The 68,973-nt window shown below is 52.8% G+C and overlaps 3 protein-coding genes and 1 long non-coding RNA gene across 4 annotated transcripts; 2 read left to right on the plus strand and 2 right to left on the minus strand.

The window, feature by feature from the left end:
- The first annotated feature begins 1,591 nt into the window (after window positions 1–1,591).
- LOC138732408 (keratin, type II cuticular Hb4-like) lies at window positions 1,592–4,913 on the plus strand. The gene is made up of 7 exons (XM_069879018.1): window positions 1,592–2,017; window positions 2,199–2,407; window positions 2,903–2,963; window positions 3,191–3,286; window positions 3,400–3,564; window positions 4,180–4,305; window positions 4,689–4,913. The coding sequence occupies exons 1-7, from the start codon at window positions 1,592–1,594 to the stop codon at window positions 4,911–4,913; spliced, it is 1,308 nt and encodes a 435-aa protein (XP_069735119.1).
- Window positions 4,914–10,254: 5,341 nt separating this feature from the next.
- LOC138732406 (keratin, type II cytoskeletal cochleal) lies at window positions 10,255–22,342 on the minus strand. Its single transcript, XM_069879015.1, has 9 exons — window positions 21,414–22,342; window positions 20,455–20,663; window positions 17,097–17,157; window positions 16,223–16,318; window positions 15,325–15,489; window positions 15,058–15,183; window positions 12,617–12,837; window positions 12,100–12,134; window positions 10,255–11,469 (listed from the first exon to the last, which is right to left on the minus strand). The coding sequence occupies exons 1-9, from the start codon at window positions 21,807–21,809 to the stop codon at window positions 11,282–11,284; spliced, it is 1,497 nt and encodes a 498-aa protein (XP_069735116.1). The 5' UTR covers window positions 21,810–22,342; the 3' UTR covers window positions 10,255–11,281.
- Window positions 22,343–23,191: 849 nt separating this feature from the next.
- LOC138732416 (uncharacterized) lies at window positions 23,192–29,106 on the minus strand. Its single transcript, XR_011339274.1, has 5 exons — window positions 28,953–29,106; window positions 28,105–28,324; window positions 27,552–27,630; window positions 27,225–27,355; window positions 23,192–24,139 (listed from the first exon to the last, which is right to left on the minus strand). It is a non-coding gene; the product is annotated as an uncharacterized lncRNA (long non-coding RNA).
- A 14,091-nt stretch (window positions 29,107–43,197) lies between these two features.
- On the plus strand, window positions 43,198–64,604 carry LOC138732375 (keratin, type II cytoskeletal 80-like). Its single transcript, XM_069878962.1, has 10 exons — window positions 43,198–43,232; window positions 44,374–44,680; window positions 48,530–48,744; window positions 55,167–55,227; window positions 57,650–57,745; window positions 61,560–61,724; window positions 62,205–62,330; window positions 62,424–62,644; window positions 62,987–63,042; window positions 64,144–64,604. The coding sequence occupies exons 1-10, from the start codon at window positions 43,198–43,200 to the stop codon at window positions 64,344–64,346; spliced, it is 1,485 nt and encodes a 494-aa protein (XP_069735063.1). The 3' UTR covers window positions 64,347–64,604.
- The last annotated feature ends 4,369 nt before the right edge of the window (window positions 64,605–68,973 follow it).

Consider the following 68,973-nt stretch of genomic DNA (forward strand, 5'->3'; position numbering starts at 1 on the left):
TGAACAGGGAAGGGGAAAGAAATGCAGTAAACAAAGCAAAATCATCAGTCTGAAACTTCCACCCTGTCCCTACAAAACTCACCGCCCTCCCACACAGCAACGCAGGCATCAGCGCTATCCCTGTCCTTCCAAGGATCCGGACTCAAAGGTGTGTGAACAGCAAAGCCTGGAAGAATTTGAGCCTTGATGCCGCAACGAGGGCACTTCCCAACGTAGGAGGTAAAGGACCAAGCCTGGCCCTGCCCCAGTCCAGGTGGGAACCCAACCTTCAAGCAGAGGGATGAGGGGAGGAGACATTGTTGTTCTGGGTTTTTGAGTGTCTGCAAAAGCTACCACGCTCCAAGCATCGGTTTCGGTTTCAACTAATCAGCAATTCACTCCAAATAAATCAGCATGTCAGAAAACACACGTATCAGCAACCAGCAGAAAAATCACCTTGAGAAACAGATGGGGCCCCACAGATATTTCCCTGGCATTAAAGCAAGTTGCCTTTTTACAGGCAGAACCAACAAAACAGTCACCACTAACCCACCCGCAAGGCTTTGTTCATTAATTCTTAGCAAATTCACGTTTATTTGTGATAGTTTTAGTTAAACAGTGGGTTGACTCGTATTGCTCTTCCAAGCTCTTACTTGCAAGCTGAGGTACCAGCAAGCCATAAAATCGTAGAATGCTTTGGGTTGGAAAGGACCTTTAGAGGTCATCCAGCCCAACCCCTCTGCAGGAGCAGGGACACCTCCCACTGCATTAAGGGCTTCAAGCCCCATCCAACCTGGCCTTGAACCCTCCAGGGATGGGGCAGCCACCACTGCTCTGGGCAACCTGGGCCAGGGCCTCCCCACCTTCACAGGAAAAACATTTCTCCCCAAGATCTCATCTCAATCTCCCCTCTTCCAGCTCAATATTGTTCCCTCTCTTCCTATCTCTGCACTCCCTAAACAAGAGGCCCCCCACCAGCCTTTCTGGAGCCCCTTTCCATACTGGAAGTTGCTCTAAGGTCTCCCCAGAGCCTTCTTTTCTCCAGGCTGAACAAACCCAACCCTCTCAGCCTGTCCTCATGTTGGAGATGCTCCAGCCCTCAGATCATCTCCGTGGCCTTCTCTGGACTCGCTTCAACAGCTCCATGTCCTCCCTGCACTGAGAATTCCACAACGGAACACAGGACTCTAAGTGAGGCCAACCGCAAAGACCTCCTTTGATAGAAAATCATTTTATATTTGCCAAGTCTCAGTTCTGCTTCATCCAACCCATAAGAAGAGGAACACACGATTTTTACCGTGTGTCCCAAAATGAATTTGCCCAGCACAACTCCCCTTATTTCTGTTGCTATTACCCAAGACCTAAATATGACCCCATCTTCCAAACCTTCACTGGGCAAACAGGCTGCTACGCTCCCCGTTGGTGAGCACAGCAGATGCTAAGCTGTTCACATTCTTTGCATCATAAACATTTTGTGGAGGTTTCACGCAGCCTCGCCCCGTTTCCTACGCAAATAAAAGGAAGAAGGTGCTCCACGGTGCTCAGAGGGATCTGCACCCTGGAATCTGCTCCCAGCACATCTCCTGCACCCATCGCTCTCCCACCAGCAACCATGTCCTGCTGCTCCTACAGCAGCAGCTCCGTCCATGCCGTCAGGAATTTCAGCTCTTCCTCTGTAGTTCTTCCCAGGAATCGATATAGTTTCAGCACTGCCTCATGTCACTGGCCTGGTGGCATGGGCTACCGTGGCTTAGGCTACTTCAGCAGCAGAAGTCTTGATGGTGGCATCGCATGCTCCAAGCCCAAAAAAGCTGTTGGAAGGCATCCTCCACCAAGACGTGGCTATGGAGCTGGCATGGGGTTCTGCTACAGGGTTGGTGGCGTCTCCAGGCTGTGCAACATCACGCCCATCACCATCAACGAGCAATTGCTCCAACCGCTCAAACTGGAACTCGATCCCAACGCGCAAAAGGTGAAGTACCAAGAGAAAGAGCAGATCAAGACCCTCAACAACAAGTTTGCGTCTTTCATTGACAAGGTGAGCCAGGAAACCCTCCTCAAGCTCGAAGCGCTGAAGTCCAAGTGAGGTGTCTAGTATGGAAAGGGCATGGAATCCTTGTAACTACTCAGGGTAGTAACTACTTGTAACTACTGCTGTTGCATGGATGCTGGCTCCCTTAATCCTCATCTCATTCCCTCTTTTGCATTCTGGGATGCAGGTTCGACTCCTGGAACAGCAGAACAAGGTGCTGGAGACCAAGTGGAGCTTCCTGCAGGGACAACACCACTGCAAGAAGACAGTCAGGCCTGTGTTAGAGGGTTACATCAGCAACTTGAAGAAGCAGCTGGAAGCACTGAGGTGCAACAGAGCCCAGTTAGAAGCAAACCTGAAAGCAGCACAGCAGGTTTTGGAGACCAACAAGAAAATGTAAGTAAAAAAAAAAATAGAGAAATAGGAGTGCAGGGCTCAAAAATCTTGATAACCTTCATGGTCCCATCCAACCCAAACCCTTCTATGATTCCATGTTGTTCAAGATATGTAAAAAGACAGAGATGTGAACTTTTTGTGGTAGTAAAAGGTTCTCAGAGAACTATTAGGCAGGTGGAGAGATCTACTAGGAACTCAATATATCAAATAAGGTCTCTGTTTATAGAGATTGAGGATGTCCCTCTTCCAGGTTCTCTTTCTCTCCTTCCCAATTCAAGGAATTAACATTTAGAAGCGTTCAGCAGCTCTTATGGAGCTCAAAAGAAAACAGTGTTTGCTTTCCCATGGGCTACGAAACAAACAGCATCCCAAAACATTGTTTGAGGAGAAGGAAAGAAAAATGAGGAGTTCTACTTCTCGAGGGAAGGGCTGTAGAAACCTAAACAAGGATGTAATTGTGCTGAGCTTGACCAAAATCCCTGTTTTCCCACACAGGTACAAGGACGAATGCAGCCAGCAGACCTGCTCCAAGAGGGAGTTTAACACCCTGAAGAAGGTGAGCAAGGGGCTGTTTGATGTCTCCTTACCAGGTTCAGGTCTTTGGGGTGTGAGTGGTAATTTGTTTCCCCAGAGCAGGACACGAAACAAGAAGCAAAGAGATGGGACTTGGGTTTGCTTGAAGCTGGCTCACGGTACCAGCACTGGAGGTTCCTCACTCCAAGGGTCACCCCGAGCCTGCTCTTGCTAAGAAACTTCCTTCCTCTTTTCCCAATGCGTTTCCAGGACATGGACTACTTTTTCTTAAACAATGCAAAGCTGCAGACCAAGGTGGAACGCCTGAAAGAAGAGGTTGAATTCCTGAGAATGCTCTACGAAGAGGTAAGGAGGCTCCCTGATGGAGTTGCACGATGAGGGTGACACCAGCATGAGGCTGGGCAAGGAACAAAGCAGGATCAGCATCTCTGACCAGTTCAACCCCATGTTGCCACCAGGAAACCCACCAGATGCAAGCCCAGATTTCAGATACTTCAGTGGCTGTGCAGATGGACAACAGCCAAGATCTCAACTTCCACGGCATCATCGCAGAGGTCAAGGCTCGTTATGAGGACATTGCCCACAGGAGCTGGGCAGAAGCACAGACTTGGTATGAAAGCAAGGTGAGAAAACCTGGCAGAGAGAGGGTTCGGGTGCAGTTCCTTTCTTCAGACCAACTTTGTAATCAGATAAGAAGGATGTTGAGGCTCTGGAGTGAGGCCAGAGAAGAGCAACGAAGCTGGGAAAGGGGCTGGAGAATAAGAGGAGCGGCTGAGAGAGCTGGGGGAGTTTAGCCTGGAGAAGAGGAGGCTGAGGGGAGACCTCCTTGCTCTCTCCAACTCCCTGAGAGGAGGTTGTGGAGAGGAGGGAGCTGGGCTCTTCTCCCAAGGGACAGGGGACAGGACAACAGGGAATGGCCTCAAGCTCCACCAGGGGAGGGTCAGGCTGGACATTAGGGAAAAATTTCTCATGGAAGGGGTCATTGGTCCCTGGCAGAGGCTGCCCAGGGAGGAGGTTGAGTCCCCTTCCCTGGATGGGTTTAAGGGCCGGGTGGACGAGGTGCTGAGGGACATGGATTAGTGATTGATGGGAATGGTTGGACTCGATGATCCAGTGGGTCTTTTCCAAACTGGTGATTCTATGATTCTTTAACAGCCCCCCACCCCTCCCAATTTGCTCTGATTTAACTCAAAGCATGTGGGTTTGGGATATACCATGATGACTTTTCCCTTTTCCAGTTTGAGGAGCTGCGAGTCACTGTGAGCAGGAACGCTAACAGCCTGCGAGAGGCAAAATCCAAGATAGCTGAGCTGACACGGGAGGTCCAGAGACGGGATGGAGAAGTCAGGAGTGCCCAGGAGCAGGTGAGCACAGCCAGGTCTGGTTATTTCAGCAGGACGGAGAGTGAATTGCTGTTCCTGCGAGCTCCCACAACAAAAACACTTGGTGCTGTGGGACCTTGCAGAGGGTGTTGATGAGCTGGGACTCTGCTGCTCCAACTAGGGCTGCACTGAAGCTCAGTTTGTGCAGTACCCAAGGGCAGACGTGGTTGCACCATCCCATCCCCTACGAACAACACAAGGGAGCACTGAAACTGCATGTCCAGCTCCTTCAAACCCTGCAGAGCGGACCACGTGTCCACCTCACTGCTGGGCTGAACGCACCCCCAGAGGTTGAACCACCTCTTGATAACGCGTTACCTTTGAAGAACAGATGGCCAAGACCGATCGTGTCTCTCTCCTTGTAGTGCTGCAAGCTGGAAGCTGCAGTGGCCAGCGCTGAGCAGAGTGGGAAAACAGCTACTGAGGATGCAAAGAACAAACTCTCTGAGCTGGATACAGCCCTGCAGCAGACAAAGACAGACCTGGCCCAACAGCTCCATGAGTACCAGGAGCTCATGAACATCAAGCTGGCCCTGGACATGGAGATCATCACCTACAAGAAGCTGCTGGAAGGAGAGGAGAGCAGGTGAGTGACAGACCTTAGCAGGGCGGCGTAAGCTACTTGAGACGCGTGGAAACATTAAGGTTGGAAAAGACCTCTAAAATCATCCAGTCCAACTATTGCGTGTGTTTAAAGGAAAAACTACTGGCCAGCGCTCTTTGGGAGCTGCCATGCTGCAAGTCATCCACGCGGTCGTGATGATGTGGTCGGGGTAAGCCACGACACGTAGAAGTTGTGGGCAAAAGGACATCTCTATTGATTTTACAAGACTTCTTATACACCTTCTCGAGCTACGTGTTCACAAACGATTGGTTCAGCTAGAGACCAACAGTTCATAATTGGATGAGTCCTTCCCAGCTATAACTTCATAATTGGGTGATTCCACCTGTGGCTTGGCAGCTTCCTAATCTTGTTTACTTGGCTCTTCTTGGCACCTTCCAGCTTCTCCAAGGATACTTGGACATCTATTCAAGGCCAATGTTAAGCTCACACACTCTGACTCCCCAAACCAGCTGAGGTTTCACACATTGTGATGCACATGAGTTCTTTCGATCAGTCCTAACAGACCTCCAGCAGCGCAAACCCACCGAGACAGCCAATCCTGCTGCCTCTGAACAGCAAGAGCCAGGCTAGAGAGGGACAGGCTCACATTTTATAGAATAATGGAATGGTTTGGGTTGGAAAAGACCTTAAAACCCACCCAGTTCCACACCAAGGACACCTCCCACTGGATCAGGGGCTCCAAGCCCCATCCAACCTGGCCTTGAACCCCTCCAGGGATGGGGCAGCCACCACTGCTCTGGGCAACCTGGGCCAGGGCCTCCCCACCCTCACAGCAAAACATTTCTTCCTCATATCTCCCCTCAATCTCCCCTCTTTCAGCTTAAGCATTATTTGAGGCCATACAGCTTTGCATTTGAAAATAGGTTGATAACATGCAACCCTTTATCACCCTCCACAGGTTCCGTGCAGAAAGCAGCTTCCCTGTCAACATCCGTAAGTTGGAGTATTCACCTCCTACCAAACTCAAACATCTTCTGCCTTTTCTCTGAGAATTCCTTAAGCTGAAACTCAGCTTTGTTCTACTGCCTTTTACAGCCACCTGCCATCCACAGAGATGTCTCACCTATGGTCCAGAGCTTCGCCTTGGAGAAGCCCGTGTCTCAGCCCCCCAAAACACACATGGGGCCAGCAGCACAGCGGTGAGACGCAGCGACGGTGTTAGCAGCAGGAGCACGAGGTGCTCCCAGGGAAAGGTGGTGTCCGTGACCAAATCAGCCAGAAACAAGATGTAGAGAGATGTAGATAAACGGCAAGGCTGGAAAAAACACAATACGTCGGCTTTTCTGCAGACAGACAGCACCAGCCTGGCTAGAGCCAACCCAGCAAACCCAGCTCCTCCAGGTTGCACGCCGATAATCATAGAAACATGGAATAGTTCGGGCTGGAAGGACCTTAAATGCACCTTAAAGTGGTGGCTGCCCCATCCTTGGAGGGGTTCAAGGCCAGGCTGGATGGGGCTTGGAGCCCCTGATCCAGTGGGAGGTGTCCCTGGCTGGAACTGGATGGGCTTTGAGGTCCCTTCCAACCCAAACCATTCCATGATTCTATGATATTATCCAAGGGATCCAAACCCAACCTTAAACGCGTGGGACCTGCATTCATTACTTTCACAGCTGTCCAGTACCCAGCACCCTGCACTGTTAGCGTAAGTACATGAACCCTATTCGGGGGAAAAAATAAGGAAGCAGAGATTTATTTCTAATGACTTTAAAATTTGTCAACAGCTTTCATCCTAGTTCTAGTCTTGCGTCTCCAATAAATTCGCACAGCAGCTCAGTTACCTTCATTTGACACCTTCATTTGGGGAAAAGGAGGGTTCTTTCTTGTCTCTGCTCAAGATCTCGAGGCCAAAGCTCCTGGGGCTTCAAGAGAAGCAACACACCAAATCCTACACCTGCTCTTCCTTCCTAAACCTGACACCACATCTCCCACAAACCCCAACGCTCACATTCTCCACATGCACGAGCAGCCTCGCAAGGAGAGGAGTCATAGAATCACAGAATCACCAGGTTGGAAAAGACCCACCAGATCGAGTCCAACCATAAAACCTTGAAAACCTCTCCCCAAAGTCCCCTGAGCTGGAATCACAGCTCCCTCTTTCCTCTCGCCTGCACGCAAGGAGCAGGATCTGTGCCACCTAGGGATGAGTGTTCACGACTCAGCTGCTGCCAGCAAGGCATGAGAAAAAGTGCTTCTCAGGTCCAACACTTTCATTTGGGGCTCCACCCTGTCCTAATGATTTTTCCCCCAGGAAAAACAAGCAAACACAAACATTTTGAGGGCCCTGACTCAGCAAAGATACTCTAGCAAATTGCATGCAGCTAACAAACATTTTATTACTAGCATTGACTGCTGAATCCCCTCAAAACCATCACCAATTGCCTCAAGTCACCTTGGAGCTCCTCCAAGCCATACACCAGGAGCTCCTGGAGGTTTTGAGACCTCGTCGCCCTTCCTCACACCCTGGCACCAGACCAGGTTCTGCTCGGGGCTCCAGCAGAGCACGACTTCATCGCATTGTCCCCCCCCAGAAGCCAAGCAGACCCAATTCCCACACTCTTACCTCTTCCAAGGCTGCGGCTGCTCCAGCGCAGGAGCACGACGTGCCCTCATCTCCATCAGGAGGCTGGAGGACACGTGCAAACCTCATCAAGTTCAACAACACCAAGTGTAGGGTCCTGCACCTGGGTTGGGGCGATCCCAAGCACAAACACAGGTCAGGTAAAGAACGGATTGGGAGCAGCCCCGAGAAGCTCCACGTGAACCAGCAAACTGTGTTCACAGCCCAGAAGTCAACCACGTCCTGGGCTGCATCCAAAGCCGTGGGACCAGCAGATATTCTGCCCCTCTGCTCCACCCTGGTGAGACCTCACCTGGAATTCTGAGTTCAGTTCTGGAGTCCCCAGCACAGGAAGGACATGGAGCTGTTGAAGTGAGTCCAGAGAAGGCCACGGAGATGATCCAAGGGCTGGAAAATATCCTGTATGAGGACAGGCTGAGAGAATTGGGGTTGTTCATCCTGGAGAAAAGAGGGCTCCAGGGAGACCTTAGAGCAGCTTCCAGAACTGAAAGGGGCTCCAGAAAATCTTGGGAGGGGCTCTTGATTGGGGAGGGCAAGGAGAGGATGAGGAGGAACGGTTTTGAGCTGAAGGAGATGAGATCTTAGGAAGAAATGTTCTTCTGTGAGGGTGGGGAGGCCCTGGCCCAGGTTGCCCAGAGCAGTGGTGGCTGCCCCATCCCTGGAGGGGTTCAAGGCCAGGCTGGATGGGGCTTGGAGCCCCTGATGCAGTGGGAGGTGTCCCTGCCCATGGCAGGGGGTTGGAGCTGGCTGGGCTTTGAGGTCCCTTCCAAACCATTTCAAGATTCTATGACCTCCTTTTCATCTCTACTGGATAGGGTGCTGCCCTTTATAACCTCATCAAGCCAATTAGGCTTCCCATCAAGCTAATTAGCCTCCCCAGGTGGAAGCCTTCCCAGGATAGGAGTTGTCTTCCCCCCCCCACCTTGCTCCTCCCTGCCCAGTGGGAGCTGAGGACTCAGCCCAGCCCGTACCGGCTTTCGTGCCATTTAATTCCTTTTAAACATAAGATGACAATCTCAGACAAACTCAGTGTGTGGTTTTGGCCTCGGTCGTTACCAGAAACCTGATGGAAACCAAAGCAAACGCAGCTTGAACACCCAAAGTGAGCTCCCAACCTCCTTCTTCCCAGGTCTGGTTGCATCCAAGTCCTCACCCTTACTCTGCCTCAGTTTCCCTAGAGAGAAGAACAGAACCTTAGCTCCTTTGCAAACCCCCTTGACAATGGTCTCAGTCCTCTCATTGCAATAAAAGGTGGTCAACTTGCTATCCCAGGGTTTGCAGCTGGTGATAAGGCAGCGCCATCAGGGTAGGGATAGAGCAAAGTAACCTCATCCTGTGACACAGCCCAGGAGAAAAACCCCAGGGATGCTCCAGCAGGAACACAACCTTCAGCTGAGGCCCTAAAAAGGAGAGTGAAAAACCAGGACAGCTCACTGTTTCAATTACCCTCAGGGGATCTTTTTCATTTTGATTTTTCTGGCTGTGACACAAAAGCCTTGGGCTGGGTGTGCCGGGCACCCACGATTCCTGCTCCGTGAATGAGTTGTCCTCCTACAGCAAGGCCAGGATTCCTCTTGCTGAGATGTGGCCACTTGTAGGAGAGGATTCTCCTCCAGCATTCAGCTTCTCTCAGCTCCACAGAGGGAGATGGTGCTCAGAGAGGGCTCAGTCTGGGGCAATTTCAGTCCTGATCACAGGCTGGGCTGAAGCCAAGTGCTTGACCGAAGCCAGTCATAGAATCACCACCAGGTTGGAAAAGACATTTGAGGTCATCAAGCCCAACCATATCCATCCACTACTAAATCATATCCCCAAGCACTTCATCTACCCGTCTTTTAAATACCTCCAGGGATGGTGACTCAACCACCTCCCTGGGCTGCGGCTCCAGTGCCCGATAACCCTTCCGGTGAAGCAATATTTCGTAATGAACAATCTGAACCTTCCCTGGGGCAACTTGAGGACATTCCCTCTCATCCTGTCACTTGGGAAAAGAGACCAACATCCCAGCATCCACCCTGCTACAACCTCCTGGTGTAGCTGGTGATGGGGCTGGAGAACAAGAGGAGCGGCTGAGAGCCGCAATGAGAGACCTCATTGCTCTCTACAACTCCCTGAAAGGAGGTTGTGGAGAGGAGGGAGCTGGGCTCTTCTCCCAAGGGACAGGGGACAGGACAAGAGGGAATGGCCTCAAGCTCCACCAGGGGAGGGTCATGCTAAACATCAGGAAAATGTTTTTCATGGAAAGAGTCATTGGGCAGTGGCAGAGGCTGCCCAGGGAGGGGGTTGAGTCCCCTTCCCTGGAGGGGTTTAAGGGCCGGGTGGACGAGGTGCTGAGGGACATGGGTTAGTGCTTGATGGGAATGGTTGGTCTTTTCCAACCTGGTGATTCTATGATTCCTTTCAGACAGGTGTAGACAGTGCTAAGGTCTCCCCTCAGCCTCCTCTTCTCTAGGCTAAACAACCCCAGGTCCTCATAAGACTTGTCCTCCGGCCCTTTCAGCAGCTTCTCAACTCCATCACCTCACTGCTCAGATTCCACAGTAAAAATCCACCCGGGAATGTGACCGTGCAGACAGAAAACCCTCACTCATCCTCCTTCAGGACCCAGCCAGGAGCAGGCATTGGAGATGGGAGGAAGAGGATAACATGAGGTGCTTTCCGGAGCTTTGGAGCATCCAGGACAGCGCAGAGGAGGAACGCAGCTAGGACTGAAGCAGGATGCAACAGGGAAACTTTATTGCTGACCTCATGTCAAGGTCTCAGATCACAAAGTCATAAAACATTAACAAAAGATGCACTGCTAGGACCTGGCTGAGCATGTAACACGACGATTGTGCAGTTGCCTTGAGTTATTTATCTAACAATTCTTCCTACCGCAGCAACGACCCAACTCTTCTCCCTGATGTGGTTAAGCTGGAGACACATTTAGGCAGGAATAAGTGGTTATTGCAAGGATGCCCCAACAAACCACAGTTTCTCCTTAGCTGTGGTACCCAAAGATGTGGACACCCAAAGATGGGGACTGGCATCTCCCTTTTTATTCCTAGTTTTAAGCAACTTCCTAGCCTTTGAGCTTTGGGCTACTTTTAAGGCAAGAGAGTGGGTGGGGAAGTTTGTTTATGAGTTATTTTGCTATAAAGAACCTGAAAGTAAATCTGTCTGCATTGCCCTCAGTAGGAAACCAGCTCCATTCATTCGGAGATGTGTTGAATTCCATTTCTGAGCACATTTCTGAAGAAATAAAGAGAAACCCCAAAGAGTTTCACTGTTTTCTTCCTGGTATGCTTAAAGAAAACAATCCCAGGCTGAAATCTTAACAAGGGTTGACATTTTCAAGGAGCCTAAGGGAATAAAGTCTTCCAAATCATATTAAGAGGGAGATAATCTTTGGTCTCTCGGCAAAACCAGCGGAATGTGGAACAGTTTGCCACTCAAATGATGGCTTTGCCCTTCCAAGGGTGAAATCCAGCCCTGAGCAGGGGGTGACAGAAGCGTTTATACCGCCCGCTTCCCGGGATGGATTTCACCCTGCAGGCTGGAACCTGCTCTCGGTGGAATGGTTCGAGCTCCAGCCTTGGGCGTGATGGGACAGGGTCAGGTACTCTGCTCGGTTTTATTCCAACTCAGCACTGCAGCGCTTTTGCAGCCAATTTGTCCTACAAAAGGCAACAAAACTTTTCTTTCTATGGTTTCCCTCCCTTTCTACGGGTTTTCTCCGGTGGAACGGGCACCACTGATGTCCGTTCCTGTAGTTACTTCCTGAAGCTTCTCCTGCTGGACGAGGTTGTGGTGACAGTGTAGGATTTGGAGCCACCCCCAGAGGAGAAGCCGAGCGCCCCGCTGCCCATGCCTCCTCCCAGGCTAAGGCCTCCTCCGGTTCCTCCTCTCAGATATCCGCTGGAAGTGGAATAGCCTCCTCCACCGCTGGTGCTGACCACAGCTGGGACACAAAGAGAAGGAGACCAAACGTGAGCACCAGCTAACGTTGAACCAAGTTTGGCACCATCACAACAAGGGCATTTTCAACTTGCAGCAACCAGATGACAACTCTCTACAATCTCCTGAAAAACACGGGGCCCAGGACACCAAGGTCCTGTTTCTTTTTGGCCCAGAGCATTTATTCCCTGTGCCAAGCCTGACGCTTCCAAGGATTTAGCAGCTCATCTCCTTAATGAGGTGCTGAGGGACATGGTTTGGGATTGATGGGAATGGTTGGACTCGATCATCCAGTGGGTCCTTTCCAACCCAGCGATTCGATGATTCTCCATCACTCAGTCTGGCTCAGGACCCCCTGCAGCATGGAGAACCCTCTATCATAAACAGCTTTGGCTCATCTCCTGGCCCACCAAAAACGCCGTGGGCATGTGATGCAGCACTGGCCCAGTTTTCCCTGAGAAGTGGTGGCTGCCCCATCCCTGGAGGTGTCCAAGGCCAGGTTGGATGGGGCTTGGAGCCCCTGATCCAGTGGGAGGTGTCCCTGCCCATGGCAGAGGGTGGGACTGGATGGGCTTTGAGGTCCCTTCCAACCCAACCCATTCCAAGATTCTATGATTCTACAAAACCAACTCACAGATGTTGACGTTGCCAACGCCATCACCAGCCAACCTGTTGGAGAAGGGAAAGGAAGAAGCTGGGTTAGATTCTGCATGACTCGGTGCTCCCCCAGGGCCTGAGCGCTGAGGATGAAGACAGGAGTTATTGCTGCCATTGTAAATAATTCAGTCAAAATCAGCACTTTGTTCTGGCCCTACATTTCCAGCTCTGTTACCAGCTTTGGGGGAGGCTGAAAGAGCACAGAGGCTCTGTCCTAATTCCATGGGGATTTAAGCCCCTTGGAAGTGTTGTGCCCCAGCACAGACCATCTAATTGAAACCAACTTTTTCTTCTTCGCGTGTTTTCCCCCAAAGCAACAAGCTTTCCCCTAGTTTGGCTCTGCAGCCGAAGTGTTTTCAGGACCAAATATCAATTTAAAGGGTGAGGTTGTCTCTTCCCCATTTCCCTGCAGAAGCTGGAATGTGATGTCCCCAGGTGAATGCAACAAAAGAGCTGGACCCTTCCCCATGTAAAACCCACACGGTTGCACCCACCGGCTCTCCTCGCCCTCCAGCAGCTTCCTGTAGGTCGCGATCTCGATGTCCAGGGCCAGCTTGACGTTCATGAGCTCCTGGTACTCACGGAGCTGCTGAGCCATGTCCTGCTTCGCCTTCTGCAGGGCGGCCTCCAGCTCCTCTAGCTTTGCCTTGGCATCCTTGAGAGCCATCTCCCCACGTTCCTCAGCCTCGGCGATGGCTGCTTCCAGCTTGGCACGCTGCGAGGAGGGAGAAGGACACGTCAGTGGGCATCTCACCTCCTTGCTGAAGGACACTACTGCCCATGGACAGGGCACAGGACGAGAGGGAATGGCCTCAAGCTCCACCAGGGGAGGGTCAGGATTGACATCAGGAAAAAATATTTCACAGAAAGGGTCACTGGGCCCTGGCAGAGGCTGCCCAGGGAGGGGGTTGAGTCCCCTTCCCTGGAGGGGTTTAAGGGACAGGTGGACGAGGTGGTGAGGGACATGGGTTAGTGATTGATGGGGATGGTTGGACTCGATGGGTCCTTTCCAACCTGGTGATTCTAAGACTCTATGGCCTCCTGACACCTACAGGTCAGACCATTTATATCTGCAGAGACCTAAAACCATCTGCTCTACTTAGATCCCTCGAAGTTCACACCTACACATTTTTGGGGGCACTAGATAGAGATCAGCCTGTGAAGGAAGCTCATCTCATCCCAAGATACATCCTTCCAAAAAAAGAGACCTTAATTCTCTCCACTGGCTATGTTTTCAGAAGACTTTCTTCAACTTATCCTCAGCTCCTCAGCCCCTACACACCACACACAACACCTCAGCACTTCAGGTTAATGCAGTTTTGGGTTCGCTCCTGTTTGGCCTCCGAGCTTGTTCAGAGCCAGCTGGTCTCCACCAAGCTTTGATGTGAGGCGAGCGTGGACTCAAGCAGTTAACAAACCATGCAGATCAACCTCAAAAAGCATCTCTGTGGGGCCACAGCAAGTTGGCAACCTAATGCACCCTCAACTGCACCCCCTGCACCTCCAAAAAAGCCCCAGGATTGACCCAAACAAACACTTTAGACTATAAACATGCTTTATACTCTCTTTCTTTAGTCAAAGGAGCTGCACATGGTCAGCTCTTTGCTTATAAGTGTGTGTTGAAGCCTCCCTGCCCTAAAACCAAACACAAAGGGATGAGTCACACCGGGCTTATCTCCAGCTGCTTTGCTTTATTCAAAGCCAGTTTTCAGTGGTCTGAACCACTCACTGGTCTGGCTTTCCCCAGCCGTTTGATAAAGTGATAACAGCCCCTGCAGAAAGCAAACGGAACTCCCATACAGCTGAAAAAAAATCTATTCTGTGCCCAAACATGGTGATCCCTTCTGCAGAAAGGGAGTGGAGAAAGACCTCGGAAGCAAGAGGACATCAGGAACATGTGTGGCTGGGAGGAAGGCCACCACAGCCTTGGCTTTTGGAATCTGCTCTGCCTCACTCCCCTTTTGCATTCCTCAGTTCCTGGTGGGCTTGTTCTCACCTAGAATTCAGCTGCCTCTCAGCATTTGGTCCGGGCAAACCCCAGCTTCAATCCAGGATGGGGGATGATGTGATTGAGAGCAGCCCTGAGGAGGAGGACCTGGGGAGAAGCTCTGGAAGGACTTGATGAGAAGCTCAATGTGAGCTGACAATTTGTGATCACAGCCCAGAAGGCCAGCAGAGTCCTGGGCTGCACCCAAAGCTGCGTGGCCAGCAGGGAGGGAGGGAGGGGATTCTGCCCCTCTGCTCCTCTCTGGTGAGACCTCATCTGGAGGATTGCATCCAGTTCTGGATCTTCAACATAAGAAGGAGATGGAGCTGTTGGAACGGGTCCAGAGGAGGCTACAGAGATGATGAGAGGGCTGGAGCACCTCCCGTATGAGGACAGGCTGAGGCACTTGGGGTTGTTCAGTTTGGAGAAGAAAATGCTCTAAGGAGACCTTATAGCAACCTTCCAGTATCTGAAGGGGCTACAAGAAAGCCGAGGAAGGGCTGTTCACAAGGGCTTGGAGTGAGAGGACGAGGGACAATGGGGATAAACTGGAGAGAGGCAGGTTTAGACTGGACATAGGAAGGAATTTCTTCATGATGACAGTGGGGAGGCCCTGAAACATGTTGCCCAGAGAAGCTGTGGCTGCTCCATCCCTGGAGGTGTCCAAGGCCAGGTTGGATGGGGCCTTGGGCAGCCCAATCTAGTGGGAGGTGTCCCTGCCCATAGCAGGGGTGGAAATGGATGGTCTTCAAGGTCCCTTCCAACCCAAACTATCCTGTGGTCCTATGATTTCATTGCTCACAAGCCACTTTCTCCCTCCAACAGAACTGACCTCTTTCAAGGGGAGCATTGCAGCCACCCCCAAACTGTGTTCCACCGAGACCCCTGGCACACTTGTTGCTGCTAAATCCACCACTCTGCAGCAGAAGAACAAGGGCAGCTCCTCACCTGGCCCTTGGCAGCCTCGATCTCCCCCTGCAGCCTCTGGATCATGCGGTTCATCTCTGAGATCTCATTCTTCGTGTTGCGCAGGTCATCCCCGTGTTTCCCAGCAGTGACCTGCAGCGCTTCATACTACGACACAAAACAGCGCGAGAGGAAAGGCCGGAGTCAGGCTGGCGGTCCATCAGCCGGCTAAAATCTTTCCCACTCCAGACCCACAAGATATATGAGCTAAGAGAACCCATAACTGCTTTTATCTCTCCCAGAAAGCACCTTGCTTTGGTACCAGGACTCAGCCTCTGCCCGGCTCCTGTTGGCGATCTCCTCGTACTGCGCTTTGACCTCTGCGATGATGCTGTCCAGGTCCAGGTTCCGGCTGTTGTCCATGGACAGAACCACGGAGGTGTCGGAGATCTGAGCCTGCATCTCCTGAAGTTCCTGCAAGTTGCATTAAAAACAATTCCATTAATCGGTGCCTTTTGAGGGCTTCTCTTTTGGAAGCCAATTCAAGAGAGACTCTGGGAAGAAAAGGGAAAGGGAGGTAGGGAAGAAATAATCAATCAAAGGATTCATTAATTAGAAGGAAACCAACTGAATCGCATCGACTTTGTAAAGGACAGAGTAACAAACAGCAGCAGAAATGGGGCTACTTCTTATCACCCACATTTTGATTTTCCTTTATCCCACTCCGGAGAACCCAGCATGACATGTTGGCCCCGAGGAGCATCAGCCTCACAACAAAGCGAGGGCCAAATTCCACCACCTCACCCATGGATCCGATGTGTCCAGTTCAATCAAACTCTTATCTTGCAAATAAAGGGTAAGATAAAGGTGTCTGGCACAGGGAGCTTTCCTTTCTCCCTCCCACACAAGATGCAAACCCACAAGCACACACCAGCTTAAAAACACTGGATTTCCTTGTTTTCCCACTAGGAGCATCAAAAAAATGATGCACGTCCTGGCTATGTTTGCAATCTCTCACACCCCAGCTGGGGAGAAATCCGTGCACAGGACGTGCAGGCTTATTTCTGCTTATGCAAGGGAAGACTCCAGGTCCCCATCGCCTTTTTCATCTCTGGAATCGGCACATTAATTTTCTCAGACACCAATTATTTTCCTTCACCCACTGCCGGTGCTACCCTGCAGCAGCTCCAAGCAGCAAAAGCCTCACCGCTTCATAGAGAGACCTCAGGAAGTTGATCTCATCTGTCAGCCCATCCACCTTGGCCTCCAGCTCCACTTTGCTCATGTAAGCAGCATCCACATCCTAAAACAGCGAGAACCCGTTGAGATCGCCACAGCTTTGATGACCAAGTCCACCCAGCATTGAGGGTTTCAAAAGCAGCCAGGAGCCCACCAAGTTCTCCTCATTTCCAGCTGCCCAGTGACCCCACCCTGTCCTATAAAAACATCTGCTGGTGTGGGGGATCCATAGGGTGCCCTGGACCTGCATTTGCAGCCCACGGTCAGGTTGGAGAGTCAGGAAAAGCCTTCAGAACTGTCCCACAGGAAGATACAGCCATGACCTACGATATCTATTGCACCTACGGGAAAGATGGGGATGGCTTTTTATCGGGGGGGCAGGGAGAGAACAAGGGGGAACCGGTTTCAGCTGCAAGAGGGGAAATTGAGATGAGATCTCAGGAAGGAATGTTTTGCTGTGAGGGTGAGGAGACCCAGGTTACCCAGAGCAGTGGTGGCTGCTCCACCCCTGGAGGGGTTCAAGGCCAGGCTGGATGGGGCTTGGAGCCCCTGATCCCGTGGGAGGTGTCCCTGCCCATGGCAGGGGTGGAATTGGATGGGATTTAAGATCCCTTCGAATCCAAACCATTCCATGATTCTACAATTCTATATCCCTGGGATCTGGCAGTCCTTCCCAGCTTCCTACAGAGACTTCAGTGCCTTCACGAAGTCCTTCAGCCAGGAAGGAGGGCTGTAATTCCCCTGCAGGTCTCAAGGCACAGCTGTAGCAAAAAGTGCAGGGGCAAAAGGGGGAGAAGGGCTGCAAACCTAGGATCAGTCCCTCTAATAACCCCATCACGCACCTTCTTGAGCACCACAAACTCATTCTCCGCCGTCGTGCGCTTGTTGATCTCATCCTCGTATCTGCCAGAAAAAAATAAAAGGGATTCGTGTGAAGAGCCTGAGTAAAAGAAAAAGGTGTCACGGTGGAGAGTTACCCCGATTCCCATCTCTCTCCCTCCGTTTCCCTCTCTGTGAACCATCTCAGCAAAGCTCCTGAGCAGGGTTTGCTGTCCCACGGGTGTGATTTGCACAAGAACTACCAGCTGGTGCCACGATTCCCAGGCAACATTCGCATGAGCCGATGCTTGGAAGCTCTTCTGGTCCCTATTGCCAAGACCACTAACCTGGAAAGCATTTCTCACTCTTGCTTTCCCCCCCCTTCACCAAAATTCACCGCACTTAAGAGGATTTCAGCTCCTTCTCCTCACTCCTGGGTGGCTGCAGGATCTCAGCCCATGTCCTGAGGTGCTCAGCTTTTTCAGCTCCTCCTTGAGAGGGCAAATACAAATGCAGAAGAGATGCAGATTCATCAAGTTTTTATGTGCTGATCGAACCCCCTGCTGGTGCAGCTCCCTCTGCACACTTCCTTCTTAGGGATTTTTGAGGACATTTTGCAGGTGTGAGCCACATCCCACCACCCTGCTAAGAGCTGAGGGTAATTGTTCTCATAGAATCATCGAATTCATAGAATCATGGAATGGTTTGGGTTGGAAGAGACCTCAAAGCCCAGCCAGTTCCACCCCTGCCATGGGCAGGGACACCTCCCACTGGATCAGAGGCTCCAAGCCCCATCCAACCCGGCCTTGAACCCCTCCAGGGATGGGGCAGCCACCACTGCTCTGGGCAACCTGGGCCAGGGCCTCCCCACCCTCCTCCCAAGAAAACATTTCTCCCTAAGATCTCACCTCAATTTCCCCTCTTTCAGCTCAAAACCATTCCTCCTCACCCTATCCCTGCACTCCCTGATCAAGACCCCCTCCCCAACTTTCCTGGAGCCCTTTTCCATACCAGAAGCTGCTCTAAGTTCTCCTTACAGCCTTCTCTTCTCCAGGCTGAACAACCCCAACTCTCCAAGCCCGTCCTTGTACGGGAGGTGCTCCAGCCCTCAGATCATCTCCACGCCGCCCTCCGGACTCCCTCCAACAGCTCCACATCCTTCCTGCACTTATTTGCGCTCATCCTGCACAAAGTGGCCACGCTTCACAGTCACACAGACTTCTAATACTGGCTATTTCCCTTCTCGAGATGTTCATCTCTAGATGCAACGAGCCAGATCTTCAGTAGATAAAGACCGTGCTCCACTGACTTCACGGGAGTTCATTGACCTCTACCATTTGTACCACTCTACATAAGCCAACCCGCTGAAGCGAACAGCAAGAATCTGCTACAGGAATCCTGAAAGTCATCCAAGGAACAGAGCAGGAACCACCTTCTCTGGCTCTTTCGGAATCGCTGTTGCCAAAGTGACAAGCCTGCTCTGTTTATTGACACAGTTCCTGCACGATAGAGCTGTAATTTGCCTTTCAAAGTTCGATCAGCAGCCCTCATTTATCTCCCTTTCTGCTCCAAGCTGGAAGCTTGCCCGTCCACACCAGTATAAATGGATGGTGTCCCTTCTGAGGTCAATGAACCACATCCACTGCTATTGCAGACTGATTGAAGACCTAGAAAAAACGCGACCATGCTGCGTATACACAGCCCACAGCGCTGAATGGATGATCAGAGACAGGTTGGATGGGACTTGGAGCCCCTGATCCAGTGGGAGGTTTCCCTGCCCATGGCAGCAGGTTGAAGCCAGATGGGCTTTGAGGTCCCCATCCAACCCAACCCATTCCAGGATTCGATGGTTCTAGGTACGGAGTCTGAACTATTCTAGAACTGTCAAATCTCACTGCATGAGGGAAGCTCCACCAAGATGTGCGATGAACCGAGAGCTCATTCCATGTTCTCCATTCGCTCCTCGGAAAACTCAGGACCCTGTCGTACCTCAGCAAGCCCTGAACCAAGCCACGTGGACAGTGCGGGCACAGGCAGCTTCCACCCTCGCTCACTCTGCACCACACCCTTAGTCAACGCAGCTCCTGAAGAAGGGCCTGAAACTCATCCCCTGGAGGCTCCTAATTCTCCTCCCCTACTTGAGATGCAAACGGAGAATTACGTGTCAATTGGACAGAAGAAGAAGAGGCAGAAGAGCTGGTCACCTTTTAGGTATTCTGTTTAGAAAATGAGATTTTCTGCCTATAAATGAGGAGGAGCAGGTTCTGAACTCTGATTACTACATCCTAATTCCTGCTTCCCTTTTCAGGGTGAGGGGGAATGAATTTAAGGGGAGATTGAGATGAGATCTTAGGAAGAAATTCTTCACGATGAAGATGAGGAGGCCCTGGCCCCGGTTGCCCAGAGCAGTGGTGGGTGCCCCGTCCCTGGAGGGGTTCAAGGCCAGGTTGGATGGGGCTTGGAGACCTCTGATCCAGTGGGAGGTGTCCCTGCCCATGGCAGGGGTGGAACTGGATGGGCACTGAGGTCCTTTCCAACCCAAACCATTCCATGATTCTCTTCACACGTTTATTTTCATATGGATCTGCAAGCTGGAGGAATAAATATCCACCTGGGCACCTGGCACTCATGTGACATGCAACTCAAATTAGGGCTGAGGTTCCTCTGGGGGCAAATCAGCTCCTCGCCGCTGCCTTGCAGAGATGCAAAGTCTAGCCATGAGTGAGCACAGCGCAGAGATAACCAAGCAGGGTTGAGGGAAACATCATTTCCAAGCACCTCTTGGGAATCCCCGACTATTGACTTTCCCTAAACACACCCTGGGGATTATCAGATCTATTTGTTTTCAGTTCCTGCTCGATCCAGTTTACCAGCTCCCTCTTTTCTTTCTTTCCTTTTTCTTTTTTAATTAAAGGCATTACCCTGTACAGCCGGCTGGGACAAAGGCCACTTTCTTCACGAGGCTCCTCCCAAGCAACACGACTTGGACTGAAAAGTCGCTTTAACATTGCAGGTCGCCTGCTCTGTTGCCTCCCCACCCAACAAGAAGTGGCTCGGCCACCTCCTGGCACCCTGCAGAGCTCCATGGACTTTCTACAGACCCCAACTGGTACGTCCAACCCAAAGGACAAAGCTACCCCTGAGAAGGCCCCAAAGTAAAGCCAACGGGATGGAGCCACTGAAGACCATGTGGGAAGAAGATGCCAGGCCCAACAAGAGATCCAAGCATGAAGAATCCAGGCAGCTTCCCTGGGCTAGACACCTGAATCATGGCTGGAAATAGATCCCCCTCCCTAGTAGGAAGGCTGGGGACATCTCTGCCAAGCTACTGAGCAACCTGTTGGCTCAACTACAACGTTAGATGGGAAGATTATACATTACTTGGTCTTGAAATCCTCAACGAGATCCTGCATGTTCCTCAGTTCGCCCTCCAAGCGCCCTTTGTCGTTCACCAACACATCCAGCTGATGCCGCAGGTTGGTGATGTACGCCTCAAACATGGGAGCAATGTTACTCCGGGAGGTCTTCTGGTCCTGGAGAAGGCTCCATTTGGTCTCCAGCATTTTGTTTTGCTGCTCCAGGAACCGGACCTGGAGAGGAATCAAGGGGTTATTTGTTAGGAAGGGGGAGCTAACGCTGCAGAGTTTGGATCCTGGGGCAAGGACGAGCTGTGGATGGCATCCCAAGAATTTAGATAGCTCATAGGAAGCCCCTGAAGAGCAAGGTTGATAAAGACCATGAGGGAGCACTGCTGCTCCGGGGCTTGACTTGTGACCTTAAGGCTTTGTATGAACTAGAGATAAGCAGATCCTGCTTGCGTGACACTTGACAGGAGCCACCCGCAGACCTCCAAGTCAGCCAGTTCCTCAAACTCCAGGTCTGGATTCCTCACACGCTGAGGATGCCAGAGCTGAAGTTCACACAGGATCAATCAGAGTGAGGCTGTAAAGCCACAGGGCTATGGGGCAGCGCAAACAAATCCAGCAAGCTCCATTCTACTGAGACAATTCCACTCCTTGAGGCCCCCTCCTCCTTGAATTTGGTGGTGGTGAGCTTGGGGGCAGATTTGATCTTTAAAGCCTTTACCTACATTACGGGTAAAAAATAAAGGGGGGATAAAGCTGATCTAATGGGGGATAAAGCTGATCTAACCCTTTACTGATGGCAACACGAGCAGGACTTTAATAGGAGCTATTGGACAGCAACAGGCAAATCACACCACGCTCCTGAGGACCTGATCCCGAGCCCATTTGTGAATCCCCCACAGGATTAAACAAGCTTTGGGTCAGACCAGCTTTTAAGCGGTGCCCACAGAGCTAACAGTCTTTCCAACCCCTCACCTTGTCGATGAAGGAGGCGAATCTGTTGTTGAGCGTCTTGATTTGCTCCTTCTCTTCCTTGCGCACCCGCTGGATGTTGGGGTCAATCTCCAGATTCAGGGGTGTCAGGAGGTTCGGGTTGATGGTGACCTCCTGAATGGGCGCAGGGCTGATGGCTCCACCAAATCCCACGCCTCCATAGCCATATCCAGAGCGAACGCTGTAGGAGCTGCTACCTCCAAGGGAGATCCGCTTGTTGGAGCCGAGGTTGTAGAGGCTGGAGCTGCCAAAGCCACCGGCCCGGCTTAAGCCGGCACCTCCTCCGAGTCCACGGGTCGAGGAGACGGTGCTGACCCGCACTTTGCTGATCGTGGGGACGGCTGCAGAGCGAGAGCTGAAACTCACAGACTGGGACATGGCTGCACCAAGGACCTTCTCGGAATCCCTCACCCTTGGAAAGCTCTGAAAAGCGGTGCCAGAGGCCAGGGAAGTGAGCGACTTCTCCTGACTGCTTCTCCTTTTATCCGTTAGAAGCACTGGGCTTGGCCCAAGGGCAGAAGAGGGATCATTTTACTGCCTCCTAGAGCTGGGTGTGCCTGGCTGCCTTCCCACCCTCTGTAAACCTGCTGAAGTTGAGCAAAGGAGAAGGGAAGGGCCAGGGAAGGGACAGGACACACCTGGCGCCGTGTCCCCGCGCTCAGATCTGGCACCGTTTCATGCCTCTGCCACATCTGCAGCCCAGGGCCACGAAGCTCTTCGGGGCTCCCTTTGCAGAGAATTCTAACAGCACAGCTCCAATCCCCTTTCCCTCAAGGTTTCCCCGGTCCTCCCCACTTGCCTAAATGGATGTTAAAACAAGAAGAAGGGGAATATGCAGCGGTTTTTAACTCTTCTGCAGAGCAGAGAGCTCCCTGGTGCAGCAGGAGATAAGAAGCTGCAGTCCAGCCTGGTTTAATATAAACCAAAGCTGGCTGCAGCCTTGGGCACGTTCGCCGGGCTCTGCCAGCGGCACCCAGAGTCTGTGCCACACAGGAGATCGAGGGCAGCAGCTGAGAGACACCACAGCCCTCCCTGGACACCATGGATTTGCATCCTCTCTCCCATCAGTGCTAGAATAAAGGGATTTGCATCCTCTCTCCCACCAGTGCTAAAATAAAGGGGGGGTTAGGTGCATTGCACCCTGCACACAGAAGCACCCAAGGTGAAGTGGATGCTCAAAGGGGGACAGGACAGGTTTGCGCTTAAATTTCTGGGTTCCTATGCAGAAGAGGCAGGAAGGAAAATCAGTTTTATGGGTTTTCTGCAATTTCACAGAGCCTTGAAGGGACAGACCTTTTTACTATCCTCTACCTTAATCCTCCATGAGGTTTGAGCTGGAGCCCCTTCAAGGACAGGTGGAGAGAGTTGGGGTTGTTTGTCCTGGGGAAGAGAAGGCTCTGGGGAGGCCTTAGAGCAGCTTCCAGGACTGAAAGGGGCTGCAGGAAAGCTGGGGGGGGTGCTCTTGACCAGAGAGCGTAGGGAGAGGATGAGGGGAAACAGTTTTGAGCTGAAAGAGGGGAGATTGAGGTGAGACCTTAGGGAGAAATGTTTTCCTGTGAGGATGGGGAGACCCTGGCCCAGGTTTTCCAGAGCAGTGGTGACTGCCCCATCCCTGGAGGTGTTCAAGGCCAGGTTGGATGGGGCTTGGACCCCCTGATCCAGTGGGAGGTGGGTTGGAACTGGATGGGCTTTGAGATCCCTTCCAACCCAACCCATTCTGTGATTCTATAATTTCAAAGCCTGGCCTGAACGTGTCACCCTTCGTTAGGACAGAAAACAGCGCTGGCCACATATTCCGGGCGCAGTTTATTCAAAGTGAGCCCTTCCTCCTCTGCGGCAAGGATGCCATTTGGCTGGTGAGCCCAGCTACTAAAAGGAAATTCTCATTTGGAAGGAGGGAAAGGGGGAGATGGAGCCAGAGACATCCGAGGCACAGTTCCTCCCTGCCCTGCCAGCTGCCTTGGCTTCCACCAGCATAAAAAACCAAAATCAAAGCAAACTCGCATGTTACACACACCCAGCTCTACCCGACCCATCAGCCGATGCAGCCGGGTCAGGGTTCACTTCACCCACACGCAACCAGCAGAAGCTGCTTTGCAGAGCTCCAGCTCCTTCCAAGTTCCCAGAGAGAGGGGCTGCTCTCTTCCAACAGCTCTGAGTCTTGAGAAGACGGGAATTGAATCTAAAAGCGCGATTTAGAGTCCTGCGGTCAGGCACGAATGGCCCCCCCAGCGTTAGCCCCGGCTGCTGGATGTTATCAGGTTGCATTCCAGCCTCGACTACTGTGAATCAGCAGAGAGGGATTTTTTTTTTTTTTACAGAGCACGAGATGTAAAACAGAAAGCAATCCAGGCAGGTAAAACGCCAGCCTGGTGTCAGATAAACTCTTGGAAAGGCAGAGCCTTTCTCTGCAGCCTGGGCAGAAACAATAATTCAGCAGGAAGCAAGCTGAACGTCACCCTGCTTTGCAATATCAGTGGCCAAATCAATGAAAAACCATTTTCTAATCTTAATTACCTCCAAGCTGCATCACTGATTTTAGGTAAGGATGAGCCCGTCTTCTATTCAAAGTCCAAGCTCTCTTTTCTGCACCATTAGCACCACAGCCAATGCAGGAGAGGCTCCAGAAAGCCTCCTTCGCCTCGCTGCTCTTGAATTCCCAGGTCCCAGCCACCGCTCCAGGTCCCTCGCGCTTATTACATCCCATCCTGCAAAGCAAACATTCCCCATTTAAATCCAGTTAGAAGCCAGCGTAAGTCAGAGCAGGATCCGGCGATCCAGAGATGTCAGAGTTTGCTGGTGTTGTGGGGATGCCATGGTAACACCACATAGTTTCACAACCGCATGGACCGGTAAATATTTCCAAGCCCATGCGAATGACCCCAAGAAATTCAGGTTTGGTAGCACAGAGGACACGGCGGTGACTGGTTGACACGCTCTCAGAGGAGCGAATGCTTTGACATTGCGATCGTGTCACGACAAAGCCACCCAGGAGCAGCACTCCCAAAGCCAACGCAGGACTCCCAAAATATAAATCTCTTGGCGAACCCTTGGCAAAGCAAATCGAGCTCTCAATGCCAGTTGGGAAAGTTTCAAAACCCCCTTCTGCCCCAAAACAAACCAAATATGCTCATGGCCTAATGGAAAAGGAAGAAAGTCCTTCCAGTATGGAAAGGAGCTCCAGGAAAGCAGAGGAGGGGCTCTTCATCAAGGAGAGGATGAGAGGGAATGGGTCTTCAGCTGGAAGAGGAAAGATTGAGATGGGATGTGAGGGAGAAATGTTTTCTTGGGAGGAGGGTGGGGAGATCCTGGCCCAGGTTGCCCAGAGCAGTGGTGGCTGCTCCATCCCTGGAGGTGTTGAGGGCCAGGTTGGATGGGGCTTGGAGCCCCTGATCCAGTGGGAGGTGTCCCTGCCCATGGCAGGGGTGGGACTGGATGGGCTTTGAGGTCCTTTCCAACCCAAACCATTCCATGATTCTATAATCTTTGAGGTCCCTTCCAACCCAAACTGTTCTGGGATGCTCTGGATGGGGCTTGGAGCCCCTGATCCAGTGGGAGGTGTCCCTGCCCATGACAGGGGGTGGAACTGGATGGGCTTTGAGGTCCCTTCCAACCATTCTATGATTCTAAATCTTCACAGGTGAGCAAAATCGTGTGTTACGAACACGTTATTATGCTGATCGATGTCAGCCTGTTCTTTCCACATCTCCTGCCAGTACCCTGCGGGCTGTCACTTCCCGCTGTGTGTCAAGATCACAATGTTTGCATCAAAAGCTTTCTGGAGCAGGGAGTGTCCTTGGGCTTTGTGTTTGCACAGTGCAGTCCTGGTTTGTTATCACTGCTTCAGCTGTGAGTCATAAATTAATTAGTGTCCTAACGATACGCAGTGTTTTAGTGGTCTCACGCTTGGGGTATTGCAAGAGCACAGTGGGGCACTCGAGGGGCTGCGAGAACGACACTGGCAAGCTCTTCTTCTTGCTAATAACACCCAAAAGCAAAGCCAACACCCCTCGCACCCACACCTGCAGCCGTAAAACTGCCACCGCAGCTCGTCCTCCAGGATCTAAGCAGCCTCGTTAATAAACATTGCCAGCTCATCAATAATTCCTGAGAATGCAGACGGGTTGCTCCAGAGGGAACCTGTTCTCTTCCTGTCCCAAAAGCAGACAGTGTCTATCACCAACAAGCCCTGTGTGGATGGAGGGGGGGTGTTATCTACAAGAATGTTTTATTGATCTATTTAGTCCTGCGTCCTGTCTTACTCGGGCCATAAAGCTCAATATAATGACGCAGTTCTTCAGTCTAGTATCTCAATGACAGGAACGGCGACGGCTCCTGATTTGAAGGATTCATTTGTTCCAAAGGTTGGGACCTTGGTGCAGTTCATCGCCCACCAACGGAGCTCTCCTGCTCTGCGCTGGGACCTTGCGTCTACTATGTTGTGTAATTCTTGTCTTTACTTTTATTCCACTACCCACTTAGAATCGTGGGATGGTTTGGGTTGGAAGGGACCTCAAAGCCCACCCAGTCCCACCCCTGCCATGGGCAGGGACACCTCCCACTGGTTCAGGAGCTCCAAGCCCCATCCAACCTGGCCTGGAACATCTCCAGGGATGGGGCAGCCACCATGTCTCTGGGCAACTTGGGCCAGGGCGTCTCCACCCCACAGGAAAAGATTTCTTCCCAAGATCTCATTCCTTTCACCTGAAAACCATCTGCCCTTGTCCCACCCCAACCAATGCACCTAAATGGTTCCCTTGAACCTGGTACGATTCCCCTGCTAATGTTAATTCACCACTCTTAGCTTCACACTGGACAAGCTGGGCTGAAACCTTCACATCTCTCAAACCCAAGTGGCTTTTCTGAGGAGTTGGAGTCACCTCCGTGGCCTCTATCTGCACCAGCACCCTTGGCACGGGCATCGCCGTCGCTCGCACTCCAGCTTAAGGCAGTTTTACAGGTGGAAACCACATCTTGCTGTCCAATCTCACAGCCCCACAGCCAGGTCTAAGACAACTCACCACGGCCAATTCTTACTCCAAGCCTGATCATAAGGCTTAACCCTGACGTGCTGCCCGTGGAGTGTCCTCCCTTGCCACTCGCAGCTGTAAAAGCTTCAAGTCTCAGTGCTAGAGGCTGGTAGGATGGGTCTCACCTCATCCAAACCGCACCCTCCAGCTACATCGCTCCCTTCCGCAAGGAAATGGAGCAGCCTTAGTATTAAACTGGAGAAGGGTCTGGAGCCCAGGGGTTACGGGGAGCAGCCGATGAAACCCAGAGCTCTTTATTCTGGAGAAGAGGAGGCTGCAGGGAGACCTCATCACTCTCTGCAGCTCCTGGAAAGGAGATTGGAGACAGGAGGGTGCCGGTCTCTTCTCCCAGTAAACGTTAGAATGAGAGGAAATGATCTCAAGTTATGCCAGGGGAGGGTTAGATTGGACACCGGGAAAAATTTAATTACTGAAAGAGTGGTGAAGCAGCGTCAGAAGCTGCCCACGGTGGTGGCGGGGTCTCCATCCCTGGAGGGGTTCAAAAACCACATGGATATAGTACTCTGGGACGTGGTTTGGTCGGCACGGTGGAGCTGGACTGACAGTTGGACTGGATGAGCTTAGAGGGCTTTTCCAAAGTTAACGATTCCATGATTCTGTTACAGGAGGCATTATGGGACCACCAGGAATGGCTGGAAGCAGCTTGTCCAGGGTGACACAACCAGCTGCTGAAGACCAGGGACAGCTCTGTTACAACAAGGCTTCCAGCAAGATCCTTGTCCCTCCAGGAGCTGCATCTCACCTTTCCTCCTCCTTCTGAGGCCGGGAAGCTCGGCTCCTGGCTGCCTGGTGGCTCCTGGGAAGCTGCGGGCTGCTGGCCACGTCATCCACCACCAAGAAACACCTCCTTGAGCTCAGGATTTGTCCTCTTATCTGCAAACCACAAAGTGCATCCGTCTAACCCCCAAAGTGCTTAGATAACAGCCTCAAACCACTCACCAGTGCCTCTAGGAGCAACTTGGACCCCAAAGGGGTTGCTGCCACTGGAGTCTCCCCACCTCCAACATTCCCCAGCTGCTCAGCATGGTGCCGTAGATCCCCCACCCCATGGACTGAGCCCCACACGTACCTCTCATCCCATTGGCAGGAGGAGCGTTTTTAAATCTTGTGCTGCAGCAACAGGAACCTCTGAGCGTTGCCACGAGCTCCTGGACAAACAAGCAAACCCAGGGATGCTCCTGGGGCCACAGCTCATCACGAAAGCTCCTCATGCCTGACACATGGGACAGGCATCCCAGCTACGGATATTCCACCCCCTGCAGCCTACTCTCCACGCACCTAAGCTGTATTTTAACCCTCTCCCCCAAATTGTAAGATCTTATGATTACAAGAAATCATGAAGGAATAACTATAAATACAGTTATAATTATGTATAATCATAATTACACGAATAATTTTGACATGAAAGTCGAGAGTCGCTCCCACAGCCGAAGCCCGAGGAAAAACAAACAAACAAACACTTCAGTTCTCAGAGCTGAGGTGAAACTGCCAGCCCTGGGAATGCCAGGTGCAGTTTTTCTGCCAACAGCACAGCTCAGAAGAGCAGAAAATCCATGTTCTGTCCCCACGAAAATCACACGTGACTGCTGAGCCCATCTGATCAAACATCTGCAGGTACTCACAGCGTACAGAGCAGGCGAGCTGGGTCAAATCGGAGTCCATCTACACCAGCCAGCTCCAAAATAATTATCAAGTGATCCTTCCTGGTCATATTTCTCCATCTGTCAGCTGTTTAAACCCTTCCCAAGGTGGAGGTTGCCCTTGATTAGCACATTCAACCACTGCCAACGGTCCTCTCTCCCCATTACTGCTCCTTTCCTTGGTTAAAACCATCGTTTAAGCCTGCACCAACGAGATTGCAAGTGGTGTAAGAAGACCTTCCCGTGTTCCTCTTTTAATTAACTCAATTGCAAACTAATGGGTTCCATCCAGAGCAGATGGAAACCATAAGGTCATTTGGCTGCAATCAAGGGAACACCACCAGTTTGCAGGAGCTGAAATAGAACTCGTGTAACAGTTTGCAGCGTTCTTACAGCGTTTGTGGGCCTGAGTCATGCCTAGAGGAAAGGCAAACACCGCAACGTGAGTGGAGCAAAGCATCAGAGTCATGAATGGTTTGGGTTGGAAGGGACCTCAAAGCCCATCCAGTTCCACCCCTGCCATGGGCAGGGACACCTCCCACTGGATCAGGGGCTCCAAGCCCCATCCAACCTGGCCCTGAACCCCTCCACGGATGGGGCAGCCACCCCTGCTCTGGGCAACCTGGGCCAGGGCCTCCCCAAGCAAAAGATTCCTCCCTCAGATCCCATCTCAATCTCCCCTCTTCCAGCTCAAAACCATTCCCCCTCATCCTGTCCCTGCACTCCCTGATCAAGAGCCCCTCCCCAGCTTTCCTGGAGCCCCTTTCCATACTGGAAGCTGCTCTAAGGTCTCCCCAAAGCCTTCTCTTCTCCAGGCTGAACAACCTCACCTCATCTCAGCTTGTCCTCATACAGGAGGTGCTCCAGGCTGTGGATCATCTTCGTGGTCTCCTCTGGACTCACTCTAACAGATCCCTGTCCTTCTATGGAGACAAAAGAGGAGAGACACAACAGCAGAGTTGTCAATGAGAAATAATGCTCTTATCAAAATTATATCTCCTCTGACACAGCTTGGGCAGAGTCAAGGACATGACACCATTTCACACAGAATCACAGAATCATCAGGTTGGAAGAGACCCACCGGATCATCGAGTCCAACCATTCCCATCAATCACTAACCCATGTCCCTCAGCACCTCGTCCACCCGTCCCTTAAACCCCTCCAGGGAAGGGGACTCAACCCCCTCCCTGGGCAGCCTCTGCCACTGCCCAATGACCCTTTCCATGAAATATTTCTTCCTAATGTCCAGACTGAACCTCCCCTGGTGGAGCTTGAGGCCATTCTCTCTCGTCCTGTCCCCTGTCCCTTGGGAGAAGAGCCCAGCTCCCTCCTCTCCACATCAATTTATCCAAATCCAGGAAGGATTAAGGTCTTCCATCCCCCAGAATACCGAGCACCCAACATGGAATCCATCCGAATTCACCAGGGTTCGTAGAGCCCTTGGCGCAGTGTAATTGCAGATGACAACTCCCTGTCTTAACAGCTACCACAACACCCATAACCATCCTCACCCCAGTGACTCCCCGGGAACGAAGCTGCTCCACAACCTCCAGCCCCAATTATGAACTCCAAGATATTTTTGCAAAATCAAAGCTGTCCAAACAGATCTGTTGCCCAATAAATGCTCCCAAGGAAGAAAAAACAACAAAGGAAAACACCGAACTGTATGTGGTGGTGGAGAGATAAACTGTCCTGCAGGCAGGATGTACGTGGGAGAGGCAGGAGAGGAACCCGCACCACCTCCCTCCCCATGTCACCGAACACCTGCCTGCAAATTCCTTTAAATCTTCAGGCCACTGGATTGCAAAAAACTCCAGCAGATCCCACGTAAAGTGTCCTCCTGCTGCAGCAGGTGGTCTGAACCAGCCAGGGTTTCCAGAGATGAGCTGGTTAAAGATGTTACTGCTCCTGCAGGAGGGTTGGACTTGATGACCTGTAAAGGTCCCTTCCAACTAAAAGCATTCGATGATTCTGTGACTCTCCTGGACAAACGCTGGACATAGAATCATTATCATGGAAAGGGTGATTGGTCCCTGTCCGAGGCTGCCCAGGGAGGGGGTTGAGTCCCCTTCCCTGGAGGGGTTTAAGGGACGAGGTGCTGAGGGACATGGGTTAGTGATTGATGGGAATGGTTGGACTCGATGATCCTGTGGGTCTTTTCCAACTAGTGATGCTATGATTCTATGATTATCGTGCAGGCCACCAACATGCTCGCCTCCACAGAGCTGCTTCTTGCTAAATTCCCCCCTCTGCAAAGGGGAATGTCCACACAGCCGCAACCCAGGTCCATCCTGGGGATCCACACTGCCCCTCATTCCACAAGTGCCTTTCCAGAGCATAAGGGTTTTCTTGGTGCTCCTAGCTCAGAAAAACCCCAAACCTCCTCTAAGGTAGGAGATCCAAAACAGGTGAAGGTCCCAGAGGTGCAAGAGAACCTGAGATGAGGAGGATATCTGCTCTGCTCTTTCCTACCCACTTCACCCTCAGGCTCAGCTCAAGGGGTACGGGGCAGAAGACAAGCAGGAAGACCAGATCCTGGGCTGCATCAGAAGTGCGACCATGAGGTCAAGGGAAAAGATTCTGCCTCTCTGCTCCACTCTGATGAGGCACCACCAGGAGCCTTGATTTCAGTTCTGGAGTCACAGAATAGTTTGGCTTGGAAAGGACCTTAAAGGTCATCTAGTTCCAACCCCCCCTGCCATCAGCAGGGACATCCCATTAGATCTGGGTCCTCCAAGCCCCATCCAACCTGGCCTTGGACACCTCCAGAGATGGGGCAGCCACAGCTTCCCTGGGCAACCTGTTCCAGTTCCTCACCACTCTTACAGCGAAGAAATTCTTACGTCTGGTCTAAATCCACCCCTCTCCAATTTAAAGCTATTCCCCCATGTCCTATCACTCCATGCCCTCATGAAAAGCCCCTCCCCAGCTTTCTTGTAGCTCCTTCAGGACCTGGAAGCTGCTCTAAGGTCTCCTTGGAGCCTTCTCTTCTCCAGGCTGAACAACCCCAACTCTCTCAGCCTGATAAATCACATGGGAGGTGCTCCAGCCCTCGGATCATCCTTGCAACCCTCCTCTGGACCTGCTTCGACATGGTCACAAAAATTCAAGTGATTAATTTATGACAAGTGTTTTATTAGGGCTGTAGTCACCAAGCTGAGATGGTTCTTTCTGCTCTACAGAGGGGCCAATTCAGCTCGCAGGGAGACAAGGGGTTGCTCCTACAATTGTGAACACGGGAAATACAGGAATTTGGAGAATTGTCCTCCCAAGATCTGGGCTTCAGAGCTTTCCACCCGCCTGCTGTCGCACCAGCCAGGGATTTTCTCTCACCCCTTCTTTCTCAACCAGCAGGACACGCGGCTCCAGCCCCCAGCTTTTAGCTGAGTGTGTGAGTCAGAAGCTTCCAAAAGGAAGGTGCAACCCCCCCTTTCCTCTGCTCTTCTCCCAGCTTGGGACTTGGCATCGGGTTTTACGGTCCGAGCAAAGGGCACGATTGCAGCCTTGGCCCTGACGGGGAGCCCAGCCCTGGGTGCTGATGGCAGCAGAGGGCGTGGTGGGTCTGTGTCCCGCATCACCAGCATCAAAACACTCAACAATGACAATAATAATTACAATTATCTCGCACCTGCCCACACTGCTGGGACATGAATGACTCCTTCCCAGGCTGTGGGAGGGGGAAGAAGATCAGGTCCAGCATTAGGTGGAGCTGGGGCCACCCGTGACCATACCTGCTGCTCCAAGAACCCACCTCCAGCCCCAGCTGCCTCTCCACTATGCTCTCCAGCTTCCCAAGGCCACCTCCAGCCCCAGCTGCCTCCCCTCGATGCTCTCCAGCTCCCCCAAAGCCACCTCCAGCCCCAGCTGCTGTTCCACTACCCTCTCCAGCTCCCCAAAGCCACCTCCAGCCCCAGCTGCCTCCCCTAGATGCTCCACAGCTCTCCAAAGCCACCTCCAGCTCCCCAAAGCCACCTCCAGCCTCAGCTGCCTCCCCTTGATGCTCTCCAGCTCCCCCAAAGCCACCTCCAGTCCCAGCTGCTGCTCCACTACCCTCTCCAGCTCCCCAAAGACACCTCCAGCCCCAGCTGCCTCCCCTCGATGCCCTCCAGCTCCCCAAAGACACCTCCAGCTCCCCCAAAGCCACCTCCAGCGCCAGCTGCCGCTCCTCTACGCTCTCCAGCTCCACAAAGCCACCTCCAGCCCCAGCCGCCTCCCCTAGATGCTCCCCAGCTCTCCAAACCCACCTCCAGCTTGCCAAAGCCACCTCCAGCCTTGGCTACCTCCCCTAGATGCTCTCCAGCTCCCCAAAGCCACCTCCAGCTCCCCAAAGCCACCTCCAGCCTCAGCTGCCTCCCCTTGACGCTCTCCAGCTCCCCAAAGCCACCTCCAGCTCCCCCAAAGCCACCTCCAGCCCCAGCTGCTGCTCCACTACCCTCTCCAGCTCCCCAAAGACACCTCCAGCCTCAGCTGCCTCCCCTCAATGTTCTCCAGCTCCCCAAAGCCACCTCCAGCTCCCCCAAAGCCACCTCCAGCCCCAGCTGCCTCCCCTCAATGCCCTCCAGCTCTCCAAAGCCACCTCCAGCTCCCCAAAGCCACCTCCAGCCCCACCTGCCTCCCCTCGATGCCCTCCAGCTCCCCAAAGCCACCCCCAGCTCCCCCAAAGCCACCTCCAGCCCCAGCTGCCTCCCCTAGATGCTCTCCAGCTCCCCAAAGCCACCTCCAGCTCCCCCAAAATCCACCTCCAGCCGCAGCTGCCGCTCCACTACCCTCTCCAGCTCCCCAAAGCCACCTCCAGCCTCAGCTGCCTCCCCTAGATGCTCTCCAGCTCCCCAAAGCCACCTCCAGCTCCCCAAAGCCACCTCCAGCCTCAGCTGCCTCCCCTAGATGCTCCCCAGCTCTCCAAAGCCACCTCCAGCTCCCCAAAGCCACCTCCAGCCCCACCTGCCTCCCCTCAATGCTCTCCAGCTCCCCAAAGCCACCTCCAGCTCCCCAAAGCCACCTCCAGCTCCCCCAAAGCCACCTCCAGCCCCAGCTGCTGCTCCACTACCCTCTCCATCTCCCCTAAGCCACCTCCAGCTCCCCCAAAGCCACCTCCAGCCCCAGCTGTCGTTCCACTACCCTCTCCATCTCCCCAAAGCCACCTCCAGCCTCAGCTGCCTCCCCTTGATGCTCTCCAGCTCTCCAAAGCCACCTCCAGCTCCCCCAAAGCCACCTCCAGCCCCAGCTGCCTCCCCTTGATGCTCTCCAGCTCCCCAAAGCCACCTCCAGCCCCAGCTGCCTCCCCTTGATGCTCTCCAGCTCCCCAAAGCCACCTCCAGCTCCCCCAAAGCCACCTCCAGCCCCAGCTGCCTCGCTTTGACGCTCTCCAGCTCCCCAAAGCCACCTCCAGCCCCAGCTGCCTCCCCTTGTTGCTCTCCACCTCTCCAAAGCCACCTCCAGCTCCCCAAAGCCACCTCCAGCCTCAGCTGCCTCCCCTTGATGCTCTCCACCTCTCCAAAGCCACCTCCAGCTCCCCAAAGCCACCTCCAGCCCCAGCTGCCTCCCCTTGACGCTCTCCAGCTCCCCAAAGCCACCTCCAGCCCCAGCTGCCTCCCCTTGATGCTCTCCAGCTCCTCAAAGCCACCTCCAGCCACCAACTCCACTTGCAGCAGGTTTCCACATTACACAAGGACAGCGTGGGAGGAGAGAGGCTTGGCAACAAAAAGAGGAGAGGAAAAACAGCTCCAAGAGTGCCAACAGCTCTCCATGACACTGTGGGTGCTTTCTTCTCGAATTCCACGCGCTGCAGAGCTTCTCAGCACAGGGGAAGAGCTTTACCTGGGATGAAACAAAGCTGCAGGGCCCTTGAGGGCAGGACCGAGTTTCCAGTTCACCGCGTTCACCAGGCGTGCGCCAGGCATGAATCAGTCGCACAGAATTTGACCCCAGGAGTTACAAATCAGGATGAATCAGGTCTGGTACCAGCTTCAAGGATAACAGACTCGCTCCCGGGCTTAGTGCCAGCGTGGCCCCGACACACACATAGAATCATAGAAGAGTTAGGGCTGGAATGGACCTTAAAGATCATCCAAGCTCCCTGAGATGGGCAGAGACATCCCACTAGATGAGGTTACCCAAGCCTCATCCAACTTGGTCTTGGACACTTCCAGGGATGGGGCAGCCACAACTTCCTTGGGTAACCTGTTCCAGTTTCTCCCCCCTCTCATGGTGAAGAAATTCTTCCCAATGTCTCATCTAAATCTGCCCTCTCCAGCTTACATCCATTCCCCCTTCTCCCGTCACCACAGGCTTTTATGAAGAGCCTCTCTCCAGCTTTCTTGTAGGCTCCTTTAAAGCACTAGAAGGTCACTATGAGGTCTCCTCAGAGCCTTCTCTTCTCCAGGCTGAACATAGAATCATAGAATCATAGAATAACCAGGTTGGAAGAGACCCACCGGATCATCGAGTCCAACCATTCCCATCAAACACTAAACCATGCCCCTTAGCACCTCATCCACCCGTGCCTTAAACATCTCCAGGGAAGGTGAATCAACCACCAACTCCAACTCTCTCCACCTGTCCTCACAGGGAAGGTGCTCCAGCCCTCAGATCATCTCTGCAGCCTCCTCTGGACCCGCTCCAACAGCTCCACATCCACATGTGGGACTGCACGGAGCCGTCGCAAGGGCACGTGCAACCCGGCCACGCCGCGTCACGACCGTCTTCACAAAGCTGGGACAGAGCGAAACAAGCCAGCGATTCCTCCCTCCGCCTCCAGGCGCTGACTTGGTCCCGTGCCCGTGCTCCGTGCACGCTACAAACCCGCTGAGCTACGCTACGGGGCACAACGTTTGGTGCCAACCCTTCCCTTGCAGACACGTCGGGATGGTGAGCGGCTCCCAACCACAAAGAGGAGGCTTCGGGAGTGAAGCAGCCCTCAGGGGGAACCCAGCACCACAACCACACACCCAGCAACTGCCCCTTGGCAGGAAGGCAAGTGCTGGCCAGGAGCAGAGCGGCCCGTGCCCTGCTGTCCCTGCCCACGCTGCGCAGGGCTTGGGTTGCATCATTTGGGAAGAACGCGGCATGACAAACCACCCCAGGAGAGCTGCAGAGAGGGGGAGGCAGCACCTGTTCTGCATTTATCATAGAACGCTCTGGGTTGGAAGGAACCCTTAGAGGCCATCAACTCTGGTTGCGTTGTAGGAGCAGGGACACCTCCCACTGGATCAGGGGCTCCAAGTCCCATCCAACCTGGCCTTGAACACCTCCAGGGATGGGGCAGCCACCACTGCTCTGGGCAACCTGGGCCAGGGCCTCCCCACCCTCACAGGAGAACATTTCTCCCTAAGATCTCATCTCAATCTCCTCTCTTGCAGCTCAAAACCGTTCCTCCTCATCCTCTCCCTGCCCTCCCTGATCATGAGCCCCTCCCACCTTTCCTGGAGCCCCTTTCCATACTGGAAGCTGCTCTAAGGTCCCCCCAAAGCCTTCTCTTCTCCAGGCTGAACAACTCCAACTCTCCCAGCCTGTCCTCATACAGCAGGTTCTCCAGCCCTTGGATCATCTCCATGGCCTCATCTGGACTCTCTCCAACAGCTCCACATCCTTCCTGTGTTGAGGATTCCAGAACCAGACTCAGAACTCCAGGTGGGGTCTCACCAGAGAGGAGTAGAAGGGCAGAATCCCCTCCCTCGCCCTGCTGGTCCCCCAGCTTTGGATGCAGCCCAGGACACGGTTGGCTTTCTGGGCTGCAAGCAACTTCAACAGCTCACATTGAGCTTCTCATCCATCAGTGCCCTCAATCCTTCTCCTCAGAGCTGCTCTCAATCCCTTCATTCCGCAGCCTATGCTTGGAATTGTCCCAACCCAGGTGCAGGTCCTTGAACCTGGCCTTGTTGAACCTCCTGAGGTTCACATGGACCCACTTCTCCAGCCTGTCCAAGTCCCTCTGGATGACATGCCAGCCTGTGACAAGCCAACTGCACCACTCAGCTTGGCATCATTTATTCCAGAAAGGTGTTGGTGGCACAAGGCAAAGAAGGAAAGACTGAGATCCAATTCCCACAGGTGGCCACGAGAAAAAAGAAACTCAGACCTTTAGTCTCGTGGTTTGGGCTTCTGAAAAGCACAGGAACGAGGCAGTCGCAAGCAAGGGGGCACAGAGGCACTGGTTCTCCAGCACCAGGAGCTCCCACCCTGCTCTTTGTGGGATCCCACAGCAAATGGGCCTTCAGTTTGTCCTAACAGGACTGGAGCGAGTCCAGAGAAGAGCAACGAAGCTGGTGAGGGGGCTGGAGAAGAAGAGGAGCAGCTGAGAGAGCTGGGGGGGGTTAGCCTGGAGAAGAGGAGGCTGAGGGGAGACCTCATTGCTCTCTGCAACTCCCTGAGAGGAGGTTGTGGAGAGGAGGGAGCTGGGCTCTTCTCCCAAGGGACAGGGGACAGGACGAGAGGGAATGGCCTCAAGCTCCACCAGGGGAGGGTCAGGCTGGACATCAGGAAAAAATATTTCATGGAAAGGGTGATTGGTCCCTGGCAGAGGCTGCCCAGGGAGGGGGTTGAGTCCCCTTCCCTGGAGGGGTTTAAGGGCTGGGTGGACGAGGTGCTGAGGGACATGGGTTAGTGATTGATGGGAATGGTTGGACTCGATGACCCGGTGGGTCTTTTCCAACCTGGTGATTCTATGACTCTAACACAGCTGCTGCCTCACGTGGTGTCACCAACCCCTTCTCCCCTTCCCACCCTCACCACACCCCTGCTCCCAGCTTGGGGCTCCCACATGATGACAAACACAGCAGGAGCTCCGGTTCCTTGTCCTTGCAGAGAAAAAACAGACGGAAAGACATCTCACCTCAAGAGAGACTTACCACCACCACACTAATGGACTTACCATCACCACATTAATTTTAGGAGAGAACCTGCTCTGGGCTGGAATTGCTCTAACCAGCCACCAGCTCCCACCTTATAGATTCATGGAATGGTTCAGGTTGGAAGGGACCTCAAAGCCCATCCAGTTCCACCCCTGCCATGAGCAGGGACACCTCCCACTGATCAGGGGCTCCAAGCCCCACCCAACCTGGCTTTGAACACCTCCAGGGACGGAGCAGCTACCACTGCTCTGGCCAAAATGATCTGTTTGTGCCATTCCCAATGCAAACGTCCACCTTCTAATGATGACTTTGATGTTTTAGATCCTCCCCCGCTAAAAATCCCACTGTATTTCAGCTCCAGAACCTGCAGGTTGCAAAACAAGGAGGTGGCCTCATGAATATCCATAAGACCGCATTGGGAGCTGAAGGTTCGCAGCACCCACTGAAAGACAATACATCATTATTTACGCCGTAAACTATGTGAGAATGACACGCAGAAACAAAATGCCTAATTAAAAATGACACAAGAGCACAGAGCTAGATTGTAATCAGTGGTGGATACTGGGTGCTGTCTAAAAGGAATGAAGTCACTCATTCAGGTGAGGATTGGGAAACAGCAAGCAGCAAAGCCTCACGTTGTAGGTCTCATTTATGCTCTTTTTATAAGCAGGGCTATTGAGAAAGAAGAAGCCAATTGCCAAAGTAACAGGACAGGTTGTTAGAAAGGGAACTAGCAACCTTCAGGCTCCCAGCAGAGCTTCAGACAGTGGGGGACACAGGGAGAATCAGAGAACAGGTTGGATTGGAAGGGACCTCAAAGTTCACCCAGTTCCAGCTCCATGGCTGGACACCTTCCACTGGCAGGGACTCTTCCCACTGGATCTGGGGCTCCAAGCTCCATCCAACATGGCCTTCAACACCTTCAGGGATGGAGCAGCCATCACTACTCCGAACAACCTGGGCCAGGGCCTCCTCACCCTCACAGCAAAACATTCCTCCCTAAGATCTCATTTCAATCTTCCTTCTGTCAGCTCAAAACCATTCCTCCTCATCCTCTCCCTGCACTCCCTGATCACGAGCCCCTCCCCAGCCTTCCTGGAGCCCCTTTCCATATTGGAAGCTGCTCTAAGGTCTCCCCAAAGCCTTCTCTTCTCCAGGCTGAACAACCCCAACTCTCTCAGCCTGTCCTCATACAGGAGTTTCTCCAGCCCTTGGATCATCTCCATGGCCTCCTCTGGACTCGCTGGGATGACAGTTGGGAACACAAAGAGATTCAGGAGCTTTGGGGCATCTTCGATTGAGAAAACAACGTAGCAGGTTTCCAAGATGCAGCAGAGACCCTGGATTTGGGAGATGATGGGATGTGGCTGCCTGGGGAACATGTAGCTCCCAGCAGCTGCTTCCCCAGCCCTGGGCATGGATGGAATCACCCAGCGGGAAGGGAAGAGCCTGCAGCGCTCAGCAGAAATGAGTGATGTCACCACCACTTCATGAGTCCTACTTGGGTGTCTTTTTTTTCAATACCTGACATTTCCTGGAAACTACAACGAGCAAAAGCACAGCAGATCGCTTGGAAACCTTCCTGAGCACGAAGCAGATGAGGGCACGTCCCATCCTGCCTTCCAAACCCTCCTATAAATTCTTTGCAAGTGACGTCTGGTTTGGGGGAAGCGAGTTTTAGCAGAGTTTTAGCTCCTCGCTGCTTCACCCAGAAATCACAGAGGAGGAAGGGGACTTGGATGGCTCTGCGTAGGCACAGAAGGAAAAAAAAAAGAGGAGGTCAGAATGAAAATGTGACACTAGAAGGGTTGACAAGCATAGAAAGAAGGAATAAGGGAGAGAAAAGGGAAGAGCAGGGACGGAGTGAGGCTGGGGAAGGCTGCAGAGCCATCCCAACCACCCCCCAAACCAAGGTCCACGAGGACCTAGAGGCTGGGGTGGAATTCTCCTGTTCCCAGCCACCGTGCCCTGATCCCAGCATGGGAAGGGAGGCTGCAGAACTTCCCTCAGTGCTCATCCACTGTCCCTCAGGGCTAGGAAGGGTCAGGCGAGGAGAGCAACGAGGAGAGCAACGGCAAACCACATGCATGCCCCGAGCTGCAGGTAGCCCTGTGGTCACCGGCGTGTCCTCGGCTGTCCTACGCGGCGCTGGTCTGGGCATGTAGCCTGGGCACCGGGCGCTGCCGAGCGGGCTGAGGGACGGAGCTGGGGCCCAGGAACCGAGCGGGGCTGAACCGTCTCTGCAATCAAAGCTCTGAGCGGCGCTGCTGGTCTGGGACCCTATATAAACGACCTCTCTCCAGCTCAAGCCACGGATCCTCCTATCACACGACGAGGGCCAGCAGCCAAATTTAACCAAAGCAAACCAAGCCTTTAATAAACAGGCCCTCTTCTTGTTTTATTTTTCTACCTGATGTGCTCTCGGTGGACTGACCCTGGCCCTGGAAGCAGGAATATTAGGAAAAGATTTTTCACAGAAAGGGTGATTAGGCACTGGCAGAGGCTGCCCAGGGAGGGGGTTGAGTCCCCTTCCCTGGAGGGGTTTAAGGGACGGGTGGACGAGGTGCTGAGGGACATGGGTTAGTGATTGATGGGAATGGTTGGACTCGATGATCTGGTGAGTCTCTTCCAACCTGGTGATTCTATGATTCTATGATTCTAACCAGCTCTGCCCTGTCCTACCTGTGGCCGCAGTATCAGCCATTCCCCTGCGATGCGTCACTTGGTTTTAACGCGCATCGTTCCCACTCCAGACGCTCCTCGCGTGCCTGATGAGGCTTAAATAAGTCCTGCTGACCCACTCATTACCGCCACCGCTCTCTGAATCCCTCAGCCCTGTCTCAGTCTTGCTTAACCTTAATCATTCAGCTTCCCTGGGGCAAACGCTGCTGCGTTGTTTATGCTTCATACACTACCCGTCCTTACTAAACAGCAATTACTTATGGGACCTTGAGAAATAAATTATCTTACTATGCATATAAATACTGAGCCAATAACCCTAAAAGGTGATTTTCCAGATGGCTGGGCTAAATCTCCATCTATTAAGGGAAGGGTGACAAGATTCTCTAGGTTTGTCTGCTAAGGTTTAAGCACTTCCAGGCCACCCTGTGATGGTTTAAGCCACCCTGTGCCCATCCACAAACCTCGACCTACCAAACAAACTCAAAGCAAAGCATCATCTTTCTCCAGGCATATCCAGACCCTGGGACCTCTCAGCATCTTTGGACGGTGACTGCTTCATCCAAATGGATCAGGAGAGAAACCAGCCCAGGCTGCAAGGACACAGGTGGCAACACCAGGGGAGGAGGAAGACAAAGAAGATTAGTTGGAGGTGTTTGGACCCTTGGTTGCATCCTCCAGAGCTTTCTCCACCTTCCTCTTGTCCCCATCCTTTTTAAGCTTGTTTTCCTGTGTAGCCCAGAAGGCTGGCGCCAAATCTTAAAGCCCAGTTCTGGAGACCAGCCCATTCCAAATTGAACCAAATACCTGACCAAGGAGGAGCATCGAGAACATCAGCAGGAGGGGAAGAAACACCCTGATTCAGCACGGCCTCTCCCATAGGGCAGGGAAGACAGCAAGGGAGAGAAACAAGGCTTGGGCTACCGCTGTGTAAAGCATCCCTCCCGTCTCCATCCTTGGAAAGACAGCATGGGGCGACAGGTTTCTGCACTGCTAAGGGCACCTACGATCCAAAAGAATGGTTCCCCTTCCAGCTGTGCTGAAAAGAGCTCCAGGAAAGCTGGGGAGGTGGTCTTGATCAGGAAGGGCAGAGACAGGTTGAAGGAGAATGGTTTTGAGCTGAAAGATGGGAGATTGAGATGAGATCTTAGGGAGAAAGGTTTTGCCATGAGGATGAGGAGGCTCTGGCCCAGGTTGTCCAGGGAAACTGTGGCTGCCCCATCCCTGGAGGGGTTCAAGGCCAGGTTGGATGGAGCTGGGAGACCCTGATCCAGTGGGAGGTGTCCCTGCCCTTGGCAGGGGGTGGGACTGGATGGGTTTGGAGGTGCCTTCCAACCCAAACCACTCTGTGATTCTATCAGTTCAGCATCAGGCCATTGCTGTGTCCTGGAAAGACTGAAATTAGAGTCTCCCTAGGACCCAGCACCATGAGTAGCAGGGATCCAGCCTCCCCCTAAAGAAGGAAAGCTTGGATCCCCACCTCGCTGTTCCGCCTACCAGGTGGGACAACGGGTGCTCCAGCCTTGTCCACTTAGAAAGGAGAAGTGAGAAAGCAGGTTAATCCTCGCTCTGCAAGGTCTTCCCACACGTCCTCACCATCTCCAGCCAGCAGAGATGACCCCTTCCAAACACTTTCCTTATAAAGGGCTATTGCAGGTTACCCCCATCCTTCTGCAAGGAGGCAGGACTTGAAAAGCCTTGCTCATCTCCGAGAGGCCTCAATGCTCCTTCTCAAGCATTAAACACAGCTTTAATCCTCAGCCGTTGCCGTTCCTCATCATCCCTCGGCAGACTGATTCTGTCCCTGCCTCCAGCAACTAACAGAGTGGATGTGGGAGGCAGCACAGGATGCTCAGCAGGAGCTGGGACTCAAAAGGCACCAAGCAACGCGTTACAATGAGATCTGATCACCGACAGGGCTTTTAGTTCCACTCTGCACTGGGAGAGGCCATTTCAGCCAGACTGGATTCCTCCTCGGCTGGATCCAGGGTCAGGAACTTCAGTTAGGGGGAAAAAATAAGATGGAGAGAAAGAATTGGTACTGAGAGGAGAATGGAGTAGGAACTGATGCTCGGGGAGATGTGGTTGCTGATGCGATGACCAGCAATGCTTCCTGGGATCTTTTAAAACATCATCGTGGAATATTCTGCCTAGTTCAGTGCAGAACACTGCTCCCAGCCACTACTGAATGGAACCAGCCTGATTTCACCTCTATCTTCTTCCTTATTCCTAGGGAGCCACCACAACTGCCCTCACTACCAGATGAAGCCCAAAACCTGCCAGGTGACCCCATGACCTGATGCCAATCGGGAACATCAATGTGCCTGCAACCACAAAGCCACAAGTGAGCAGCTCACGATGTGAGAGATAACCCCACCTCACCTCTCGAGAGCCACGAGCTTGGTCAGGTCCCAGCCATACATTTTGTTTGAATCCTTAAGATCAAACTGAGAAGTTCAGACAAGGATCCATGAAGTGAGGGTTTTGGTATTCAAACAGATCAGCAGGGGAACCATTTTCCCTGGAAAGGGTGCTGTGGTGGGAGGGATGTGCCATGAAAAAGCCCATTGGTCTTGGCAGAATATTAAAACTATGCTTGAATCATAGAATCAGAGTGGTTTGAGTTGGAAGGGACCTCAAAGCCCAGCCAGTTCCAACACACCTCCTACTGGATCCAGTTGCTCCAAGCTCCATCCAACATGACCTTCAACACCTCCAGGGATGGGGCAGCCACCACTTCTCTGGGCAACCTGGGCCAGGGCCTCCTCACCCTCACAGCAAAACATTTCTTCTTAAGATCTCAACTCAATCTCCCTTCTTTCAGCTCAAAAACATTCCCCCTCATCCTCTCCCTGCACTCCCTGATCAAGAGCCCCTCTCCAGTTTCCCTGCAGCCACTTTCAGCACTGGAAGCTGCTCTAAGGTCTCCCTACAGCCTTCTCTTCTCCAGGATGAACAACCCCAACTCTCCCAGCCTCTCCTTCTACAGGAGGTTCTCCAGCCCTCGGATCATCTCCATGTTCTCCTCTGGACTCGCTCCAACAGCTTCACATCCTTCCTGGGGCCAGGACTCCAGAACTGGACATGGGGCTCCAGGTGAGGTCTCACCAGAGAGGAGAAGAAGGGCAGAATCCCCTTCCATACCCCGCTGGTCCCACGGTTTTGGATATGGTTGGCTGCAAACACACTTCACTGGATCATGTTGAGCTTCTCATCCACTAGCACCCCCAGACTGGAGGAGGTTATGTTCCTGCTGAAGCCCTTCCTACCACTGAAACTACCACATCATCAGCCAGGCTTCTTGTTGAAGCAGGTCGGTGACAGATCCAAGCTTTCTTTCACTTCACTCGGCAGGGAAATTCCCAGCTCGTTTTCCAAACACAGGGCAGAACCAGATTACAAAACAGCAGTTCGGGCTGAAGACCATTCCCTTTCCTAAAAACACTGCAAAGGGAACGGGCAGAAAGAAGCAGAAACAGGTGCTCTTCTGCCCTGGGTTTTCACACAAGAAACTGAATTAAAGTATGAAAACGCGTCCAAGAAAGCCATGTCCAACACTGATTTACACCCAGGTCCAAACAGGTATTTAAGGGCGTGCCTGCTAAGAAATCATTAAAAGACAGTGGGTTTTGGTGTCTCCGGTGCCCGCTTTTAAAGGGCTTTCAAGGAGCAGGAGCGCAGTGGTCAGAGAGGGACTTCTGAGACTCAACCTGCTGTCTAGAGGTGGTGAAGTTCTACGCTGTTGCCAGCCCAGATGACTGAACCTCACGACTCTCAGTCCCCACATCCCGGGGTCTCAACACCAGACCTATCACCCCTAAACCACTCATAGAATCATGGAATCACTAGGTTGGAAAGGACCCACTGGATCATTTGAGTCCCCTTCCCTGGAAGTGTTTAAAGGACGGGTGGACGAGGTGCTGAGGGACATGGGTTAGTGATTGATGGGAATGGTTGGACTCGATGATCCGGTGGGTCTTTTCCAACGTAGTGATTCTATCGAGTCCAACCATTCCCAGCGGCTTCGTGATGTGCCCGCGTGGCCAAAAGAAGACCATGAGCGCGTCTAATCCCACTGAGCTTGAGATGTGTCTCTGCACTCCCACTCTTAGCCGGTTCAGACTCTTTCTGGAAGATTTGAAACACGCCCCCACAAAAGAAATAAATCCCAAGCTCTTCTTGCAGGTTTTGGCTGGAAAGCAGCCAGGGGCTGCACCTGGGCTCCCTGTGCCAGGTGCCGGTGCAGCAGCCGCGTTGGGAGCCGTCCTCGGCGAGCCCAGCGCCTCCGAGAGCTTTCCTCACCATTTAAGGATGAGGAAAGCAGCCGCTCGGGGCCCAGCGAATTACCTGAGAGTGATTTGTTTTTGCTGCGGGTGCCGATGCCCTCACCACACAAACAGGCTCCTGAAAAAAAAAAGGAGGGTACAGAGAGAGAGGAGGGAAGGGAGGAAGAAAAAAAATAAAAAGCCAACAGGTTGATCTGGATTACATCAACGGTTCCACCCTCCGCCGTTTAATGAACATAGGAGAACAGGTGCTTGTAATTCATTAGCCAATCCACGAGCCGAGGAGACAGGAATTAAGCCGACCAAACTCCTCAGCGTGCCACTGCTCTCCTTCCCTTTGAGGCAGCAGCACCAGCGAGAAAGCTTCACCTCTTCGCTTTCCTCCTCCTCTTGCCCTTCCCCTCCAGTTGCAGAGCCACGAGCTGAGCGCGACCAAGCCTTGCGGTGGGTCCCCTCTCCTCCTGGGAGGCGGCAGGGAAGATGAGCAGAGGAAAAGCAGCCGGCACATCCCCGGATCGCCTGGGCCGCTGCAGCCCCAATGGGGTGGCCAGCAACGGCTCCAGCTCACCTGGCCTCCCCGGAGATGGGGGATACCAATGCTCCTCTTACTCCTCCTTCTCCATTGATGGGAGACTCCTGACCCCCGTGCACCTCGATATTGACCCCGGCTTCCAAGCCGTGCGGGAGCAGGAGAAAGAAGACATCAAGCTGCTCAACAACCAGTTCGTGACCCTAATCGAGAAGGTAAGGTGAGACCAGGGTGCAGCACAGGGACGAGGACGGTGGTGGGGAAGCAGACGCTAACCAGGCTTGGAATATCAAGCTAATTACCCAATTAGTTCTTCCTTCAGTGCTATCTAACAAAAGGCAGCGTCATCTCTAGGTGAAACGGGGCCGCATCTGTGGTCAGGAGCATCAGGGAGCCATGGAGGCACCAGATCTGGCTAGAGCAGGCCTTGGCTCCCCAGAGGACAAACAGCCACGGGCAGCGACGCCGATTAAAGTGGCAGCTCAAATTCTTCTCCAGCTTCTAAAGAGAGCTGGATGTTCACCTCCACAGCTCCGCGGTGGGCAAGGGAGACCCCCCGCCCACCTCTGTGGCTTGGACCGCGAGGGGTTGCGTGCTCAGCCAAGGAAGTGCCGCTTTCATCTCTTGAGAGCCATGAGAAGGCAGAAGGTTTTCTCAAAGGAAAACAACTCATCCCGCCGAGGCAGGTTCCTGCAAAGCCCTGGCGCTCTGTAAACAGATGGTAATCTCCTAGGAGGATTGCTTCACTGCAGTCTACAGCACAGGCGCCCGATGCCAACTGCTATGGCTTGGGAGGTGGTTTTTGTTTTAACTGTGCCTCTCCGAGGACCTGAATTCACACCAGAAAGGAGAAGGGTGGGGGAACCATCTCCCACACCATCTATCTAAACAGCATAGTTGTGGACCAGCCCCAGGACGTATCCAAAGAGGGGTGCAGCTGTAGCAAGGTTGAGGGGTGACCCTCGATGGAGGGGATGGCAGCCTCTGTGCTTTTCCAAACACAGACCTTGGCAATGTGAATTTGGAGAGCCCTTGGTTTGGAAATCCACCTTGTTGGTGGATGAGAAGCTTAACACGAGCTGGTAATGGCCAACCATATCCTCACTGCATCCAAAGCCGTGGGACCAGCAGGTTGAGGGAGGGGATTCTGCCCCTCTGTCTGCTCTGGTGAGACCTCACCTAGAGCTTGTGTCCAGTTCTGGAGTCCTCAGCACAGGAAGGACATGGAGCTGTTGGAGAGAGTCCTGAGGAGACCACGGAGATGATGTGAGGGCTGGAGCATCTCCCATCCGAGGACAGGCTGGGAGAAGTGGGGTTGTTCATCCTGGAGAAGAGAAAGCTTGGGGGAAACCTTAGAGCAGCTTCCAGTACTGAAAGGGGCTGCAGGAAATCTGGGGAGGGGCCCTTGATCAGGGAATGCAGGGAGAGGACGAGGGGGAACAGTTTTGAGCTGAAAGTTGAGATGAGATCTTGGGAAGAAAAGTTTCTCTGTGAGGGTGGCCCAGGTTACCCAGAGAAGCTGTGGATGCCCCACCCCTGGAGGGGTTGAGGCATAGCTGGATGAGGCTTTGAGCATCCTGATCACATGGGAGGTGTCCCTGCACATGGCAGGGGGGTTGGAATTGGATGGGCTTTGAGGTCCCTTCCAATCCAACCCATTCCATGTTTCTATAAAATCACGCAGGTGCATTGCACGTGCTCCAGGCCTGTCTCTTTGACTCTCCACATGGAGAGGTTGGGGTTTGTATGGACATTAGCCCTGCCCAGAAACCAGGAGAGAAACCAGGGGAGCTGGGAGAAGACCCTGAAGTGCCAAGATGTACATGAGACAGACCATTTGCACTCACCTGCTCTTTCCAAATCAGGATCTAAGAAGCAAGAGAGCCTCCAGGTTTCCTGCTAAACCCAGTCTAGTGGCCTGATGATGCGTGTGTGTCACAGGGCTTGATGGACAGAAGGTACCAAGGCCTCACCTTAGTGAGGTGGCTCTGACCTTAGCACTAGCAGCTCCCACATTCAGCTTTGAAGGCTGAAGCTTCAAGTGGTACATCAAGTGTCCAAGTTCAGCCATCCGCCCCAGGCCCTCATTCCAGAAAGTAATGACACTTCCTCGTCAAAGAGAACTTAATTTTTTAATCAAGAATTCAGATGGTCTCAAGCCGGAGCGGCTCATTCCTCACATAATGACCACAGGAACTTTAGGAGTTTGCTGCTGAGGGTTTTCCAGCAGGCTGTTCCAGATCTGCTGGTATTTATTTTCCACCCAGCTATGTCCAAGGTGAAGACGGGGAACAGCCAAGTAATGAAGCCCCTTTTTGAAGCCCCTGAGCAGCAAGGCGGTAGAGGCCGCAGAAGACCAAGCTTTGGTCAATTCTGGGTTGAGACACGGTTCTCCAGGGAACACGGACAAATGTGGCTGATCCTTCTGCTGCAAAACTCGTGTTAAAAGACTTTGCAAGGAAGAATTTCTGCTAAGAGGAAGGCTGTAGAAGAAACCAAGAAGTAAGGAGTTCAGCCCAGTGGATGGAGATGGTCTGGGAACAGAAAAGAAATTGAAACTATTGAAGGGAAAAGAGCAGTGACTAAGGAATAGGACCAAGGTCAGGAACTGAGACCGGATTTGAAGGTTAAAAATGGAGTGAGTCCAGGGGAGACCATGAAGATGATCCACAGCCTGGAGCACCTCCTGCATGAGGCCAGGCTGAGAGAGGTAGGGTTGATCAGCCTGGAGAAGAGAAGGCTCCAGGGTGACCTTAGAGCAGCTTCCAGCACTGAAAGGGGCTCCAGGAAGGCTGGGAAGAGGCTCTTGAGTGCACGGAGAGGATGAGGGGGGACAGTTTGGAGCTGAAAGAGGGGAGAATGAGATGAGATCTTGGGAAGAAATGTTTTGCTGTGAGGGTGGGGAGGCCCTGGCCCAGGTTGCCCAGAGAAGTGGTGGCTGCTTTTTTACAGAAAGGTGAAGAAAAAGTCAAAGCTGAAGGCCAAGCAAAAGGTCAAGGCCTGATAGCACCCCCACCCCACTACTCGAACCACACAGGCACCGCGTCACCACTGAATCATCTTCATAGGATGGAATCACTGAACCATTAATGCTGGAAAAGCCCTCTCAGCTCATCCAGTCCAACCATCAGTCCAACCATCAGCCCAACCCCACCCCACCAACTAAACCATGTCCCCAAGTGCCACAGCCACATGGTTTTTGGATCCCTCTAGGGATGGGGAGTCTACCACCCCCTTGAGAGTCCTTTTCCATGAAGGAATCTTTCCCCATATCAGATTGGCTTCAGCTTTGGGCCCCTCATTCCAAGAAAGATATTGAGGGGCTGGAGCACGTCCAGAGAAGGAAGCGGAGCTGGGGAAGAGACTGGAAAACAGGGGTTCTGGGAGCAGCTCAGGGACTTTAGTCAGGAGAAGAGGAGGCTGAGGGGAGACCTCATCGCTCTCTGCAGCTCCTGGAAAGGAGGTTGCGGTGAGGTGGGTGCTGGGCTCTTCTCTCAAGGAACAAGTGATGGGATAAGAGGAAATGGCCTCAAGTTGCACCAAGGGAGGTTTAGATTGGATATTGGGAAAGATTCCTTCATAGAAAAGGGTCGTCAAGTGGTGGAGTCCCCATCCCTGGAGGAGTTCAAAACCCATGTGGCTGTGGCAATTCAGGACGGGGTTCAGTCAGCACAGGGGGGTTGGGCTGATGTTTGGACTGGATGAGCTTAGAGGGCTTTTCCAGCTTTTATGATTCCGTGATTCTGTGTTTAGAGGCGAAGGGATGAATGCTGAACACGTCTTATTTTCCAGTGACTTGATATGAGATGCTCATTCATTTTGATGTGAACACGTTCTATCAAATTCATATGCAGACAATGTGTAGAACCTCTAAAAGTCCCTATAACCCTCCATTCTCAGGCCTGAGCTTCAGCTAGTCATTCTTACCTGGAGATATCTGCTGATCCCAGCAGCTTCTCACCACTCAGAAGGTCTTCGGGTCTACGTCTCCTGCCCTGCCAGGAGAAGTCAGCTTTGGTTTTTGGCTGTCGGTGTTACTGATGTCTCTGAAACCTCTTCTGCAGGTCCAGTGCTTGGAGCAACAGAACAAGATCCTGATGACGAGGTGGAACTTCTTGAAAGATCAAGATAATTCCCACTCCGAGTCAGACATCAAGACCATCTACGATCAGTACATGAGCAAAATGAATCAAGAGATGAAGGCACTTGACTATGAGCAGGAAGATCTCGAGTCGGAGCTGACAAAGGTCCTGGGCACCATGGATAACTTCCGAAGCAAGTAAGTGTCTATCCTAGCTGGATACTACAAAGAGGAATGTGTTTCAAAGGTTTCAGCTGTTTACAGCGTAGCATGGGAGTGATTGAACAGTTTGTTATTCCCAGGAACACAATCCTAGCCCGGTGTGCACAGAACTGTCTGTTTGAGCAGTCAACATCTCAACCTTGTCCTGGTTAACTCCAGATGAAAGGAAACTCATAAAAAGCAAAATACCAGAGAATGCAGGGCATCCGAGGGATGTCTCCAGCCAGCGAATGTCTCTGGGAAGCAGCGTTATCAGGAACAACAGCCACTGAAACAGAGAAATATTTATTGTCCGTGCTATTATCACAAGGTAGAACTCTCTCCCCAAACCGGTTTATGGATCTCAGCTGCTCCGTATTAACAAACCCCCTTTTTCCCCAACGATGTTTAGAGTAAAATTCTACTTTGACCAAAAAGTCAGACTTTCACGCAGTAAACCTCTTGAGAGAATATCGGGAGGCAGCTGAAAGTTGAAGGGAGGACCCGCTGCCACGGGCTTATCTTATCGCTGCCTTTGCCACGAGCTTTGAGATCGTCAGATAGGAGCGTTCGAGATGTGCCAGGGCTCATTCATGAAGACAATGCTTTTCTTATTATCGGGGTCATTTGCATACCACAGATGAAGCCACAATTAAATACTTTCCCTTACAGTTACACCCATCTGCCTACACGAGAGCTCTGGAGTCTGCACAGAGCCACGTATGGGCACTGGTAGAGCCGAGCAGGGATGCTGAGGGACACGTGTCGCGGTGGGAATAGACCAGACCTGTTCCCGAGGTCCCAAGCGATGAGCAAATACTAACAGTGGCCTCCACAGAGCAGGGAGCCCAAGGATCTCAAAGCTCTCAGCAGACTTTGATTAAACCAGCTCCTCAACGTGTCTGCAGAGTAGAGGAAGGACTGATAGCTCCGCTTAACAGACACGTTAACGGAGCTGCAGCAGGCAAATGTCTCGCTCGCTGGTGGCAGAGAAGGAAGAGGAGTTAGGAGTTTGGTTCCTGACCTTGTGCTGAAATCACTATGCTCAGCATCCTTCAAGGAGTGACGCACTGATGTGTTACTGGGTTCAGTTCTGGGCCCTCCCCACAAGAAGGATGTTGAGGCTCTGGAGCGAGTCCAGAGAAGAGCAAGGAAGCTGGGGAGGGGGCTGGAGAAGAAGAGGAGCGGCTGAGAGAGCTGGGGGGGTTTAGCCTGGAGAAGAGGAGGCTGAGGGGAGACCTCATTGCTCTCTGCAACTCCCTGAGAGGAGGTTGTGGAGAGGAGGGAGCTGGGCTCTTCTCCCAAGGGACAGGGGACAGGACGAGAGGGAATGGCCTCAAGCTCCACCAGGGGAGGGTCAGGCTGGACATCAGGAAAAATTATTTCATGGAAAGGGTCATTGGGCATTGGCAGAGGCTGCCCAGGGAGGGGGTTGAGTCCCCTTCCCTGAAGGGGTTTAAGGGACGGGTGGACGAGGTGCTGAGGGACATGGGTTAGTGATTGATGGGAATGGTTGGACTCGATGATCCAGTGGGTCCTTTCCAACCTAGTGATTCTATGATAACCACACGCCTAGAAATCCCCAAATTCCTCGTGGTGGGTGCCCGTCTGCTCTTTATTTGGATGTTGGTTTCACTACAAGTCTTGGTCTCCCTGATGCCTGCTTTGCTGTAGCAACCCTGATCCTGGATCAGAGCCACTTTATGGATTGTGCCATCTACTCCCCATCCTAAAAAGGCTGAGACTTGTCATCCCCTTCCAGAGCATGTAGTCTTCCTTGCACTTCCCTAAGGAAACATCTCCTCTGTGGCCCTGCAGTTATAAAAGATACTTCTTGGCTCATTTCCTGACAATCAGGAAAACCCAGATAGGAGAAGGGTTGGGCTGCTGGAGAAACAGGAGATCAGTCACCTGTACCTGCTCTCACAGTTTCTACTTGTATTTGTACCCAATAATTGTCTCATTAATTGCCTGGCACTTCTGGGGTGGGGAAAGGATCATAGCAGCAGGGAAGGGATCGTCCCCCTGGACTCGGCGCTGGTGAGGTTGCACCTCAAATCCTGGGTTCAGTTCTGGGCTCCTAACTCCAAGAAAGATATTGAGGGGCTGGAGCGTGTGCAGAGAAGGGAACAGAGCTGGAGAAGGGGCTGGAAAACAAGGGTTCTGGGAGCAGCTCAGGGACTGGGGTGGTTTAATCTGGAGAAGAGGAGGCTGAGAGGAGACCTCATCGCTCTCTGCAGCTCCTGGAAAGGAGGTTGCGGTGAGGTGGGTGCTGGGCTCTTCTCCCAAGGAACAAGTGATGGGACAAGAGGAAATGGCCTCAAGTTGCACGAGGGGAGGTTTAGATTGGATATTGGGAAAGATTCCTTCATAGAAAAGGGTCATCGAGGCCTGGCAGAGGCTGCCCAGGGCAGTGGCGGAGTCCCCATCCCTGGAGGGGATCACAAACCGTGTGGCCGTGGCACTTTGGAACACGGTTTAGTAGGAATCGTGTTGTTGGGCTGACGGTTGGACTGGATGAGCTGAGAAGGCTTTTCCAACCTTTGTGATTCTAGGATTTTTCAGCCCGATTTCTGATTTCAATTTTCTTGGGACAGCTACAACAGGATACATCTGATAGGGATGCTACATCCCCCAAAACTAAAACAAAAACTGACTGATTAGGGGAACACGATTCACCCTGCGCCCAAGAGACTAGGATGAAGCATGTGCACATGCGCAATATTAGACAGCAGAGAAGCCACCAGCTCCCAACCAGCCCAACTATCATTCTTGGAAATTGTTCCCGCTTAGAGGGACCACAGAGCTATGGGAAACCAGCCCTCAGAAATGACACGGCTCCTTCAAAGCACTTTTCCTTCATTTGCGGAGTCTTCCCCTTCCATTTTCTCCCTTCAAGCTTCGAGGCACAGCCAGGGGTGACCTAAGTGGCAAAACCCACCTTCTCACCGGGTGTCAACACCCAAAGCCTGCGCTGGCGGATTCTTGGGATGGTGACAACCCATGGGGCTGCTCCCAGTGGTTTGTGATTCACGAGGAGAGAACTGCTCCTACCGAGCCTTCTCCAGGCAGAGATCCAACCCCATCCTAACCCACGCTGGCTCTGCTGAGTCCTGCACGCCGCCTTCCAAACGCTGCCCCAGCCCAGTTGTTTTTCTGGAGCAAACGGGCTTCCTAAACCATGCAAATTTTGGAGGTTTCCAACAATTCCAGTGGTTTCTTTTTCCCAAGGGAAATTTTTTGGGGGAGCAAAAGCGAGCGAGTGCCCTGGCAAATTGCTCTCGCCCAAGCTGTGGGGCTCCAGATGTGACATGCGGTGACCACCCAAGCAGGCTGAGACCCAACAGATCGGTAAAGAGATGAAATTTGCCTGTCAGTGCCCTCCGTAAGGGCTCTAATCCATCTGCCTTCTCTGTCCAGGCGCTGCTTTCCAAAACCCACACAGGAGAGTTAACCAGCTGGGAGATTTGCACCTCCTTCTCGAGTTAGGTTGCCATTGACCAGCAATTCCAAACGCAGAGAAGATTGGAGAGGGGACAGGGAAGTGGGCTGGAGGCTCACACACGACTATAAACCCTTCTTCTTTGGGAAGTCAAGCTAAAAATCAAATACTGAAAGGTATTTCAGTAGGGCTGATCGCCCAGAGGTGCACATCTGCATCAGCGTTAGCTTCAGCTCCCCACAGGAGGGATTTGCAAATGCAAAGACATGTTCCCTGGGAAGGAACGGACTTTAGACATGTGCTGATCCACTCTGCTAAGCCAGTGGGGAGATCCAGCATGAAAATATGTGGCATCCACCCTTTAGAAGATCCACAAAGGTGATCCAAGGGCTGGAGAACCTCTTATACAAGCACAGGCTGAGAGAGTTGAGGTTGTCCAGCCTGGAGAAAAGAAGGCTGCAGGGAGACCTTAGAGCAGTTTCCAGGATGGGAAGGGGCTCTAGGAAAGCTGGAGAGGGGCTCTTGATCAGAGAGTGCAGGGAGAGGATGAAGGGGAATGGTTTTGAGTTGGAAGAGGGGAGATTGGGATGAGATCTTAAGGAGAAATGTTTTGCTGTGAGGGTGGGGAGGCCCTGGCCCAGGTTGCTCAGAGAAGTGGTGGCTGCCCCATCCCTGGAGGGGTTCAAGGCCAGGTTGGATGGGGCTTGGAGCCCCTGATCCAGTGGGAGGTGTCTCTGCCCATGGCAGGGGTGGAACTGGATGAGCTTTGAGGTCCATTCCAACCTAAACCCTTTTGTGATTCCATGATTCTTGAGATCCAGGGCTTGTGTTAGTTACACCTTTCCACCTGAAGACCAGCCAGTCAACACCTCTCTACCTGTAATCTCTGCAGCTGGTTTTCAGCTGCTTTCTGCCCCATTTCCTTGCTCCACAAGAGGAAGACTGACTTAACTTCATGCCACCAGGCTTGGATCTATCCCACTACTCTACCTTCACCCTTAAGTAGTCTTGAAAGTACATCCAAAGAGCAATACACCCAGAGATTTGGTTCACCTCTGATTTTGCTTCGCTGCCTATGGAAGGAGCCCAAGGCGACCAGACGCCTGTCTCAAGTGCGTCTTAAGTGCATGAATCGAGATGGGATGGATTTATGCCTTAATGCAGGACTGCTCGGGGATTATCTCTGAGGAGATAAATGCTGTAATGTGCTTGTGGAATGCTCCATCCCCATGTGAGTCATCTCCCGGCCGCCAGGTCCCTCCAGAGCCGTGCGGCGAGCACGTTTGGCTGGCTGGGCCTGCTCTTTTTCAGTCAGGAGTGGCGTTTGTTCAATATGCAAGATTATGTCAGCGCCTGGCAATGCGCAAAGCCGCTTCAGCAGGCTGGGACAGCCTGGGATCGGGCTGAGATGCAATGAGGATGAAGGAAGGCTGGCAGGCTGTAATTAAGCTCAGTACAGAGCTGCTGGCAGCATGGCTAACATTCCAGCTCAAGAGCAGAGAAACCAGACAGGTAAATCTTGTTAGCCACGCTACCAGGCTTCATAGAGGCAGGCAAGGAGAGTTTAACACCATGGGGGTACCCAAGAGGAACCTCAGAAGCACCCATCTGTGGAGCCCATGTCAGTCTGATCCACTCTGTGTCCTCTGTGGAGGGAGCAACCGCTCCAGGGAGCTGGTTTTGGTGTTTCAGTTCAGCTCCTGAGCACAACTTACCCCTTGCGATCCTCCATGCTGCATTCCCAACCCCTTTTTCTCTTTCTGCTCCAAGGCACAGCTCGTCTTTCTCGTGAAGGTTTGTACAGCAGCAGGGAAGGCTCTTGAGAGAAGCTGGAGCGATGACGTTCCAGATCAAACAACAGGACATAGCTGTCGTTCCCAATTTTATCATCGCCACTCTGTTAGGAGATTTCATTTTACCTCATCCCCAAAGGTCTCAACCTTCCCCACTCCAATTTGGTCACATCTGCAAGTAGCAGCGAAAGGTTTAAATCAAAGCCTGGAAATGCTACATGCACATTAAGATAAGAGGAGCTTGAGGTGTCACGGGAGAGCAGGGAAGCCACGATCTCCCTGAGACCTCAACCTGCTCTGGTCCCACCAAAAGAGCCAACAAGTCCCATGGGCATCTGATCACACAGTGGGAGACACCGAACCCCCAGCACATAAAGCTCCTGCACGGCAAATGAATTATTTTGAGCTGTTAGCCCAAGAGAGACCCCGAGGCTTCCTGATCAGATCCCTGCTTTTAGCAACACCAGGACTTGCCCCATAAATCCTGCAGGGTTGGTGCATGCCCTAAGCCTTGTGTGCCTGCTGCTGGCCATCAAAAAACGCGTTTGTCCCTGGACTTTGCTATCTTGGTCCTGTTTATAAACACCTGTGGGGTCAGTTCCTCTGTTGGGTATTGGGGTTCCACCCCAACCCATCCAGCTTTTGTTACCTTCTGCTCCCTGGGCTCTGTTTGCCATGAATTGCTTTGCCAGATCCTCTGTTAGTTCATGAATTGCTCCCTTGAGAGGACTCTGGAAATGAAATACTGAGGATGCCTGAAACAAAAAGAAGATTTAAGGCTTAAGGTGAAAACTGAGGAGTCTTTGGGCATGCGACTGTGTTTCACGGAGCATAACTCACCACGCCCCACTTCTCCCTCCCTGCTCGCTCTTTCTGTGGCAAATGTGAGGTAACTCGAGGTTGCTTCGCCTTCCAATTAAGTTAGAATTAAAGCTGCCTCCTCTTTACTCTGGGGCTTTTCAGACTTAAAGCGTTCACGCTGTTCCTGGCATGTGGCGGCTTGTTCTTCTCTCTCTTGTCCAAGATGCCCACACCCAAGAGATAACTCTCCATGCTTTCTAGCACCAAGGGGGTGGGACATCACAAGAAAAGCAGAAAGCTTTCATACCAGCACGACAACCTTGAGCACCCCACAAGTTTTCACCCTGTGTGATTTCTAACTGCTTTTTTCCCCCTTTTTTTAGATACGAAGATGAAATTCGCCTCTGTAGTGGCATGGAATACACCTTCATGGAGCTCAAAAAGGTCAGTGGCAAGAGAAAGCTTCTCATCTGGACAGGCTGAACATCAGCTCTGTGAAGGCACAAAGAGCCTGGAGAGGGAAGGTGGTCCTGGCTCAGCTAAGCCGGCACAGGGCCAGCCAAGAGGTTCTTCTCCCTCTGGCCTCGGCCCTGGGGAGACCGCTTCTCGAATCCTGGGGTCAGTTCTGGGCCCTCCCCACAAGAAGGATGTTGAGGCTCTGGAGCGAGTCCAGAGAAGAGCAACGAAGCTGGGGAGGGGGCTGGAGAAGAAGAGGAGCAGCTGAGAGAGCTGGGAGGGGTTAGCCTGGAGAAGAGGAGGCTGAGGGGAGACCTCATTGCTCTCTGCAACTCCCTGAGAGGAGGTTGTGGAGAGGAGGGAGCTGGGCTCTTCTCCCAAGGGACAGGGGACAGGACGAGAGGGAATGGCCTCAAGCTCCACCAGGGGAGGGTCAGGCTGGACATTAGGAAAAAAATTATCATGGAAAGGGTCATTGGTCCCTGGCAGAGGCTGCCCAGGGAGGGGCTTGAGTCCCCTTCCCTGGAGGGGTTTAAGGGATGGGTGGACAAGGTGCTGAGGGACATGGGTTAGTGATTGATGGGAATGGTTGGACTCGATGACCCGGTGGGTCCTTTCCAACCTGGTGATTCTATGGTTCTATGATTCTAAGAGCTAGCTCTGGACCAAGCCCTTGGACCAGGGATGTTTGGTGGGGCAATAAGGTCATGAGGCCAGCAGAGTGGTGAACACGGTCACCGTTTCAACAGGAGAAGTCCCAGTGACTCTGAGCCACTTGTGGTTACAGCAAAGCCCCACAGGTCTTGGCAGAAGCTCCTGAGGTCAGACCATGCCTGTTGGACTTAATGATCTTAGAGGTCTTTTCAGACATGAACGACTCTGTGCAGCCAACCACAGTGTGACTGCAGCAGCCACACCTGGCCCAGAGGGGTCTGCACCCCAGGACCTCCACAAGCCAACACGCCTCCTTCCCTCTTTTCCCCTAGAAGGAAATCACAGGTTGGGAAAAGGCTAGAAATTGATAAACATGTTTGCTTTTGTTTCCTGCCACACGGCCACCTCCTATTTACACATCCGCCCCAGCAGGAGCTGCATTTCAATATCAGCTGAAATAGGTGGCTTTGTGCACAGCCTCTACATCAAAAAAAAAACAAACGCAGGGTGCAGGAATGCAGGGTATTATTAGACAGAGGAAACGTTCACCACAGATGATCATTAGGGCTAATTGCATGTTCTTCTTGACACACTCATCAACCAGGAAGGGCAGTTCTAGGGACTTGTGTGGACAGCAGGAGAGTTTTCAATACCTCGTGCTTTTTGTGGTGAACAAAAGATGAGTGGGCATGGACTAGCCCTGCTTGTTTATTTCTCCACCCACTCTGCCTCACCTGAGACTTCCAAAGGGCTCACTCAGAAGCAAAAAAAAAAAAACCCCAAAACTGCAGAGGAAAAAGGTCCACGAAGGAGCCTCCGTACTTGTAGAGCAGTTCCATAAGCATTTGCCAACAAACAGCACGCAGGACACTTACTGGAGAAGAGGTGGCAGGAGGAAAGGCTTCTTCCTACAAAATATTGATTAATAGAGAGGATGAAATATGGATTGAGAGCAGCCCCGAGCAGAAGGACTTGAGGTGCTGGCAGATAAGAAGCTCAACGTGAGCTGGCAAAGGGCACTTCCAGCCCAGAAAGCCAACCACATTCTAGGTTGTACCAAAAGATGGGATTGATCTCTGAGATCCAAAGCAGGCAAGGGCCTCAGAGGTGCAAGAGAAGCTGAGATGGGGAGCAGAAAGACCGTGTCCTGGCCTGCATCCAAAGCCGTGAGACCAGCAGGGCAAGGGAGGGGATTCTGCCCTTACTCTGCTCGAGACCCACCTGGAGACCTGTGCTCAGTTCTGGAGCCCTCAGCACAGGAAGGACATGGAGCTCTTGGAGTGAGTCTAGAGGGATTCACGGAGATGATCTGAGGGCTGGAGAACCTCCAACATGAGGACAGGTTGAGAGAGTTGGGGTTGTTCAGCCTGGAGAAGAAAAAGCTGCAGGGAGACCTTAGAGCAGCTTCCAGTACTGAAAGAGGGTCCAGGAAAGCTGGGGAGGGGCTCTTGATCAGGGAGAGCAGGAAAAGGATGAGGGGGAACAGTTTTGAGCTGAAAGAGGGGAGATTGAGATGAAATCTTTGGAAGAAATGTTTTCCTGGGAGGGTGGGGAGGCCCTGGCCCAGGTTGCCCAGAGCAGTGGTGGCTGCCCCATCCCTGGAGGTGTTCAAGCCCAGGTTGGATGAAGCTCCCACCTGATCCAGTGGGAGGTGTCCCTGCCCATGACAGGGGGTGGAACTGGATGGGCTTGGAGGTCCCTTCCAACCCAACCCATTCCATGATTCTATGATTAACACACTGTCCATCTCCCACAGGATTTAGATGTGAGCACCTTGTACAGAACTGAGCTGGAGGTAAAACTCAATGGGCTTCGGGAGCTGATGGACTTGAAAAAAACCGTCTACAAACAGGTAAAAATGCAAGTGGGAAAGGGGGCTGGGACCAAACAAGCTACGATGCAGAAAAATGGTTTTTCTGTGGGCAGTTCCACTACAGAGAGGGAATTGTTCTGGATTTACACCAAAACACTCAGCCAGGGAAGTTCCGTATTGTTGCAGTCAACTATTAGATGGCTTACAACAGGGTCTCATGAGCTGAAACCCTTTCCTAAACTAACCCAGCTCTGTTTTAAGTGTGATTAGGGTGTTCCTCCTGCCCGACAGCTACGGCAGGGAGGCTGCTCCAGCAGGACTCCCCTCAAACAGTAAGGAACCCCCACCCCGTAGCTGAGCTGGCTGGTTTGGGGCTCAGCTCCTAACCCCTACCGAGAGCATTTCCCTTGGGATCAAATACCCCAGGTCATGAGCGCATGTAAGATTATTCCAATCCGATTGAGAGGAAGAGCTCAAAACAAGCCAGGAGAAGCCCTGGTGGAGCTGGGTGAGGTGCTGGATGCTTTTTAACACAACCAATCAACCCTATTTCCAATCAATGAGTATGTAATTGGGTTTTACCGAGGGGCAGGGGCAGGACACGGAGTCTGCAGCCCTGCAGCGTGCCTGCATCTACTCAAACTGGGTGAGGTCTGCAGGAAAGCTGGGGAGGGGCTCTTGATCAGGGAGGGCAGGGAGAGGAACAGTTTTGAGCTGAAAGAGGGGAGATTGAGATGAAATCTTTGGAAGAAATGTTTTCCTGTGAGGGTGGGGAGGCCCTGGCCCAGGTTGCCCAGAGCAGTGGTGGCTGCCCCATCCCTGGAGGGGTTCAAGGCCAGGTTGGATGGAGCTTGGAGCCCCTGATCCACTGGGAGGTGTCCCTGCCCATGGCAGGGGTGGGACTGGATGGCCTTTGAGGTCCCTTCCAACCAAACCATTCCAGGATTTTAAGTCATTACAGTCACTTACTCAAAGCCTGTAAAATGCTCCTCGAATCCTGGGGTCAGTTCTGGGCCCCTCCCCACAAGAAGGATGTTGAGGCTCTGGAGCGAGTCAAGAGAAGAGCAAGGAAGCTGGGGAAGGGGCTGGAGAAGAAGAGGAGCGGCTGAGAGAGCTGGGGGGGTTTAGCCTAGAGAAGAGGAGGCTGGGGGGAGACCTCATTGCTCTCTGCAACTCCCTGAGAGGAGGTTGTGGAGAGGAGGGAGCTGGGCTCTTCTCCCAAGGGACAGGGGACAGGACGAGAGGGAATGGCCTCAAGCTCCACCAGGGGAGGGTCAGGCTGGACATTAGGAAAAAAATTATCATGGAAAGGGTGATTGGTCCCTGTCCGAGGCTGCCCAGGGAGGGGGTTGAGTCTCCTTCCCTGGAGGGGTTTAAGGGACGGGTGGACGAGGTGCTGAGGGACATGGGTTAGTGATTGATGGGAATGGTTGGACTCGGTGATCCAGTGGGTCTTTTCCAACCTGGTGATTCTATGATTCTATTATTCTATGTACTGAGCAGCCTTGGCAGTGTTTTGGGATTTGTTTCCATTCTGCCAATACAAATAATCAAAATGTTTGACAGAGGGATGTTATCACCCTTTGTGGGGAAACTGAGGCACAGAGAGACAGAAGGACCTGCATGATATCAGAACTGCATAAGCCAGGAAGGCTTCTCTCTCTAGAATTCCAAGCTTATCCTTGGTGCAAGGGGCAGCTGGAAATCGGGTCCTGCTGTGAGCATCTTAAGCTGATTCCCTCCTGGTCCCCCTCCTCTGCCTCTCTCCCTGCCCTCTCCTCTCCGTAGCTTGTTCCAGGCTCATGACTCCTCACCCCAACACCAAAGTCGAGGCACAAATACCCAGTGGAAGGGCAAATGAGGAAAACTTTGCTTGCCAGCTTTGCTCACAGCTTGTTGGGTTTGAATCAGAAGAAAATCCCAGCTGCAATCCTCATTAACAAACCACCAGGTTCATTTTGGTTTATTCCTCCGGCAGAGGATGCCCAAGTATTTGCAATAACCGATGCATTTTCTCATATAGCTTTTAACCCACTCAAAGATTAACAAAGAAGCTCGAGGATTAGACACCAGTGGGGGGAAAAAACATCAGTAATCCTGCTCTTGGGGAGAGCGGCGGGGTATTTTTCTGTTATCCATGAATCACCGTGTCAGGATGCTCTTTGTTTCCGCAGTCAGGGGAAGGCAAGGCAAACAAGGTGTACAAACGCTTCTCTAAGATTAGTGCCCTCAGCACAAAAGGGGAAAACAAAACCCTACAGATGAAAGGTTACGGGATGGGGAGAGATGGATGCTGCTGTCTCTCAGCGCTGGTGTAAATCAGCGGGCGCTGCAGATACTGATAAGAGCGACGCCCCCCCCGAGCCCTGCGAGGCTGGGGAGCTGCCGAGGGAGCGCGGACACCATCTGCTCAGCATCAAGTCACGTCTTGCCTGGATACAAACCACCCAGGAGTGCAGTTTACAGGCAAGGACTAAGAGTCCTTTTTAGCTTTGCCGAGGGAAGGCTGCATTCATCATTGTTTGGCTCTCTAAAGCCGTGACCGAGTCAGCTATCGAGAGCAAATCTCCCAGGCAGCGATACTGCAGCCTGGGTGCGCACGTTCCCGCGTTCCCGCACCGGCCTGAGCTCTCCTGGCACAGAAAAGCAGCTCTAGGGAGCAGAACGGGTCTGCTGGCAAGGGCTGTGCTGAGAGAAGGCTCCTATTTCTGCCTTCTGGTACCAGACACAAAGCAGTCTGCAGCAGAACTGGCAGCCACAGCCTCTCTGGATATCAAAGCAGAGCTGGCAAAGATGTTTTTCGAGCACCACCAGCCTGCAGAACGGCCCCACTGCCCTATTTTTTGCCCAAGACGTATACGCCCTCCCCCTGAATATCAACAGGTATTGAAGTGTGATCAGCATTAATTAATTTGCTCTTGATGCACTACAAAGGCACTTAGTATCATAGAATCACCACATTGGAAGAGACCTACCGGATCATCGAGTCCAACCATTCCCATCAATCACTAACCCATGTCCCTCAGCACCTCGTCCACCTGGCCCTTAAACCCCTCCAGGGAAGGGGACTCAACCCCCTCCCTGGGCAGCCTCGGACACTGCCCAATGACCCTTCTGTGAAATATTTTTTCCTGATGTCCAGCCTGGTGGAGCTTGAGGCCATTCCCTCTCGTCCTGTCCCCTGTCCCTTGGGAGAAGAGCCCAGCTCCCTCCTCTCCACAACCTCCTCTCAGGGAGTTGCAGAGAGCAATGAGGTCTCCCCTCAGCCTCCTCTTCTCCAGGCTAAACACCCCCAGCTCTCTCAGCCGCTCCTCTTCTTCTCCAGCCCCCTCACCAGCTTCCTTGCTCTTCTCTGGACTCGCTCCAGAGCCTCAACATCCTTCTTGTTGGGAGGGGCCCAGAACTGACCCCAGGATTCGAGGAGCGGTCTCCCCAGGGCCGAGTCCAGAGGGAGAAGAACCTCCCTGGCCCTGCTGGCCACTCCGTGTCTGATCCAAGCCAAGATGCCCTTGGCCTTCTTGGCCCCCTGGGCCCCTGCTGGCTCCTGTTCCACCAACCCCCCCAGGTCCTTCTCCTCCAGGCACTTTCCAGCCAGACTTCTCCTAGGCTGTAGCAGATCGCATCCAAAGGTCCCAAACCAACTCCCTACCCCGAGTCTGGATTTTATGGAGAAAATCACATTAGCTTCCAAACTCCAGAGATATAAAACCTAGGGAATCTCACCATCTCTCCACTGCACACAGCAGACACTTTGCCTAACGAAGCTCAGCAGCTCTGCCAGGGTTCAGGTCTCTCTTGGCTTAAAGCTTTGTTGATCGCTTAGTATCTCCATCCTATTCTCTTTGCTATCCAGGAACTCGAGGAGCTGCTGACAGAAATCAAGGACATTTCTGTGGTACTGGGAATCGATGATGCATGCAAACTTGATTTGAACAGAATTGTGGAAGATGTGAGGGCCCAGTACGAAGCCTTGGCTCTCCGCAGCTGGGAGGAGGCAGAAGCACTCACCAGGAGAAAGGTATTTGTCTCCTTATCTGACTGATCTCGGGGAGAGGCAGGGAGAGGAGAGATCAGCCTAGAAATGACAGGAACCAGCAAAAGAGACAGGCTACACCTGGGAATGGAGGGGGGACAGGGTGCTAACCCAGATCAGCTCCTAACTCAGGTGTGTAAAGTAGTAGCTTCACTGCTCTGGGCTCTTCACGCTCAGTGCAGAGAGGCAAGGCCATCGCCCAGTGGAAGCTTGTCCCACCTAAATGGGACTGACTTTCCACTGGTGCCTCCTCCAAGCAGAAGAACGTGATCGTGCCCACAGACAGCACGCTCCATGGCAGGAATAGAGCCAGAAGAGGATGAGAACAAGCCCCAAATCCTTCTCCAAACCTGCCGTTTCTCCCTAGTTTGTTGTTTCTCCTCAAGGGCAGCAGGAACCCTCATGGATTCCTTTGCTACAGCGACAGAGGCACGTGGATAACCCACTCTTCCATCTCCCTTGCAGCTGAACGAAGGAAGCACCCAGTCCAGCACCTATGGGGGCCACCTCCTTGACAGCCGACGGGAGATCGCGGACCTGAACATACAGATCCAGAAGCTGAGATCTTGCATCGTGTCCCAGAAGAGCCAGGTGTGTCCTAGGGTGGGTGACAAATCTGACACGGGGCTCTGAGACCACAACACACCTAACGTCTCCCTCACCTTCTTCCCTTCACAACGCTAGTGCCTCTACTTAGAGGAACACATCAAAGAAGCAGGAGAGCACGGCGAGACAGCCCTCAAGGATGCCAAAGCCAAACTGGTCAAGCTAGAAGAAGCCCTACAGAAGAGCAAAGAGGATATGGCTCACCTGGTGAAAGAGTATCAGGAGCTGATGAACATCAAGCTGGCACTGGATGTGGAGATCCTCACTTACAGGAAGCTGATGGAAGGAGAGGAGAGCAGGTAAATTTGGCTTCCTTGTGCTTGAAGAGAGGAAAGCATGCACTCAAACGCCTAGGGAGAAAGTAGACATGCTAAGTTGTCAATCTGGTATTGAAGGTTTGATCTAAGAAAGAACAAATCCCAGCAGACCCCGTACAGCTCAGCCCCATTTCTTGCCCTGAGCTTGTCCTTAGGCTCCCCAGACTGGAGAGTTCCAGCACTTCTCCAGATGCTGCTTTGCCCAGGACCCAATCATGCACTTGGCTCTACTCTTGCAGCACAGCTCATGTGGGCCAAACTCCAGTTCTCTCTGGCACTGCAGAGCTTAATATGCATCCTCAACCCCTGTCCTTGCATTCACAGCATGGAGCAACCGATACCCACAGTCATCAGCACCGTCCACTCCAGACCAAAGCACCGTAAGTGGTTTCGCTCGTGCAGTTTGGTGAAGTAGAGTGTGAATGAAACACAGGCTCTGGAGCGAGTCCAGAGAAGAGCAACGAAGCTGGTGAGGGGGCTGGAGAAGAAGAGGAGCAGCTGAGAGAGCTGGGGGTGTTTAGGCTGCAGAAGAGGAGGCTGAGGGGAGACCTCATTGCTCTCTCCAGCTCCCTGAGAGGAGGCTGTGGAGAGGAGGGAGCTGGGCTCTTCTCCCAAGGGACAGGGGACAGGACAAGAGGGAACGGCCTCAAGCTCCACCAGGGGAGTGTCAGGCTGGACATAAGAAAAAAAAAATTCACACAAAGGGTCATTGGTCCCTGGCAGAGGCTGCCCAGGGAGGGGGTTGAGTTGCCTTCCCTGGAGGGGTTTAAGGGACGGGTGGATGAGGTGCTGAGGGACATGGTTTAGTGATTGATGGGAATAGTTGGACTCGATGATCCGGTGGGTCTCTTCCAACCTGGTGATTCTATGATTCTACAGAAGGTGTGGGAAATTCTGCCCCTCTACTCTCTAGAGACCCTACCTGGAGCCCTGTGCCCACTTCTTCTGGAGTCCTCAGCACAGGAAGGACACGGAGCTGTTGGAACAAGTCCAGAAGGGGCCAGGGAGCTGATCTAAGGGCTGGAGAACCTCCTGCATGAGGACAGGCTGAAAGAGTTGGGATTGTTCAGCCTGGAGAAGAGAAGGCTGTGGGGAGACCTTAGAGCAGCTTCCAGGATTGAAAGGGGCTTCAGGAAAGCTGGGGAGGGGCTCTGGATCAGGGAGGGCAGGGAGAGGATGAGGGGGAATGGTTTTGAGCTGAAAGAGGGGAGATGGAGGTGAGATCTCGGGAAGAAATCTTTTGCTGTGAGGATGGGGAGGCCCTGGCCCAGGTTGCCCAGAGCAGGGGTGGCTGCCCCATCCCTGGAGGGGTTCAAGGCCAAGTTGGATGGGGCTTGGAGCCCCTGATCCAGTGGGAGGTGTCCCTGCTCATGGCAGAGGGGGTGGAACTGGATGGGCTTTGATGTCCCTTCCAACCCAACCCATTCCATGATTCTATGATCTTTAACCCCCGCTCTCTCATTCCCACCCCACCCCTGCAGTCTCTGCCAGCACCTTGAGGAACTCCAAGCTGTTTGCCAGAGGAACGGGCAGCACCAACGGGGAGAAGAAGCCCAAAGGAGGCAGCACAAAGACGCTGCCCTCTAGAAGCCACAGCGACAGCTCAGCTGCCCCAGAAGCAGACGCCCTCAGTAGCGGAGCCCGGCCAAAGCTCGGCTCCCTGCCCACCCAAGAATGCTCCTAGGAGATACAGAGCTCCACAGCCTTCACGCAAGACCCAATGGCATCTGTAGCCAAACAAGGCCAAATCACTTTCTCCTGAACTCAAGCCACCATCCGAGGGACAAAGGAGGAGAATCCACTCCAGGCTGTCTCTTAAGTTTGTCTTTACAGCATCCCAGTTAGCAGCTCCATTACCAGTTACAAGCAGATTCAACCCAGGATTTTAGAGGCTCACGCATTCCGATACCCACGCCAACACCTTCCTCTCTAGGTCCGTTTTACCAGAGGGTTTGCATTTACAACCTCGGTGATGAACCTGTAGGAAACCTGGCAGAGGGGAAACTGAAATCACAGAAGCTCTTAACGCAGCAGCCAGCAGCCCCATTGTTCCACCAGCATCACGAAACCATTCCCTCTGCTCTGTCTCTGTTTGTGAGAGGCATTCACGTGGCTTTCAAAGAAAAGCAGCATCACCTTTCCGAACCGACCTGGTGGGGAGATGCAGGGAAACGATGTGAGCTGGGTGGATTTGGGACACCTGGATTTGCCTGTCTGGTGACAAAGCTACTGGTTGTACTGGGGGATCCTTGGCCGCTTTGGACTATTTAATTTTACTGCTTTTTGGGTGGCCCCTCCGTCCTTCCCATCCCAGCAAAGCTAAAACTCCTTTAAACCTTTGTTTTCATAAGCCACCTTTCTAGCAGAGAGCACCTCCATATGTCCCACCTGGAGATTCGCTGCTTCATGGTAGGTCCTAAAAATGGGAGATTTGTTGGCTCGTGGTAGGTCCTAGAAATGGGAGATTTGCTGGTTTGTGGTAGGTCCTAAAAATGGGAGATTCACTAGTTTGTGGCAGGTCCTAGAAACGGGAAATTCACTGGTTTGGAATAGGTCCTAGAAATGGGAGATTCATTGGTTCATGGTAGGTCCTAGAAATGGGAGATTTGCTGGTTTGTGGTAGGTCCTAGAAATGGGAGATTCGCTGGTTCATGGTAGGTCCTAGAAATGGGAGAGTTGCTGGTTCATGGTAGGTCCTAGAAATGGGAGATCCTCTGGTTCATGGTACCTCCTAGAAATGGGAGATTTGCTGGTTCATGGTAGGTCCTAGAAATGGAAGATTCACTAGTTTGGAATAGGTCCTAGAAATGGGAGATCCTCTGGTTCATGGTACCTCCTAGAAATGGGAGATTCGCTGGCTCATGTTGGCTCCTAGAAACGGGACAATCACTGGTTCCCACGTAACTACAAGGAGCAGGACTTGCCTTTGTATCTCTTGACCTTCCACGCAGCTTTTACCTTCCCTGGCTGACGCCAGTCCTGTCGCACCAACGCTACCACAGCCAATTCCATAGATGCAGGAGCCCCCTGCGAACGGGGTGGGAGGACGTTCTGGCCTCAGAGCAGCTTTACTGGGCCCTCTTGTACAGACACAGACAGAGCCCTGCGGGATTTTCTTCTACAAGGCCAGGCTGTGGCTTCACCCCTGCCACGCTGCCCCATTTGAGCTGCTCCCAGACTCTGAGTTCCTCAGAGTTGTTAAGAGTCTCTTGGAATATTCCCATGGAGCGGATCGCAGTATTCCCACGGTTCCGTAGGACAGACAACGACCACAGCATCTACCTAACCAGAACGCCTGCTCTCCAGGGTTACGGCTGTTTATAATAAAGTCTGGAATGCACACGGTGAAAGCATTGTCTTGGTTTCTTCCTAATTTCTCACACCACAGCCCACCTGGAACAGCGATTCCTTCCCCAGCTGCCAGGAGGTCTCAGGTTCAACTCCGCAGTGAAATGAAGCTGAAATTGCTTCTCAGGTAATTGGTTTGGTCCATATTCCCAGCCTCCCACATGGCATCGAATCGCAGAGCAGCTCAACACGTTCCAGGAGATGCAGGGTTATCGTGCAGGCCACCAACACGCCCACCTCCGCAGAGCTTCTCCTTGCTAAATTCCCCCCTCTGCAAAGGGGACTGTGACCCAGGTCCATCCTGGGGATCCACACTGCCCCTCATTCCTCAAGTGCCTTTCCAGAGCACAAGGGTTTTCTTGGTGCTCCTGACTCAAAAAAAAACCCACCTTCTCTAAGGGAGGAGGTCCAAAACAGGTGAGGGGGTCCCAGAGGTGCGAGAGAACCTGAGATGAGGAGGATATCTGCTCTGCTCTTTCCTACCCACTTCACCCTCAGGCTCAACTCAAGGGGGACGGGGCAGAAGACCAGCAGGAAGACCAGATCCTGGGCTGCATCAGAAGTGCGACCATGAGGTCAAGGGAAAAGATTCTGCCTCTCTGCTCCACTCTGATGAGGCACCACCAGGAGCCCTGATTTCAGTTCTGGAGTCACAGAATCATAGAATAGTTTAGCTTACAAGGGACCTTAAAGATCACCTAGTATGAGCAGGGACATGTCCCACTAGACCAGGCTGCCCAAGCCCCATCCAACCTGGCCTTGAACACCTCCAGGGATGGGGCAGCCACAACTTCCCAGGGCAACCTGTTCCAGCTTTGGACAGGCTGAGAGAGTTGGGGTTGTTCATCCTGGAGATGAGAAGGCCCCAGGGAGACCTTAGAGCAGCCTCCAGTATGGAAGAATGGAAGTATTTCCAGTATGGAAAGGGGCTCCAGGAAAGCTGGAGAGCGCAAGGAGAGGATGAGGAGTTTTGAGTTGAAAGAGGGGAGATTGAGATGAGATCTTAGGAAGAAATGTTTTGCTGTGAGGATAAGGAGGCCCTGTCCCAGGCTGCCCAGAGCAGTGGTGGCTGCCCCATCCCTGGAGGTGTCCAAGGCCAGGTTGGATGGGGCTTGGAGCCCCTGATCCAGTGGGAGGTGTCCCTACCCATGGCAGAGGGGGAGGAACTGTCTGGGCTTTGAGGTCCCTTCCAAGCCAAATCATTCCACTCAGTCTGGAGGAACTGGAAGGCAGGAACAGGATGGGCAGAGACGGAGACTCATAGCCAGGCTGGAACGGGCAGGGGCTCAACAGCAGCTCAGTCCGGCAAGAAGATTTTCTGGCTGTTTTCCCTCCGTCTCATAAAGTTTTAGGGGTTTTTTGTGCTGCTTCTGAGCCTTCACCACTGAGGGGACTGGGAGAGAGCCCCGGGGCCAGAGCAGGGGACTGGGAAGCTGGAAACCTGGGATCGGTCCACTGTTCTGAGGACAATGGAGATGATCCGAGGGCTGGAGCCCTTCCCATGTGAGGACATGCTGGGAGAATTGGGGTTGTTCAGCCTGGAGAAGAAAAGGCTCCAGGAAGACTTTAAAGCAGCTTCCAGGATTGAAAGGGGCTCCAGGAAAGCTGGAGAGGGGCTCTTGATCAGGGAGGGCAGGGAGAGAACGAGGGGGAATGGCTTTCAGCTGCAAGAGGGGAGACTGAGATGAGATCTTAGGGAGAAATGTTCTCCTGTGAGGGTGGGGAGGTCCTGGCCCAGGTTGCCCAGAGCAGTGGTGGCTGCTCCATCCCTGGAGGTGTCCAAGGCCAGGCTGGATGGGGCTTGGAGCCCCTGATGCAGTGGGAGGTGTCCCTACCCATGGCAGGGGTGGAACTGGATGGGTTTTGAGGTCCCTTCCAACCCAAACCATTCCATGATTCCATCTTTCTGATTCTACATCTGTGCCATCCAAAGCAGAGCCATCTCCAGGTAAAGCCGTAATAGTTTCAACCACAAGAGGCTTCCCAAAGATGATCTCAAACCCCGTCTGGAGCCAAAGATCGGAGCATCTACCCAGACGTGGGGAAAGAAGACATCAGATGTCCAGGACATGGCCCAGTTGCGAGACAAAGCCCCAGGGCAATAGCCACGGACAGATAAATCCATGTGGTGAAAGCACAAGGAAGAGCTGATTTTGGTGGCGCAGATGCCGTCAGGGAAGATCACAGGGGAAATAATTCGCCTCTGCACAACAGCAACTGGGCTGGTGTCCAGGAGACAAGCCAAAGCAGACAGAGGGAAGCGGCAGAGCAGCTCTGTTGCCTTCTGAGCAGGGAGAGGCTGAGCCTCAGCCCACATCTAAGGGTGCCGCATCCCTGCAGCACCCAAGTGTGGGCTCCAGGCTCCCTCTCCTGGGCAGGTGACACCACTGCAAACACCTCCAAGCCCTAGAGCTGCCACCTTCCAAACAACCCTTCCAGCAAGCCCAGCCTTCCCAGAGGAAGGGAGAAGAACTCCCATGCACTGAGGAAGAAGACACCAAAGCCTGGTCAAGATCTTTCCCCGAATGCTTCAAGAAGGTCCAAGAAGTGAGGCACAGAGGTTTGCCTGATCCCAAAGCATGTTCCTCATCCACCACATTCCAGTGGGAAATACTTGAATCCTGTGTTCAGTTCTGGGCCCCTCACCACAGGAAGGATGTTGAGGCTCTGGAGCGAGTCCAGAGAAGAGCAACGAAGCTGGTGAGGGGGCTGGAGAAGAAGAGGAGCAGCTGAGAGAGCTGGGGGGGTTTAGGCTGGAGAAGAGGAGGCTGAGGGGAGACCTCATTGCTCTCTGCAACTCCCTGAGAGGAGGTTGTGGAGAGGAGGGAGCTGGGCTCTTCTCCCAAGGGACAGGGGACAGGACGAGAGGGAATGGCCTCAAGCTCCACCAGGGGAGGCTCAGGCTGGACATTAGGAAAAAAATTATCACAGAAAGGGTCATTGGGCAGTGGCAGAGGCTGCCC

This window comes from Phaenicophaeus curvirostris, chromosome 30 (assembly GCF_032191515.1).
Source record: "Phaenicophaeus curvirostris isolate KB17595 chromosome 30, BPBGC_Pcur_1.0, whole genome shotgun sequence".
Classification (NCBI taxonomy): Eukaryota; Metazoa; Chordata; class Aves; order Cuculiformes; family Cuculidae; genus Phaenicophaeus; species Phaenicophaeus curvirostris.

Excerpts from the sequence above, each read along its gene's own strand:
- LOC138732375 (XM_069878962.1), top strand. The coding sequence starts at position 43,198 with ATGTCCAACACTGATTTACACCCAGGTCCAAACAG. Across the intron at positions 62,331-62,423 it reads TCGTGTCCCAGAAGAGCCAG|TGCCTCTACTTAGAGGAACA; the intron begins GTGTGTCCTAGG and ends TCACAACGCTAG. Across the intron at positions 63,043-64,143 it reads CCACTCCAGACCAAAGCACC|TCTCTGCCAGCACCTTGAGG; the intron begins GTAAGTGGTTTC and ends CCACCCCTGCAG.
- LOC138732408 (XM_069879018.1), top strand. The coding sequence starts at position 1,592 with ATGTCCTGCTGCTCCTACAGCAGCAGCTCCGTCCATGCCGTCAGGAAT. Across the intron at positions 2,408-2,902 it reads TTGGAGACCAACAAGAAAAT|GTACAAGGACGAATGCAGCC; the intron begins GTAAGTAAAAAA and ends TTTCCCACACAG. Across the intron at positions 3,565-4,179 it reads AGACTTGGTATGAAAGCAAG|TTTGAGGAGCTGCGAGTCAC; the intron begins GTGAGAAAACCT and ends TCCCTTTTCCAG.
- LOC138732406 (XM_069879015.1), bottom strand. The coding sequence starts at position 21,809 with ATGTCCCAGTCTGTGAGTTTCAGCTCTCGCTCTGCAGCCGTCCCCACG. Across the intron at positions 20,664-21,413 it reads TCGCCTCCTTCATCGACAAG|GTCCGGTTCCTGGAGCAGCA; the intron begins GTGAGGGGTTGG and ends ATTCCTCTCCAG. Across the intron at positions 15,184-15,324 it reads AGTCCTGGTACCAAAGCAAG|TATGAAGCGCTGCAGGTCAC; the intron begins GTGCTTTCTGGG and ends TTTGTGTCGTAG.